Genomic DNA, 65,629 nt, shown 5'->3' on the forward strand with positions numbered 1-65,629 from the left:
TGACTTATCCGTAAAATATCATGCCTTGACTGAAAGAGTGAAAGTGGCAAAAACCTGCCCTTCCCAACTGTTGTTTGTACGTGAACAAGTATTCCTAGTGGTCAAGTGCTCTCAGTGTTACGAATCCATAATCAAGATCTCTATTCCATTTCAGCTGGATATCTGCTATGCAAAAAATCTTACCTGATATGTCTGGCACATATGGGATGTGCATGTTTCGTAACTGTGGACATGGCTGAAAATAGACGCTTTAACTTTGATAATCCGCTGTAACTTCAGAAGGCTCTCTTCACATTGGTTTCTAAAGCAATCCATGCTCTGCACTGTACTGGCAGCCTGACAAGGCAAGTCATCAAGCACACAATGTGCAAGAAAGATGAGCCACAGCTGCTATTGGCAGTCCATTGATGCAAACTAGGCAATGTTCTACGAGTTTTTAATGTCTAGACCTCTCTCCAGTCTTCTTCAGTGTATGTTACGTATAATCTGAAGTTCTGAACATCCCATAGCCTGTGCCATACCCGGTCCGTAGGCTGTAGGAGGGATCAATGTTAAAGAGCAGAACATCTGATAATAACTAGAATTTTGGCTAGAAATACATATTAGACGCAAAAATAATAGAAACTAAAGTGTGCTTTTTTGGTGACATATACGAATAAATATTAAATATGGAAATAATAAATAAATTGGCCCATTAGCTCAGCTGGTTAGAGCGTCGTGCTAATAACGCGAAGGTCGCAGGTTCGAGACCTGCATGGGCCACACATTTTTACTCTAATTTTGGTCATATAGAATTTTTTTTATAATTTTTATTTATATATAATGTGTTTAATTAACAAAAAGGGGATGTAGCTCAAATGGTAGAGTGCTCGTTTTGCATGCGAGAGGCACGGGGTTCGATCTTCCGCATTTGCATAATGTTTTAAACTTTTATTCTTAGCCTTCGTTACTTTTTTTTTTGACCTCGTATTTGTTAGATGATGCCACCTTCACTGAATTACTTTACGACCTTAACCAAAATATATTTCTGTTATCGCCACCATGATCAAACTATAGTACAAGGTGATGTGCAACGCGAATGTTTTAAACTTTTATTCTTAGCCTTCGTTACTTTTTTTGTGACCTCGTATTTGTTAGATGATGCCACCTTCACTGAATTACCTTACGACCTTAACCAAAATATATTTCTGTTATCGCCACCATGATCAAAACTATAGTACAAGGTGATGTGCAACGCGAATGTCTTCGTCCTACGACATGTACAACCAACTTGCCTTGTGCATAAAAATTAAAAAGTAACATAATATACAAGTGCTAATTAGGCCATTATTGAGGACATATTCAATGCAAAGCATATTATGTAGTGTGAATGAAATAGCTTGCCCATCTACTTCCAGCCTATCATATAATTATCTACATAAAAGGCTGAAAGGCAGAAGGTTCTTGCTCAGGAAGCTTGATTGGTATAAGTGGTCGTTGCGATTTTGCCAAACTGGCTTATCACTAGATTGATCTATAATTGACTGAAATAATATAATCGATCACGCATCTATACAGCAGGGATAGCGAGAAGGGAGACCTATTGTCTAAATTTGAAATTGGCACCGTGCTTCAACAAACATGATCCCTTACAAGGTTTACTAAGATGCCATGGTTGTTGCCGGGCAACTGTCCACAGAGCAAGCCAAGATATCCCGGTAATCCCTTGATATTGTGAATGAGTCATAAACTTTCCCATCACTGCTCCGCTTATACTCAAACAACAAGCTAGAGTGATTGAATGCCATCATTTTAACAAATCCATAATCTTCGTCTCTAAATATACTCCAATTTGGCTTGAGGGTTGAAAATTCTGCAAGACTCGCTCCTCCACCACCTGCAACTACATGTATTGTTCCACCCAAGGTACCCTTGTAATCGTTCTTTTCTTGGTTGGTACAAGTGTTCTGCAACAAAAGACATCAAAGCAATGAGACTTTGAGAGTTGCTATTCTGAAATGTCTAGAGAAAAGTAGTTACTTTCCTGAAAGACCTGAACAAGCACATCAGTAGATATAATGGATGCCCAGAAAAAAGTAGTTACTTTCGTGCTTCAATTAATTTATGGAAAGAAAACAGGAATACTTAAATCATTATGACAGGATATTTTGGCCAAAAAATTGTGAAATTCTAGATTCGAGGTTAAATGTGATTATATTGCAACTCAAAAAGGAAATGAAAACGAACCTGGTAGATAGGGCATGTTCTCTCGTAGTTATGTACATGACCATAAACAGCAATATCAACCTTGTATTTTTGCCACAACTTTTGAAGGCTCTCTCTGCCCATGGGCTCCTCAAATGAGCCTTCTTCAGCGTAAAAATCGCCTGAAGAATAACCCAACACACGATGTGCAAGAAAAATAAGCCATGGTTGCTTTTGTCTATCTGCAGATGCTAGACAGTGTTCAATGAACTTATATTGTTCTGTTCCCTCTCGCCAATCATGTTCTGTATCAGCAATACAAAATCTGAACATGCCATAATCGGTGGAATACCTGCAGAAGACAATAGATTCTTATTTCATTCTTATTACTGGTTTATCAATTTGTAGATCATACAGAATAACTTATTGCATCCCAAATTATGATATCCTATATATATACCAGAACTTTTCCCTGTTTTCAGCAGGAGTATAGAACATATTCTGAGCTAACACACCACATTCTCCCCCTGAATCTGTATTCTGGTAGAAGGAACCTGTCCCTGGCCAGTCTCTCTCATGATTTCCACTGCAAGGAAAAAAATAAAATAATTTGACCTTAAGATACACATCGACAAACTAAATATTTCAAAGAGAGATAAGATAAGTTGACCAACCTAGCAATCATATATGGAACAGCTGAGGCAATGGGCTCAACTTGAGCAGTAAATTGATCCCACTGAGACAGATAACCATTAGCATAGCATATATCTCCTATGTGGAAGACAATGTCAATGTTCTTCAGATCACTGATGAGTTGTGCAGTAGTATTTAGAGAACCGCGCTGGTAATTGTTGTATTCATTGGAGGCATCCAGTTCATCCTAAAACATTAAATGTATCAACGATTCAGAAGGTACTACAATGAAAACAAACAAATGAAATAAATGGACGTCTAACAGTTTTACAGCTATTGACACAGGCAGGTAGATAAAAAAAAATGATAATAGAACTGGCCTTTTATATGGAATGTCCAAGGTAAGCATTCCTGATTACCAAGCATGTTTTCTTTACTAAATCTTATTTTTCTTGTATCACACCTCTAGGTATGAATAACTGGCCATGAGACGAAAAAAAGAAAGAAAGGAAAATACATGCTTGGAGGTGGGGATGCATTAAATTATAATGGATTGGTTCCTTAAATGTTCACTTCTGTTCATAGTGAAGTAGCAAAAAACACTAGAATATCAAATCAAAAGTTTTTGGGAACATCTTCTCTGCTATCTTAGGTATAAGGATATATATAGATGAACCCCCCAGCCCCCCTCTCTCTTTCACCCTGCTGAAGTCTTTTTAGATGCATTGTGTTGCTGATTATATTTAAAATCTCAATACATGGTTTAGTAGATTTGCTTTTAGACATATAAAACATGCCTTGAAGAAAGTATGTGTTTCTAAGATCAACATAAGCTTAGATGCAACCACCAGTGAAACCAGAAGTGCTATCAATTCCTATCAAATATCCCATACCTTTCCCATATCTCCAAAGATGACAACTTTCTGAACAGAATCTTGACCTGGATAAGGAGATGCTCTAAAGTGATAACGAACATTCCATACATACGTTCCATCATGCAATCTATGTCCAACCCTATATGTGTACCTGCATGGCACGAAGAAGAAAATAAATCACGTTAAAAGAAAATATAAAAACTTACAGTCCAAAGGTGATGGTAAAAAGTTCAGGAAACAACATAAGAACATTCAAAATTAAGCATGAGTCAGAACTTTATACGTCAGATCATGGAGAAAAAAAAGTGTACAGGACTGAGATCAGATGTACAAGACCTTAGTCTTATATTTGCAAAGAGGCTCTTGTAGCCTTACCCCTATATTTCAAAGGGAATGTTTCTGTTAGATCCTATTCCCTAGTCTTATAATTTTAAAGGCAATGGATTTGGCGTAGTGGCCTACTACTTTAAACTCAACTGATGATAATTACTTTGACATACGATTTTTCATTAGAGGAAAAAGTTTGTTTCCAAGGCCTGAAATTAAGATGAATAGATCTGAAAATCATATTTGAATATGTATCTAAACTTATACTCAATATTTAACACCTTTAATTTGATTTCTCATAATGTTATCACAGTATAGAAGACAGTCAACAAGACAGCATGATGTAACAAAATGACAAAATGTTAGATGACATACACTAAGTTGGGCCACAGCTCCTTCATGAAACCAGTGTGTATATAGCCAGGATCACGCCATCCTACAGTACTGGCTGGTGCACCTGCCCAAGCACGAATGGAATTAAGTGATTATGAATTGCCAAACTGTATGACATATTGACTCAGATGAGCACCATTAAATTAACTAGGACAAAAGCAAATAAGATAGAGTGATTAGATATTCTTGCAAGATAATATGAATCTAGTTATTACTCGAACTTGCCAATTAACTGCAAGCTCCAAACAAAAGACTGATGCAAAGAAGAGTGCAAAGTGAAATAAACTTGAGAGTGTTACAATTCAACCAAGTGCTAATTTGATGCAAACAAATGTATAGCTAAATTATCCTGCTTCATCAGAGTGACTACATACTTCACTGATTAAGCTGACAAACAACAAAGTAGGGCAATCATGCCAATCAACCTCAGAACACATTTGGATCATTGGATGTTTCATGAAAAGTTGGATTCATTTTGTATTCCATTCGATTGGATTGTCAAGGAGTTCATTAGGTCGATTTCTACAGTTCAGACAAAAGACAACCAAAAACACTTTGGCATTAAGATGTAAGCCGTTCATTTGAAAGTAGCTCAAGTTTTTAAGACATACTAGACAGATATATATTTAGACATCTAGTACAATCACTTAGGAATGGACACTAGGTACAGCAAGGTCCCATGCTGTAAATATCGCATTCCTTAACATTTCTTTTTACGAAGTTATATACATAACATAGCAATCTGAATGTAGATGTTTTGTCAATCACAGAGCTTTTATTCAATCAACAAGCATGAATAAATCTTCAAACCTGCAATAGGAAAGAAAGAATTTACACTCACCACACATGCTTCTGCGATCAAAGGTTAATGTGCCAGCTGGGGATATAGTTTTTTTCTCTCCTTGCAAACCCCATTCAACAACAGGAATCGCTTCATCAATTCCGTATCCACTAGTCCAAGTAACTGTCATCTGAATATCATGTCAAATTTAGATTTCAGAAATATGGTTTAGACTACAATATGCTCTTAATATCCCAAATTACATGGCTCATTGCTCTTTTACTTGCTGTTAAAGGAGGGTGAATAAGTAGACAGAAAAATGTAAGTGGGTGTGCTGTTGTGGGCCCCAACTTTAATGAAAAAGCTTACTGCGTTAAAGATTGAGCATTCAAGAAGGAGGTAGTAATACACTAAGAATTATGCACAATTTCAGGATAACGATCAATTAAAAAAAAAAAAAAAGCTACAACAGATAACAGTAATGAAGGGAAAGGGAGGTGCCGAGGTGGGAGGGAGAGATTGACCATCCATTTGTCTTCCAAATCTCACAAACAATGTAGGGATTTGGTATATCAAAAGGAGAAGGAAAATGGATCCCACCATTTCCTTTCCCTTGCTCCAAGTCTTTTTTAAAAATATGCAAAATGCCAAAATGTATCCCTCACTTTTTCTTCCTTCCCTTTCCCTGCAAATCTTCTTGTATTCTCATAAAAGTAATATATATAATAACAGAAATGAAGCTCACCTCGTCCCAAGATTTTCCTTGAGCCAGGCGTGGGTATACAGGTGCTTTAGGGTTTGCAAAAGCAACTACATTTGAGACGGCAACCAGCTTTGGCTGTTGGTAGAAAGAAAAAGAACATAATATGATAAATTACAAGAGTTACATTTATGATGCATCGGTAATTCATCACAACTACAATTATAAAGAACGGGAAATGGGAATATAATTTGTAAATACAATACCCCACAGTTCGATGGCACTAGATAGATGAATGTAATTCAGAATTTTGATGTATTAGTTTTCAGCCACAGTTTATTGACATAAGAACAACATGCAGCCGGAGTACAATCAGAACTCAAAATAAAAACAAGAGAGATAAAATAAAAGGTACAGGAAGCATACACTGAGCAGTCCACCAGTAAATAGTGCAAATGAAAAATCTGCTCTCTGATTGATCAAGTGCAGCTTCAGAGATCCACGTCCTGTTTGCACATACTTAGGATTCGAGAAATTTGCAAATTGATACTGCGAAACAAACACACTAAGTTGTTTATAGAAGCATATATAAATATGCAGGATGATAAACAGTGCTCAAACTTCAAGTGATTATCCAAAAAAAAGGATCAAAGTCACCAAATTTCCAGTACCCACCTTTATTGGAGCAGTGCACAGAAGAGGAGGGTAAACTCTAGGATTATCTGCCAAGCATGTAGACGAGCTGAAGATAAGGAGTTTGGTCATTAAACGTCCCAAAATATGGAGTAAAGACAAAGTGAGTTCCAATTAGGCTGTTTTAAGGAAAAATAAGTATGTTACCTGAAATCGGCAGGAGAAAAGACTCCTATCCAATCATCTACTGTAGGATTGGGGTAGCTGAATTCTACAGTAACCCATTCTCTATTTGTTCCCTAATAGAAATCAAGTGCCAATTGATAAAATTAGAACTTCTAGTAAGCAACTCTACTAAGATAAAAAGTTCTCTACTTCAAATTATAAAAGCTACACCTCAAATATAAACAATATCAGATGTGCAAGCTGACTAAAGCTTACCCCTAATCCAAGCAACGAAGGAGAAACTTGAACAAAAGATTTGTCATGGAGAGCAACTTCTGCTTTGTGAATAGCAATCTTTGACAGGGGTTGAACCCCATGGGACACAGCACATTGAAGGATTGAAGCAACCAAAATGGCCACGTATGAAGTAAGCAATAGGCCTCTCATCTCCTTTAAAACCTGAATTAAATGGAAGAAATAAACGACTCTTAGGTTGATTAACAAGATTATGGCAACAATCGTAGAAATGAAACTTTGTAAATCCACCAACAACCAATTTCGTGCAACGTTTCCCATCATTATTCTCATTTATTATGCGAGTTGGACAAGAGTCACAAGACCATATTATAGACCCTCTTTAGTGTATTAAAGAAATTGATCTAGGATATGGCAGTTCAAAACATTATCAGTTTTTCACCCTACAAATTCACTATCCTACATTCAATTTCATAATTATGCAATTCACAGAGTACCTACCTACCTCTCAAACATGAGTTTCGGATCAATTACTAATTTCGATATCTCTAACTTGCATTAAGCTTCGACAGATTATGGTTACAAACAACACAAATACGGATATACAAGTATCTATTAAGCAGCCAAGAACATTTTCATTCCCTACTATTGTCCACATTTCAATACAAAGTAAATTTTCTACTCCTGAAATCTAGATATAGGCATGAAACCCATAAAAATAGGAGGGAGCCCCAGTTAATCTCAGAGATTAACATTCCAGTTTACGATCCACTGAAACAGACCCATACCACATTTAATCCTTGCCATCAATCCAATAAATCAAATAACACCCACTACCTGAATGACTGAAATTACAAATTTACAATCAGAAATTCTCATATTCCAAAGTATGTAGTTCCAAATTTTTACTAGTACAAAATTTTTACGAGATTAACATTCATGTTTTCATTCACATATTCAACATCCCCCAGATTAAATTAAGCATACCCAGATACAGAAAATTAAAGGGTATCCAAAATTAGCCATATTAAACAATAAATTAAGCAAATTTCAACCTTTTTAGTGAGCAACATTCATACAGAATATGAAGAAAAATAAGCTTGAATTTTAGAAAAATAGAGTGAACGCTGACCTGTGAGAAGGGCGTATCTATTTGATCAAGTGGAGAAAAAAGAGAGAAGTACGGAATACTCTAATGATTTAGTTAATGAGTTGAAGAAAGTGGATAATAATAATAATAATAATAATAATAATAATAATAATAATAATAATAATAATAATAATAATAATAATAATAATAATAATAATAATAATAAGGGATTAATTTTCAATTTGTAAAGTTTAATTAGGAGTTGTACTTGACTTCAGAGGTTTTGATATTGACTTAAAGTTGCTTGATTGGATCCTCCCACTGCTACGCCGGCAAGTTTAAGCCATAAAAAGTACGTAGAAAAGCATATGCTTCTGAGGTACTATTTGGTTTAAGAGAATCTTAGGGTTACATTTGGAAATCAGGGATTCGATACTGATAATTATCTCAATTAATTATTATTTTTGGACAATATCTTAATTAATTATATTGATAAAGACTTAATCATATTGATAAACACGATAAATTTTGACAAAAGTTAGCTTGGTCATTGAATAAGAAAGAATATAAAAATTATCTATGAACATAGAGCTTTCGTCATCCACTAATTATACTCTGAGTTATACGTATTTTTTTGAAAAAGAAAAATAATTTGATCGGTTACATTTATATGAGCTGAGTTCAAATTTTGAACTATGCTCAAGTTCGAGCTCAACTTCTTTTTTTTTTCTTTTTTTTTTAAAAAAAAGCTCAACTTGTGATTAGACTTATTACTACTCAATTTGTAGCTCTTTGGCCCCGTTCTCTTCACCTTATTTTTGCTGAACTGAAATTATTTTTATTGAAACAAAATTATTTTTACTGAACTAGAATTAATTTTACTGAAATGAAATTATTTTTGCTGATTTTCTGTTATAATTATTCTTTAAGAAAACTGAATTTTACTAAACTGAAATTATTTTTAGAGAAGTGAAATTAATTTTCTTGGACTGATCTTACTTTTACAACTATTATTAACCTTTCTCCATTTATAAACATCAGTTAAACAAACACTAAATAAAATCTTAAGCATTGCAACATTTATTACACCAAATAAGAGTGTTACCTTACAATAGCAAAACATTAAGGGCAGCCTGGCTACCAAGGGACCCGGGTTTGGTAGGATAGGGAGGGTGAGTGCTAGCCATACTAGCAATAAGTAAAATTAACAAGTAACCGGAAAATAATACTTTGTAAAATTTAATTCGGGAAGGGTGTTCTACAAATAATACAGCCCCTAAGGCCCTAAAATAAGCCTGTATAATCTTCGAGTACATACATACAAACTCTACCCTTGATGGGTTCGGTATTCCAAGTACTGATGGAAAGGCCTACAGGCGCATTGCCCTTAGTGGCAGAAACCTTAGTTGTGAGAGAGATTGATTAGTACCTGCAAAACAAATTCAAAAAGAAGGATATGAGCAAAACAATCTAAAATGCAATTTAGCTTACAAGCAGCAGAGCATAGACAGATCATGGCTAACTTTTCATTCCTCCCATGAAACAGGTATTCCCGATCAATTATTATTCTGATGTTGTCAACAATAACAGCAGAAATACTCATGACTTCAACAAACTTCAAGTCTTCAACCACTATCTTCTTCACTTAAGAAATATTCAGAAGCACAATGATTATAATGCTACAGATGCTCATAATATATTGTGGATTTAGCAGAATATATACATGCCCTAACTGCTCAAAAAATCTGTCTGTTAAGTATTCGATCACTGAGAGATGTAAAGCAAAGACTGAGCACAAGTAATGAACTCAGGACCAGAAATAAAGGTATGGTCTTCATTGTCAGTTCGTACACAGAACATTGAGGATATTACAGTAGAGCTTAGAGGCGGGAAAAATCACACTGAAGTACTGAACATGACCGCAGTGAGCTTAACAACTAACTCAGCCATTCTCACATGCTTACAGTATGTCAGCGGCATTCAGGCTGTTCAAAAAGTAGACTTATACTGTAATCAAGCATTTCAATGCAACGTGAATCATAACTACCAATAAACGGTCTTGGATTCAAGTAGAAATAGTGATAACATATTCACCTAGGTCCTAGAACCAAAATAATCATTATGCGGATACGAACAACTTAGAAGAGCTACAGAGCAAATTACTTCATCTGCTCATCATACATATCGACCTTGAAACCCTGATCACACAAAGTTGGGAATCTAAGCTCAGAGTTTCAATATTCAACCAAATTAAAAATCATTGATGATGCTAGAATGAAAAAAAATCATCAATCTAATGGTACTAAGCATAATAATCATTCCTCAAGTTTAAGGCAAAAAAAATTCACGGCAACTATCATCAATGGATTGGTTCTACAATACTTTCATCATTATCTGACAAATTACTATCCAAATCCCACAATTCTTACATCAATTCCCAAGTGAAGATTTGAAAAGCTACTCTCCACTTCTCCAGCATACTTACAAAAGATAAAACCATGAAGAAAAAGTTTCTTCACCCATGAACATCTATAGACAAGCTTAACACGCTCAAATTTATGATTAGGACCAAAAGGCAATGGAACTGATATGCCTAGTGCCATTTTTGCTAAATCCAAAACTTAATCCGTCTACCTATAGAAGCGAAGCATTACATCACCAACATAAATACTGAAATTTGCTCAATCTTCTTTTTTTAAAGTCACAAAAATGTTCTTTGTGAAACTTGATTTTATCCAAGAATGTAGCCAAAAAACCTGGCATGTAGAAGCAAACCGATCCACAAATTCATTCCAAAAATATAACCATAAGTTTAGATTAGAGCAAAAGTTGTCAAACAACAAGCACAAAAAATGAAAAGTTGAAAACACATAATGAATTGTCAAACTATGTACATAATGTGCAATGGTTGTCATATTTCATCAAACAAACCGCCACAAGCATGGACTGTCAGGCTAACTAATGTGACTAAATTTATAGCATCCAAAATTTAAAAAGAGGCATTTACCATGGAGCAGAAACACCACAGAATATCCAGAGATTCCAAACACATTTTACAATGGAGAAGTAAAGAATTAACATAATAAAGACATAAGATGACTGCAGGGAATACAAAATTACCTGATATAGCTGTGTATGCTTCATAAATTTTCAAAAGAGCAGCAGATAAAAAGTAATGATTTTGAGTACTTCCTCCATTCTCTTTTCTGCCCTGGCAAGAGGGTTGACAACGAGCCACCATCATCCAATTTGATAAAGTTCAAATTTTTGCCTGGAAGTAGGCATGGAACATCTATAAGCTTCATGTACTCAAGCCAGCCCAATTTTTAAAAGCTATTAAGGCCTCCATCTTCTTGAAGTTCTTTCTTCTCATTTTTGATATCTTCAATTTCTTGTGGTTCTCCATGAATGCTTGTTTGTATCTCCACTTATCTACGAAAATCTTCCATTCACGAGATAAATCCACTACTTGCATCACAGCATCAAAAAACCCCCCTTTAACCAGGGCATAGAGAAAAGCATCAATCAAGCTATGGTCTAACTTAAAGCCTACAGAGTCATCAGTCGAAGCTCGCCTTTTAACCTCATTCCAAAGCATCAAAACGTTGAAGTATTTCCCTGCAGCTACATAACCATTAATCAATGACAAATAAGTCTGTCCATTAGGTCTAAAATGAAGAAAGGCCATCCTCCTAAATGTTCGACTAGCATCTTCGATCCGACCAGCCTTACAAAAGGCATGTATAATAGAATTCCAGTCATGTGTTCCTACTTCAATGCGAGGGTCCTCAACTACCTCATCCAAGAATGCTGCCATCAATTCAGGCCTGTTATTTTCTGTCAAGCCAGTCATTATGGTAAGATAACTCCCTTTCAACTCCGATACTCTTGCATCCCTCATGTCCCTAAATAAAGTAAAGGCAGACTGGAAATCCTGGCTTGACATCGCTGCTTCTATTAAAGAATCATAACAACAAACATCCAAGTGCAAACCAGAATAATTAATCTCTGCTACCATTTGTGCAGCCTCAGCTGTCCGATGCTCTTTGCAATAGGCTTTTAGTATTGACAAATACACACCAAGTCCAACAGCAGCTCCTTGAGCTTTCATCTCATCCAATATACTATGTGCCTTATCCAACATCCCAAGTACAATACAAGCATTAACAATGCCAAAACCCGTCGTACTTTCCCCTACAACACTTTCAGGTTCCAACATTTGAGCTTCAACAACCAATGCTGCTAAATCCTTAACACTCCCATGTTTAAGAAACCCTTTCACAACCTCACAATAAGTTTCCTCACTAAATTTCGAACCGTCTTCACCCCCTCCTTCCAAACTCCGCAAGACAGTCTTAGAGACAGACTCTACATTTCCTGCCTTAACATACCCCCTAATCAAATTACTCAAAAACAACACCCTGTCAGTAAACCCAAATCCACCCATCAAACCCTCTAACTCACTAATCTTCCCTTCTAAACCCTTCAATGCATACAAATACCCAAGCAACCCGAAACTCAATTCGTCAGGCCTAACCCCTAAAACAGACATCAACTCAATAACCCTCTCAGCCTCCTCCACCGATTCAAGATCAAAACAACACCCTTCTAAAGCAGCATTACAAGCATCCAAATCAGGAATCATAAAATCCAACTTCTCATCAATAGCAACCCTACAATTCTCATGAAAAACACCCAAATAACCAACAAAACTCCCATTCTTCCTACTAATCTCAACCAACAAAGAACCCCAGACATGAAAAGGCACAAAAAACCTATTCTTAAACATACATTTAACCAAAGCAAAAGCAGGAGCAACAGTATTAGCAACAACCATAGAACTCAAAACCCTTTTCACAGTATCAAATTCCAACAAATTGGGATTCTTCTCGATCAAAAAAACAACCGAAGCAAAACCCCTTTTGAGATTATGAACATCAGAGAGAGAACACATATGGGTAATGAGTGAATTTGTAAGAGACTTACTGGGAAAACAGGAAGTGTTGGTGAGTAACTTGAATGATTTCCAAGCTTCATCTGTGTTGCAGGAGGAGAGAGAATGGTGGAGGGTGGTTTCTAAGGTGGTTTTGTGTTCGGAGGTTAAAGGGATTGTTGGGGTTGTTGGTGACGGTGACGGCGGCGGTGGTGGTGATGGTGACGGTGACAGTGGTTTACGGGAGAAGAGAGACGGTTGAAGGAAAGAGTAAAGAGATGGGGTTTGTTCAGAGGTGGTGGAGAAGGGTGTAGAGTGCGGTGGTCGGAGGAGAGAGAAAGTGGTGAGCCGCCGCATAATCCGCCGGTTTTGGGTGGTTTTGGGAAGTTTGTTTTCTGTTGTTTTTTTGATTGTTTTCTTTGTTTGTTGAAGTTTTTCCATTGTTTTTGTTGTGTATTTTGGGATTTTGATATAAATGAATTAGTGGAGAATTGTATAATAAGAAGCTGGAATAGCTCAGTTGGTTAGAGCGTGTGGCTGTTAACCACAAGGTCGGAGGTTCGACCCCTCCTTCTAGCGTTATCTGGTATAATTTTTAAAGTTTTTTTTTTTTTTTTTTTTTTTTTTTTGGTGACAATTTTAAAGTTTGTTTGAATTAATGTTGTTTCGGGTGAAAACAATGGGACCTTGCCGAAGGTCCGCTGAAATGGAGAAGGCTGGATTCGGTCCAAGTTATGTTGGGCCGAAGGTTTCCTGCACAGTAAACACACGTAAACTAGCCTCGGGGGTGTTGCCGAGGAAGGCCCCTCCGATGCTAAAGTCAGTACAATGTGTAAGAAGAAGACACTATGCAAGAGAGTTTGTTGCTTGAGGTTTTCATGGAATATATCAGAATATATGAATGAACATATGAATCTATGAATGAATCAGAATGAATCTCCTCCTTGAATGCATCAATATGATGGCTTTTATACCTCATCCTACATGGAGAGGTTGGGCCTTAGCCCAATTGGCTTGCTTTGTGGGCTGACCTTTGACTTTAGCACAATTGGAGAGTTGAACCTTGACCTTGGGCTTTTGATTGGATCATTTAGTGCTTAGGCCCAATTGGACTAAATTGGACCCAAACAACTTGCCCCCCAGACCCGATTTGGAAGGATGACGGGTCGGGTTTGATTTAATTCAGAAAAGGAGGGAAGTAAATGATTTAATTAATCCAAAAATTTGAATTTAAACCGTAATTAATGAGATAACAACGGTTAAGGCAGATGATTGTGGAAGTTGGACGGATAATGGGCAGTTTAATCACAAGATCATGTGTTTAACGGTTACTTAGTGGAGTATTTAAGAGAAATTAAAACGCAGACTCCTCGTATCCCATACCTGGAGATATAAACAGAGGCGCGTCATCTCTCCTCACTTATTCACCAACACAAACCCAGAATTCTCGAGAGAGAAACCAAGAACCCGCATCAAAACTTCGCAAATTCCCTGAGCATTAAGCTTAGAAACTGAGACTTGCCACTACGAACTCGTAAATCGGCAACTTTCGCTTCAGATTAAGGTAAATTCCTTTGATTTCAGTTTATTTTTCTTCGAATTCGAACTCCTTCCCCTTTTCTTTCGACTTTTTTCTTCGAAATAATCAATGGCAAGAGGAGTTAGAGGTAGAGCCCGTGCTCCAAGAAGAGCAAGGCCGATTCCCGATCCTAGGAACAGGATTGGGACCTGGAATGGACAAAGGCCAGAGTCTGACCCTGCTGAAGGGATTAGGGCGACTCCCCTTTCCTCGGCTCCTCCTCAGAGAACGGAGGAGCCGAGCACTTCTGGACGGGATGATGAAGTTCCCGTTGTCCTTTGGGATATCCTCCCCGGGTTTTCAGAATGGGAGAATGCCGAAGTGGCTTCGGCCATGATAAAGAACCGCCCCTACCCATGGTGGGTGGAGAATGCCGATCAATATCGATTTGCCGAGCAAATTGAGTTGCATTACGACATTTTTGAAGCTGATGGGTATTGGTGCCGAATGCCCTCGGCATCCGATAGAATCCATCGTCCACCCCCGGGGTATGTGGGGGTGTACACAAGACAGCTTCAGTACGGGCTGAGGTTCCCTTTGGACGTATTCGTCCGAGACTTGCTGATCCATTACAACATCTCTCTATGTCAGTTAACTCCCACCAGCATCCGAAGGGTGATGACATACTTATGGGTCTGCAAGTTCTTCAAGTACGTGCCGAACCTGCACTGCTTCAAAAAGCTCCATCGGCTAGTGCCAAATATTCAAAGTGGGCACGGAAGTCATGGTTCTGGGTGGTACCGGATTGAGTCCCGGCCCCAATACCTAACCATGTGGCCAAACGACTCTTCAGACAAGGACTGGAGAGGTCAATGGATTTGGGTTAGGGCACCCACAGATCCGGGCCACCCTTGCGTCTTCAGCGCTCCCCGGTACCTCGCTGAGCCTGATCCCGAAATGGGAAGTCTTGGTCCCCCCGCAGATAACGGGGCGGATCCGAACCTGGATCAGCAACATATCTTCGGCAAGCTGCCGAACCGGGGGGGCAGTGGCCGAATGCAGCATATCCCGGAGACTTGGCTCCCCGATACGCATTACGTTTTCCAAGAGAACATGCTAGCAGCTGTTGGCCTCAGCCGAAAGTTTAAGGATGGTAAGCTTCTTCGGCTGGGGCCGAGGCTTTTAAACTATCTCTTTTTCTTCTCTCGCTTCGCTTTTTTATGCTGTGCCAACCTATCTGAACTAACCTTTCCCCTTTCCTTTTTCAGAGCGGGACGAGACCAACGTTGGCATTAACTACGCTCGTCTTGGTGTCAACCGAGAACGAGTTGTAACTGAACGGGCCCCGTCTATCACTGAGCCGAGGCATACGGAAGTTCATCTAGACTCTTCCCACTTCCAAATTGAGGCTGTTGCTCTGTATCAGAGGCAGAAGCCTTGGTGGAAGAAGAGAGACCCCTGGTTTCAGCTGCTGGACGAAGAAGCTGAAGCTGCCCGCACAGCCGAAGAGGTTGCACGGGTTCTCGAAGCTTGCGAAGGAGGAGAAGGGTCCTCCAGAGCTGCTGAAGCAGAAGCTGCAGCTAGAGCAGCTGAAGAAGACGAGGCTTTGCTGAAGACCTCGGTGAGCTTTCAGACTTAACTTTTTCTTTTTTCTTTTCTTCTTTTTTTTTTTTTTTTTTTTACTCCCCCCTGTCTGTTACAGTCTGAAGAGAGTAACAGACATAGAGAAGGGAAAGCTCCTGTTCGTCCCGAAGACCAAATACAAGGAGAGTCTTCAGACTCAGATATGGACGAGCAGCCCCTTCTGAAAAGGCGCCGAAGGATGGCCATCTTCGGCCCTCATGACTTTCAGCGGAGGCCGATGACCATCGGCGTTGCAATAAGGGAACCCGAGGAAGGCAATGGATCGCCGAGGGTTCCCCGGCCACCACCCCAATCACCTCAAAAGACCCCTCCGCCACCTCCTGAGATGGAGGTGGATCAGAGAACTCCCGAATCTAAGGGAGGGGTCCAAGAAGAAATTAAGGAGAGTGCTGCTGAGCACGAAAACAAGGATGCCGTGATGTCCAGTGCTGAGGGCTTCACGGCAGACATCGCAAGAGAGGTTGAGGCTTTCGTCCTCACCCCTGAAGAAGAGGAGGTCATAGTAATTGACTCCTCTGAGAAGGATGATGCTGAGCCATCCAAAGCTAATCAAGCTCCATCGTCATCCTTCCCTTCTTTCCAGACTCTGCAATCTGGAGAAATGGGTTTCTCGGCCCCCCGAATTCCAATCCCAGACCACATCTGGGACCTCATATGGGGTCAGAACCGAGAAGGAGCTGCAGCCTACTTCGGCGATTTTGCTGGCATGTCCGAAGTAGATAGGGCAAGGATCTGGTCGCTGAAGGCCACTGCTGGGATGGGCGAATCCAGCAGATCAGTTCCTGACCCAGCCAGGTCTAACCAACTGCTGATGATGCAGGTAATTTTCCTTGTCTTCATTTCCTCTGAAATTCAGCTCTATATATTTTTTTTTTTTTTTTTGTCTTCCTGTTTTCAGTTCGTGCACAACCAGACTCTCACTGTAGAGCTGATAGATACCCTACAAGATAGGGTAGACGCTGCTGTGCACGACAAGAAGGTAGCTGAAGAGGAATTAAAGCTTGCTAAGCTGAAGCAAGCAGCAGCTGAAGAGAAGCAGCAGAAGGGTGAGGAGTATGAGAAAAGAGCTGCTGAAGCCCTCAAAACCTTCTGCGACGCTATGGAGAAGGAAGTTTTTCCCCCACTGATGGAAGGGGAAAAATTCCTCCAGGAGCATATGGGAGTAGACGTCTCCAAATTCAAGGCTGCTGTTGAGAGCCGTATTCAGGAAGGAGTTGTTGCACAAGCTGAAGTGCAGCAACGTCTAGAAGCTCTTGAAGCCAGCCGAATGGCTGCTGAAGAGCTGCTCCAGGCCAAAGATGTCCAACTCTCAGAGGCTGCTGCTGCTGCCGAAGCTCAGAGAGCTAAACTCCATGAGGCTGAGGATCAACTGATGACCCAAAAAGTTGAAGTGGCCCAAGCTCAGACAAAGGCTTCCCAAGTTCAGCAGGAGCTGAATGAGCTGAAAGGTTCCTCCTCCAAGCTCGCTGACGAGCTGAAGAAATCCAAGGAAGACTTGGAGGAGACCCAGAAGAAGCTGGCTGATGCTGAGGCTCTACTCAAAGTCCGTGTCTATACCCAAGAGGAATATGAGATGGGTATGCCGAAGAGTCTGCCTTCATGCTGAACCGAAGCTGGACTGGTCTAAATGTGCTGAATGGGTCCAGAATCCCGAAGACCCTCATATGAAGTATGCAACTCCAGTCGAAGCTGAAATCCTTAAGGCTGAGGAAGCCGAAGAGGAAGCTGAGAGAATGGAGTTGGAAGCTGAACAGAGGGAAAGGGAGGCTCGGCAGAGTGCAAAGCCCGCTTCTTCTGCTGCTGGGGCTGAGGCCACCATGGGGCTCAACGCTGATCAGTCTGATCCTCAGGCTGAAGCATAGGAACTCGGGCAGTCGTCTTCAGAATCTTGCGGTTCATCATGTGCTTAACTTTAGACTTGCCGCTTTCTGATTTTTTTTGCCTTGTTTTTTTGCTTCAGCTTGCCTTGTCGTACAACAGTTTATTTTTTTTTTGCTTATGTACATATTTCGGCAGCTGTTATTTTCCGCTTGTGGGCGGCTGCCGATACAGTTTAATTGAACTTGTAGCTCAATTTCTGAGCATGAATTATTAATCTGATGCTCTTTTCTTCAGTTGCTTTGTTTTTGAATGCTTTACTGTTTCTGTTTCTTCAATTCTGCCGTACATACTTGCACTGAGAGTGCTTCTTGCCCCCCAGAAATTGAAGTATGACTTCAGCGGAATAAGCAATTTCTTCACTTCTTCAAAATGGGTATCCGAAACACAGGGCCAACTGAAGGCAATGCTTCTGGGATACAAGTCTTACTGAAGATTGACTTCATCTGAAAGTTGGATATCCGAAACACAGGGCCAACTGAAGGCAATGCTTTGGATATTAGCTTTCTGGGATACAAGGCTCAGTTAAGGCAATATCCCAGAATTGTCCATGGACTCATGTCTTTGGAGAACAAGTCTTACTGATGTTTGACTTCAGCTGAAAGAGCAGTGTTCTTTAAAAAGACGCACATCCGAAACACAGGGCCAACTGAAGGCAATGTTTCGAATAATGGCTTTCTGGGATACAAGGCTCAGTTAAGGCAATATCCCAGAATTGTCCATGGACTAATGTCTTTGGAGAACAAGTCTTACTGAAGTTTGACTTCAGCTGAAAGACCAGTGTTCTTTGAAAAGACGAGTTTTGTCAGCCATCTGAAACCCAGTTACCCGAAGGCGAAGGTTTCAGACGAGGCTGATTTAAAAATTTTCAACTGTTGCTGTTATCCTTGATTTTCTGTCTATCTTTGAAAAATGGATACCCGAAACACAGGGCCAACTTAAGGCAATGTTTCGGATAATGGCTCTCTGGGATACAAGGCTCAGTTAAGGCAATATCCCAGAATTGTCCATGGACTCATGTCTTTGGAGAACAAGTCTTACTGAAGTTTGACCTCAGCTGAAAGACCAGTGTTCTTTTAAAAAGACGAGTTTTGTCAGCAATCTGAAACCCAGTTACCCGAAGGCGAAGGTTTCAGACGAGGCTGAATAAAAAACCCTTAAAGAGTAGATAGAACAAAGAAAATTTTGAAAGGATAAAAAGTAGACATTTATATAAATGGCGGCTCCCAGGCCTTTCATTAGTTCAAAATGTACTTACAAAGATAGTTTTTCCCCGAAGGGTTCACACATGGTATTTTTTCAGTACATCGGCGTTCCAGTGATTTTTCAACTCAGTTCCATCCAACTGCCGAAGTCGGTATGTCCCTGGCTGAAGCTCATCATAAATTTCAAAAGGTCCTTCCCATGCAGCTGAGAGTTTCCCATGGATTCGGCCTTTCTGAACTGCAGCAGCATTCCGAAGGACAAGGTCTCCAATTTTGAGAGGCCTTGCATGGACCCTTCGGTTATAAAATTTGCTGATTCTCTGCTTATAGGCGGCCATTCTATCTCGGGCTGAGTCTCTTACTTCGTCGAGGAAATCGAGAGATTCCCTCATCAGTCGCTCATTCTCAGCCGAGAAGTGGTGCACTCGAAGGCTCTCAGAGCCAATTTCCACTGGAAGGACGGCTTCGGCACCATACACCAGTTCAAAAGGTGAGCGGCCCGTCGCCTCTTTTTCAGTTGTCCGAAGGGACCAAAGGGTTCCAGGGAGCTCCTCTAGCCATTTGGACTTTTGATCTTCCACCCTCTTCTTGAGGGCATTTAAGATCTGTTTATTTGCAGCTTCGGCTTGTCCGTTACTTTGCGGGTGGCATACCGCTGAATATGCCAGTCTGATGTCGAACTGATCTGTATACCGCTTCAGCGGTAAGTTATCAAATTGCCTCCCATGATCGAAGACAAATACTCTCGGGATGCCAAAGCGAGTGATGATATTCTGCCAGATAAATTTTCTGACAGTTTGCTCTGTAATGTTCGAGGCTGCTTCGGCCTCGATCCATTTACTAAAGTAGTCGACACCAACTATCAGCCATTTTTTCTGGTACACAGCCTCTGGAAATGGTCCCAGTATATCCAGTCCCCATTGGGCAAACGGGAGTGGATTAAGGATCTGCTGAAGATCCCTTGCTGGCTGATGGATAACTGGAGCGTATTTTTGACATTTTTCGCATTTCCGAACCAGCTCCTTAGCATCTGCGATCATGGTGGGCCAGTAATATCCAGCCCTCAATGCCTTGTGGGCTAAGGTTCTTCCTCCAATGTGGTTCCCACAGATGCCGAGGTGAATCTCCCGTAGGATATAATCTGCATCTGTTGGTCCCACGCATTTCAGCAATGGGGCTGAGAAGGACTTTTTCAGAAGTTCCCCCCCTGAAGACAATGAACCTAGAGCTGGTTCTCTTCATCTTGGAGGCCAAAGCTTTATCCTCAGGAGTTTCTCCCCGAAGCTTGAAAGCTAGGATGGGGTCCATCCAACTAGGCTCTGGGTCAGCGCAGCACACTTCAGGTGCTTCGTCGACACTTCTCTCTCGACGCACTTCTACATATACAGATCTGTTCAGCTCGGTAAAAGATGAACTAGCAAGTTTGGAGAGTGCATCGGCTTGAGTATTCTGACCCCTTGGGATCAGCTGAACCTCAAAAGTTTTCAGCTCTGCAATGACTGATTTGATCTTGGCAAGATAAGCTATCATGGAGGGCTCTTTGGCCTCGTAGCTGCCACTGATCTGATATGCAACTAGCTGAGAGTCTGTTTTTAAGCAGACATGATCGGCTTCCAAGGAGATGCACAATTTTAGGCCGGCGATTGCTGCCTCATACTCGGCTTCATTGTTCGAGGCCTTAAAAGAAAACTTTAGTGCATACTCAAAGGATTTGCCTTCGGGAGAAGTTATCACTACCCCTGCCCCCGAACCGTTTTCGGTGGAAGATCCATCCGTAAACACGGTCCAGACTTTCTTTTCACTGTCTAGCGCTTCTTGGTATGAGCATTCGGCCAAGAAATCCGCTAGAGCTTGAGCCTTAATGGCAGCCCTCGGACGGTAGCTGATGCTGAATTCGGTGAGCTCAAAAGCCCACTTGGCTAGCCTACCAGATTTTTCAACCTTGCCGAGAACTTTTTCCAACGGTTGATCAGTTAAGACCACTATCTGATGGCAATCAAAATAGGGCCTCAGCTTCCGAGCAGCCACTACTACCGCGAAAGTAACTTTCTCGAGTAGAGGATAGCGAGTCTCGGCATCCGTCAGTGTATGACTGACGAAATAGATCGGTTGCTGACTCTTACTCTCTTCCTTCAGCAATACTGCGCTGATGGTGGCTGGGCTAACGGCCACATATAGGTATAAAGTTTCTCCTTCAGCTGGGCTAGCCAGCGTTGGGAGTTGAGCCAGATGCTCCCGAAGCTGTTTAAAGGCGTCTTTTTGCTCTTCCTCCCAAACGAGCTCTTTTGTTTTCGGGAGTTTCAGGGCTTTGAAGAAAGGTAACCCCTTATCCGAAGCTCTGGAAATGAACCTCGAGAGGGCTGCCATTCTTCCGGTGAGCCGCTGAACATCCCGCTTCGTTTTCGGCTCAGGAAGGTCGAGCGCCGCTTTGACTTTAGAGGGATTGGCATCAATCCCCCTTTTGCTGACCACGAACCCAAGGAATTTCCCTGACTTCACGCCGAAGACACACTTCTTCGGATTCAGCTTCATTTGATGCTTTCTCAAGGTGGCGAAAGTTTCAGCCAGGTCCTTTACATGGTCCTCTAGTTTTTTGCTTTTGACGATCGAATCGTCAACATAGACTTCCATGTTTCGGCCCTTTTGATCGGAGAAAACTTGATCCACCAGCCTTTGATAGGTTGCCCCCGCATTTTTCAATCCGAAGGGCATCATTTTGTAATTGTACACCCCAGCGTTCGTGACGAATGTTGTCTTGGCTCGATCGTCGGGGTGCATAAAGATCTGATGATACCCCGAGAATGCGTCCATGAAACTAAGCAAGGCATGGCCACTTGTCGAATCGACTAGCTGATCGATCCTCGGCAAGGGATAGAAATCCTTTGGACAAGCCTTATTTAGGTCCGTGAAGTCAACGCACATCCTCCAGGTACCATTGGGCTTCTGAACCATCACCACATTTGCCAGCCATTCTGGATATTGGCAAGGTTCGATGAATCCTGCCTCCAATAATTTTTTGACCTCGGCTGCGATGTCTCGGTTCTTATTGGCGGAGTAATTCCGCTTCTTTTGCTTAACTGGTCGACACGTCGGGTCAACATTAAGCTTATGGGAGATGAGGTCTGAGCTTATCCCGGGCATATCAGCTGCCGAGAAAGCAAACACATCTCTGTTGTCCCGAAGGAGCTGAATAAGTTCACAACGGGTGTTCGGATCAAGGTCCATCCCGATTGTTACACATTTCTCAGCGTCTCCTTCGGCCAACTCAACTGTTTCAGTCTGTTGGTCCATGTCCATTGCTGATGGATTGGACTCTTCATAATCTGGCCTGCTGCCAATGTCAGCAGGTGTCCCAGTCTTTTTGTTCTTCGGCTGGCTCTCTGAGTCTTGCGGCTCAGCTGAGGAGCTAGCCTTTTCCCTTTCGGGCCCTTTACCTCTGGGTACAGATCCTTGGGCCGAAGCACTTAGGCCTTTTGGCTTTTTTGTGCTTGGCTCTCTTTCTTTTTCTTTCTCCTCCTCATCCTTGTCGTCATCTGGGCGACTACTGGATGGCTTGAGGTAGTTGCACCTTCGGGCGTCCTTTTGGTTGCCCTGTATCCTTTCGGGGAAGCCGGCGTCTGAGACGTAAATCATCAGCTGATGATAAGTTGAGACGACCCCTTGGATCTCGTGAATTATGGGTCTCCCCAAAATCACGTTGTACACTGAAGGAGCGTCGATGACCAAAAATTCAATCATGACGTTCCGGGCTGCCTCATCGCAACCGATGGTGACAGGAAGTGTCACCTTCCCATCTGGATAAGTTGAAGCCCAATTGAACCCGGATACCGGGTAGGGTACCGGCGTAAGGTGCTTGGGCTTCAGCTTAATTTGATTGTAGGCCTTTCGGAACAGAATGTTTGCTCCACTGCCACCGTCAACAAGGACCTTACTGACGTCGTGGTTGGCCACCGTGGCGATGATCACCAACGGATCCTCATGAGGGAATGTAATCCCCCGGCAGTCGGCGGCTGTGAACGTCATGTTCGGCACCGGCGACTGGGGAGATTGAATGTCAGCGTTGTTCACCTGGTGAGTCAAAGCTCTAAGGTGGCGCTTGTGCTCCCTCCGAAAGTATATTCCTCCCGAGATAACATTGATCGGAGGGAATTTCCCCTCCGGCTTTTTACTGTTTTTCCGGGGGAAGTCGAGGTCCTGCCGAGGGTCCTTTGCTGACCTCTCGGATTCTTTTTTCTCGCGGTGATCCGCGATGTATTTTTTCAAGTATCCCTTCCGGACCATGTCCTCTATCTGGTCCTTCAGTTGGATACACTCCTCAGTGTTGTGTCCCGAAGACTCGTGGAACTCGCACCACTGATTTTTATTTTTTCGCTGATACCACTCTGGGAGTGGTCTCGGCTTTCGGTAACTCTGCTCCTCCTTCGTCACGCTGTAAATTTTGGCGCGTGGAAGAGAGAGCGGAGTGTAGGACTCGTATATGCCTGTGTATGAGGCAAATCTTTCCTTCTTTGGGTCGTTGGCCAAAGATTGCTCCGGGGCCTTTGACTTTCCCTTTGCCTTATGGCCTTGGCCTTCAGACAAGGGTATTTGCCTCTGTTTCCCTCCCCCGGATTGAGGTTGGGTTTTCGCTTTGTTCCATTCTTCGGCTCGGATGAACTTATCCGAAGCACTAAGAGCTTCCTCCAAGGTCTGCGGGGTATGCATGACCATGAAGTCTAGGAACTTTCCTGGCTGAAGGCCATTCTGCATTGCGAAAACGGCTAGCCCCTGGTCCAGCTGGGAGACGCTTGATGACTCGTTACTGAAACGGGTCAGGTAGTCTCGGAGGCTTTCGGTTTCCCCCTGTTGCAGACTCATGAGCTATGCGGTAGTCCTCTCTCCGCGGTTTGCCGTGGAAAACTTGCTCCTGAACTTGGAGGACAGATCATCCCACCCTGTTACGGAGCCTTGCCTTACTCCCTTGGAGATCCACGCTTGCGCGACCCCCTTGAGAGTGGTTGGGAAATATTTGCACCAAGTCGCCTCGGATCTGGGGCAAAGATGCATATGAGTCTCATACGAGGCCACGTGATCCTTCGGATCCGTGGTCCCGTCATATGTGATGTGCGACGGTATTTTAACCGTGGGTACGCGCTCTTCCAGTATCCATTGCTCGAATGGTGAACTAGCGGGTAGCATAACGGCCTTGCCCTTATTCCTGGCCGAAGGGACCGCGCTCCGCCCTCTTAGAGAGGTAGGAGTGGTTTTCGTCCCTGGCTGGGAAGTCTGGGCCTCGGCTGCAGGGAACGAGAGGCGACTACGCACGCTCGGTTCCTGGCCGCCGAGTCGGTCAAGGACGCTTCTGCGAACAGTCTCAGGTTCTCGGTGAATAGATTCTGGCCGAGAAGCTGAGCTGCTGCTCTTATGCGCTTCTGGTCTTGAGGATGAGGATCCTTTTAAAAATTGAGGGTTCTTTTTCCTGTGTTTTTCATTTTTCCAGGAATCCTCCTCCCACTCTTCCAGTTCCCGGAAGGAAGGAAGCTTCCCACCATCATGGTCTAACTTCCTCCGCTGATGCCGGGTATGCGGAGGAGTTCGATCACGAGGTGGTGGCATATTTTGTGCCCTCATCGCCTCCATGAGTACTGCCAGCGCTCTTGCCACCTCTTCCGAGCTGGGCCCCGTCAAAGGGGTCCTCGGCCGAGTGTGGGAATGAGGGCGCGCAGCCGATGGTTGGCTTTGGGACACTGAATATGTCCTATGATCGGACTCACCCCTGCTAGACCGAGAGTGGCCCGGCCTATAATGAGAGTCATGAATTACGGGAGATAGGGAATCCTCCTTGTGTGATCCTCCCCTCGAGCCGGCACCCTTGGGAGAGTTCCGGTCCGGCGAGGGCGATGGTGTAGGGGTTTTAGGCTTTTCGCCCGCTCCTTGACGGAGGCTTTTGCTCTTGCGGTTCTTAGCCATTGCTGCTAAGATAATTGCAAGATGATCTTGGTTAGGAATTTGGCTTAAAGATTTTTGAAAGTCTTCCCCACAGACGGCGCCAAATTGTTTCGGGTGAAAACAATGGGACCTTGCCGAAGGTCCGCTGAAATGGAGAAGGCTGGATTCGGTCCAAGTTATGTTGGGCCGAAGGTTTCCTGCACAGTAAACACACGTAAACTAGCCTCGGGGGTGTTGCCGAGGAAGGCCCCTCCGATGCTAAAGTCAGTACAATGTGTAAGAAGAAGACACTATGCAAGAGAGTTTGTTGCTTGAGGCTTTCATGGAATATATCAGAATATATGAATGAACATATGAATCTATGAATGAATCAGAATGAATCTCCTCCTTGAATGCATCAATATGATGGCTTTTATACCTCATCCTACATGGAGAGGTTGGGCCTTAGCCCAATTGGCTTGCTTTGTGGGCTGACCTTTGACTTTAGCACAATTGGAGAGTTGAACCTTGACCTTGGGCTTTTGATTGGATCATTTAGTGCTTAGGCCCAATTGGACTAAATTGGACCCAAACAAATGTTTTGTACATGAAACAAACATTTTACTTTTTGTCATTAGACTCAAACATGATGCATGAAAAATTGAAAATTGAAAATTTATTAATCAATGACGAAGTCAACTTGTAATCTTTATGACTTTATGCATGTAACTTTATATGTATGAAATCTTATTCTAAGCTCTCTTCTTTCTCCCCAAAGAAAGGGTTGATCCATTCGAAACACAAGTATAGCCTTCTCTATTTAATTTTTGTTTTCTTTTTTGTAAATATTAATTATAGACGCCGTTAGAGCTAACAAAAAGTCATGTCGTATTCGTGTTTGGTCTTGTGTCAATTTCTTATTGTTCATAAAAATCTATTAAAAACTATTTATGAGTAAAATAATGTAGGTTAATTGCATAATTTGACCACTTTATCTAAAATAGTCGTGTTCAAGCTCAGTCTGTGTCGTGTCGTGCCGATTTCGGTGGTGTTGTCATGTCGGTGATGTCGCATCGGAGATGGCCAACTCTAGTTATATCGTATGACTTAAATTAACGAAAATAATTAGTGTCATTACTCGGATTTTTTTTTTTTAAAATGTGAGATAAATAGACAACAGATGTAATAAATTAAATGTATCTAGATATTCCTATTAAAGTTTTTTTTACAAAAAAGCAAGATACTTCCTTAAAAGTGATAAAAAAAAAAAAAAAAAAAAAAAAAAAAAAAAAAAAAAAAAAGTATTGCTTTAGTTAGAATGCATCATAAAACCGTGAAACCAATAATATTAGATAAAAGATTTGATTTATTTATTTATTTATTTTGGAAAAGATTTTATAACAAATCATGAATGGATATGCATCATAAATCCATGAAGCCAGTAAAAGATTTGATTTATTATCAATATTTTGGAAAAGATTAGATAGCAAATCAATATTAATTTTCAACAATTAATTCATGATTTGATCATGCAATGTACTGATCAATTGATCATTTACTATCAATTGCATTATCAATTTAATAATCAACTGGGATGATCGCTCACCAATTCAATTATCACTATTCACTTTTCAGTGAAGATTTACAATTATCAATTAATTAATTTGCTTATAATACCATTCACCAATTCAATTTTTAATTTGCTTATAATACCATTCACCAATTCACTTTTCAAATTAAATTACAATTTATCAATGACGATTATCAATTAACTTATCAATTAGGATTATCGTTAAGCAATTTACTTTTCAGTAATAATTATCATTAAATTATATGAACTTTATCATATAATGATATCAAGAATATCACATATCAATTTATCTTTTTACTTATCAATTAAGGTTATGGTTTTCTAATATATGATTGATTGTAATTATCAATTATTGTTCAAATATAAAAATTACTACGAATAATCACAATTCATAATCACAATCAAATTAATTAATTTTTTTTGAAACCACAATTCATAATCCCAATCAAATTAATTAATTAGGTATGATTTCAAAGTACTACTCAGTAACGTAGAGTAATATAAATATATAATAGGAGTTAATAAATTTAAATAAAAGACAAGGATAAAGAATGTGGTTTAAAAATAACCAACTAACCGTAAATATAGGTAGAAAATCATACAGATTTCATATCTTTTGACTTACAAAATATACTTATTAATTAATACTTGATAAGTCAAACTTAACAAAATTGCATGATAACATCCTAAAATCACTCTAAGTATTCCCGTTTAACTAATTTCTTTTTGCAAACAATTTTTAAATATTAATTCACATTATCACAATTTATCTACAAAACCAACAAAATTTATCCAAAAAAAATTAAGTATAAATATCATTCAACTCACACATAAAAAAGTCCTAGAGTAGCTAGGAAACAAACTCTTAGGTTGTTAGGAGACACAACTATTTTCTCCCTCCCAAATTTGCATAAATACGTGACACCAAACACAAAGCAAACCACCAAAAAATTATAATCATATTCTCTTCATTAAAATTTAGAGAGCACAAAAAGAGAGATCCTTCGTTAGTAGTAATTTGTTGAAAAGAAACTCGGTTGATCAGATAATTATGAAGGAAAACGTTGAGGTAGTGAAGAAGGAAAACAATGAGGGTGAAGACAGCCTTAACCGTTGGCTAGCTGTTACGGCGAACCGTAAGGGGAAGTGGTGGTACGCTGCCATTCACAATGTCACCGGTATGGTTGGCGCTGGTATTCTTGGATTACCATACGCTATGTCTCAACTCGGATGGTACGTACACAATTATTCCTTTATAAATTTAGATAATTTAACAAATAAATTAACTTATATAAACACTTCTAGCATAATTTATGTCATAATTATAAAGCAATACGAGACATGGATGGTATTGATTTATATAAGGTTAAAAATTTTGTACAATTGATTGCATGAAAAGGTATATTATTGATAAATAATGTTTTGATGTATATAAAATATATAGTCCTTTTGTTTCTAGTTCGAATAGATTATATTAACGAAACAAAGTGTATGATATTGCAATTTTGTTACTTTGCAATTTCATTTTTGTTCTAAATTGTTAGTTCAATTCAACAATTTGCCAGGCAATTTGATCTGAAGTTGTGGATCATCTGCCCCAAGAGTGTGTTTATATGTTTATATGTACTCCGTATATGTTTGCTTGGTAGCATCAACTAGATCTATTTTTGACAATATTTTCATTAAATAAAAGTATGTATTTGTGATTTTGCGTAATTTTTAGTTATAAAGAAAATTTAATTGAATTAATGAATATTTTATGAATAGTGTAATAACAAATATTATGAATATTGAGTATTCATTAGATTTTCATTCATTTTCATTCATATACAAAAATAATATTTCATTCATATACAAAAATAATAGTAATAGTAATTATTATTATAATAATTATTATTAATTTTTGTTAGTCCGAATAATTATAATAATAATTATTTTAATTTATTTCAGGGGTCGGGGGGTCCGGGTGTGACATTACTGTTAGTGTCATGGGCCATAACATTATATACGTTGTGGCAAATGATCGAATTGCACGAGGCCGTGCCTGGAAAGCGATTCGATCGTTACCATGAACTTGGGCAGTACGCATTTGGAGAGAAGCTTGGGCTATGGATAATTGTGCCACAACAATTTATGGTCCAAGCTGGATGTGATATCGTTTATATGGTTACGGGTGGTAGTTCACTTAAAAGGTAATTTTTATTCTTTACATATTTTTTGAAAATATAATGATATTTAATTTTTAAATAATATATTTTTGTTTAAATTTTTTCAGTTATTCTGCTATTGCTTGGTAGCTTCACTTATTAAAGGAGTACAACCAGACACAAGTTACGCTAGTAGGTATACTACTAGCGCTAGCCAAATATTTGGGTTTTTGAGTGGAATAGGAACTGTTGCATTTGCCTTTTCTGGGCACAACATAGTGGAAAGGGTCTTTAATTGCTTATATAATTGTGGGATTATGTTACTTTCCGGTGGCTTTCGTGGGTTATCTTGTATTTGGTAGTCTTGTTGAAGACAATGTTATGATTTCCTTCGAAAAACCCGTTTGGCTTATTGCTGCGGCTAATATATTCGTTGTTATACATGTTATTGGCAGCTATCATGTAAGTTAAAAAGGTTTTATGTTTTTTTTTTAATTTTGTTTTGCGATTTATTTTTTTAAAAATTATAAACATTAATAAATTTTTCTTATGTTAGGTTTATGCGATTCCGGTTTTTGATATGCTGGAATCTTTTATGGTATTGAAAATGAAATTCCAACCTAGTAGAAAGCTTCGAATCATAACTCGTGGTACTTATGTTGGTAAGTATTTTATTGATTTATATTTCATATTTAATTATATCAACTTATTTATATTTATTATACTATACTTATATTTAATTACTATGCAGGATTTACTATGTTTATAGGCATAGCGTTTCCCTTTTTTGGATCCCTCCTCAGCGTGTTGGGAGGAATTGCTTTTGCACCTACTTCATTTTATGTAAGTCTAAAAACTTTATTTTATAATACAAAAATTGAATATTTTGTACTAATTGAATTTTTTTTTTGATTTAATTACAGCTACCTTGTATAATATGGCTTATAATACGCAAACCAGAGAAATATAGTCTATCATGGTTTCTTAATTGGGTAATTTTACAACATTTATTTTCTTACCAGAATTTAATAACTTTGCTTTTATTTTTTTATTTTTTTTTTGTGTATTCCATCAAAATCTCTAATGATTTTGCACTTTATACTTTGCAGGCTTTTATCATTTATGGCGTGTCGCTGACGATTTTAGCCCCTATAGGAGCCATAAGAGATATAGTTGTTCAATGTGGAACATTTAAATTTTTCTCGTAAATTTATTATAGGTGGACGGTTAATCCCTATCAATTTTTTAAAGGGATTAACTATGTTTAACTTACAAATTTTATATATTGTAGCTCGGCTTAAATTAATTTGTTATCTACCAAAGAAAAATTTAAAACAGTACCAAATTTCATATTCTTTTGGCTTGAGTTGTGTTTACGAGGTGTTCTAAAGAAGTTTGTTTGAATTAATTTCTTGAACATGAAACAAAGAAGTTTCTTTATATATTTGTTGCATCGTTTCTTCGACCTGAAAACAGACTATAAATTCCCAAACCAACAGCTGCCACAACAGCAATACCAAATATTTCAAGGTAGTTTAAACCTTGATTATCCTCGGACGACGCCATCGCTTTATCTTATTTGCTGCTTTGGTTATCTTTCTTATTTATCTTCATCACTTACGATCTTTTTTGTTTCTATAATTTGTTTACTAACTATACAAATTCTTAAATGGACCTGTTTTACATTAATTTATTGTGGACCACTAACATTAGAGAAAGTATGATTGTTTTATTAATAAAAAAAGGGGTCACTATAATTAAAAAAAAGTCACTATGTTATATACGGATCAATATAAAATTAGGGTAATAGCGTCGTATTTCAAGTTCACAATATTATTAAACGTTGTAGTAATTATAATAAAGGTTACTTTGTTAAAAATAAGGTTCCTATGTTAAAAGTAATTGTCACTATGTTCAATATAATGTCAGTTACGTGTGTATAGACCTCGGGTCCACAATAATATTATTGTGGACTAGGTCCACGCAAGTCTTTTTGTACTAACTAATACTCATGTAATATATGAATTTAAGGAAAAAGATATATGTAGCCTTAGGGCTGCATATAAGAAGCTAAAAATGGAAAAAAATGACAATTAATAAACATTAACCCAAGGCAACACCTATTTGCATTTATTTGCAACGCTTCATTATACGTATGTCGGTATGTGACACTTTGGTACTCAAAATAAAACCCACTAGGAATGGAGTACTTGTATAGTTGTATTTGTAATAATATTAAGACGAGTATTTTTCATTTGTGTAAAAAGTATAGTTGTATTTGTAATAATATTAAGACGAGTATTTTTCATTTGTGTAAAAAGTATAGTTGTATTTGTAATAATATTAAGACGAGTATTTTTCATTTGTGTAAAAAGTAATCTTAATAAAATTATTTGAATCTATTTTATGGTAAAAAGGAGTAATACTTATTTTTAGTTTTTGCATAGCTAGCTTAAGGATGGAATGCTTAAAAGTTACTACCTCTGTTAACTTTTAGTTGCAACTTTGGAATATTTTATATCTCACAAAGTTAAAGGAGGTAGTTAAACAAATACGCTTGGTCATTATTACGAAGTACTTTGTAGGTACAGTGGTTAATTGTTGATGCTTCGTTCTTGGTTTAATTTGTGTGGGCAAATTTCAATGGGGTGGTGACAATGCATGTAATTCCAGTGCTACAGCTAATTATTATTATTATTATTATTAATTCAACTAAAATAAGTGAATGTTAGCAATTTGGTACATTAGAGTATTTTTTGAATTCAATTGATTTAAAATCAATCCTAAGTAAATTTAAATCTTATTAAAAAAGAGTATTAATAAGAGACACCCTAATTGTGAGATTATGTTATGTTCCAGTGGCTTTTGTGGGTTATCTCGTGTTTGGTAGTTTTGTTGAGAACAATGATATGATCTCCCTCAGGAACTAGCTGCAATTATCATAGATGTTAGCCGCTGCCTCAGGAATCAGGATATGACAGTGGTGGTTAGCCATAACAGCGTTAATGATAAAAGATTAATAAAATATTACTCCGATCCATAATAGGTTTAAACATTAATAAAAGATTCAAGATAACATGAACATCCATATGGTTACGTTGGTTGATAGGATCGGATATGATAGGATAGATGATCCAAAACCTAATTCTTGCGAAGATCACGGAAGTAACCAGAAGGGTTCTTTTCAAAAGCATCCCTTGAAATACGTTCATCATATTTCTTCGACCCGAAAAAAGACTATAAATTCCCCAACCTACAGCTAAAACATCAATACCTATTTGAAGGTAATCTAAACCTTCATTCTCCGTAGAAAAAGAACAATAAAATAAAGTACAATGGAAATTATAAGACATTAAAATGTTGGTAGAAAATGAAGATGAGTTTACATATATATATAGAGATGATTGCCTGCTTGCTACTTTGTGAGAGTAGATTAGATCCGTCCGTCCCTTTTTTACCTTCCTACTTCTAAAATTATATGGGAATTAAGGAACTTGGAATAAAACAAAGAACAATAAAATAAAGTACAATGGAAATTATAAGACATTAATTGATGTTTTTGAATAAAACAAGGATTGAATAATATTTAATAATGCACATGTCATCAATCTATCCTTTGAAAAGAAAAAGGACCAATAATATTTTTTGGTAAAAAAAATAAAAGGACCAATCATATTCATTTAAAGTGATGCATATGGATTATGAATTTTTTTAAGGCATTAATAAGAGTGAAAATGAGAAATTAAGAGTGAGAAAATAGAAAAAACATTAATTAGAAAACAGAAAAAATAGGATATTTGGTAAAAAAATTTACTTACTAAAAAGGAAAAGTAGGAATATAAAACAGGAATGTAGAAAAAGGGACGGAGGGAGTACCTAAGTTGAAGGTGTGTTCCCAATGCAACACTTATTTGCAACGCTTAATTATTTTACGTATGTGACACTTTGGTACTCAAAGTCAAAGCCACTAGGAAGTGGTAACAGTTGGGAGGTTAATTGTTGATGCTTCGTTTGTGTGGGTTGATGCATGTATGGATTTCCAATGCTACAGCTAATAATTAATTATCACATTTGCAATTTAACACCGAATCTAGTATTGATAATTGGGGAGTCATTATCTGGTCACTAGCTAATTACTTCCTCTCCAGGAATATATTTGTCTTTTACTTTCTCCAAGGTTATTAAAGGATAAAGTATTTCTTTTATAATCTACACTAGACTAGACACAAAATCGATAAAAGTTCAACTCTACTTGACATATTTTGTATTAAGATGAGCTCGAATAAAAATAACTGTAGTTTGGGGTCTAAATAAGCCGAATGAGTTGCAAAAAGCCTACAAGTTTTATGTAAAAACTAAAAAGTATTCCTTAATACAAATAAAGCTTTTCAAATTGTAATGCTATTAGTGTTTATCCTATTCCTATTATCCTAAATAATCAGGAGTAATTTTAATTTTTTATTAATGAAGGCTTAAGGAGTTTACAACTGAGATTTAGTGTAGCCCTAAAGGTGACATCATCATCTTAAGTCTTAAGACGACTTATGTTTAAGACTTTCCCTTTTTTTTTTTTAAATCTCAAACAAGTCTCAAGTTAAGTCTTAAAATTTCAAGACTCAAGACTTGAGATTGGGACCCACCTCAATTTTATCTTAATTATCTTTTTTTTTTTTTTTTTCACTTTGTTCATTAATGTTGTTATTGTATAGAAAATATAAAAGAGATAAAAACAAATAATATGTCACATAATTGAGTCTTAGGGCTAAAGTGATAAATTTGGACAAGTCTTAGGGCCTGTTCTCTTACGTTAAAATTTAATTCAGTTCAGTTCAGCTCAGTTCAGCTCAGTTCAGTTCAGTTCAATTTTGTTCAGTTCAGTTCAGCTTAGCTCCAAATTTCCTTCTCCTATAAAATATTCAGTTCAGCTGAGTTCAGTTAATGAGAATATATACCCTCAATGAATCTTAACAAGAATTTGATAAGTAACATCATTTTCAATGGGGACCACAAAAAATGATCTCACACCCAAGTCTTGGGACTAAACTTGCTTATTAAGTATTTCTTATAGTCTTATCTTGAATCTAGAAAGGAATTTTATAGTACAATTATATGTTAAAACTTGGTTGTTAAGAAGAAGGAAAACAATGAGGGTGAGGACAGCCTTAACGGTTGGCTTGTTGTTACGGCGAACTGTACGTAAGGGGAAGTGGTGGTACGCTGCCATTCACAATGTCACTGGTATTAAGGCTGAACAAAACTACCCGAAAAATCGAAAATCTGAAAAATCGATCCGTAACCGTTCTGAAAATTAGGATACCCGATCCGATAGCCATAACGATTCGGGTACCCGTTCCGATAATTTGTTATCGGGTATGGTTATGGGCATTGTTTCGGGGTTTTCTGATGTCCTGCGGGAGAGTTACAATTCCGAGACTGGAACCGGACGCCTGTACCTGCAAAATAACGGAGACTCCTGAGAGCTCCGCCTCCAACGGTCAAGTTAGTACCTGATTAAGGAGTAATTAATACGGAAATTAAAGTAATAAGATCTCTCTAGGTGAGAGTGCTTAGTGTTGGTAATCTGCGTCGTTAGCGAGATTAGCCGGTTGTTGGTGTTCCGTAATATCTCTGTTCTTCTCTGCTTGATTTCTTGATTTCTCGATTACCCAACTAATGAGGATTAATTAAGTATTTATAGCCTTGAGAAGCGTGCCACTCTCTAGGTTTAAGGTAAACCTAGGGCTGATCGGGCCTCTAGACTGGATTGGGCCTTGATGGCCGGTTTTCCCATTTGGCATGGGTGGACACGTGGCGTGCCTTGATTGGTCCGTAGAGGACGTATCTGTGATTGACACGTGGCATGCTCCTATTGGCCTTCGTGAAAGACCCGTGGCGGAACCTGGTTGGTCCACTTGTCAGACGGTGATTGGTGGATAAAAATCCCCTAATCATTTGCCCCTCAGAGGTGGCACGTGACTGGTCACGTGTCGCCTGTGACAGGTGTCGCACGGTGACAGGCGACGGCCTGCTACAGGTGTCACCTTGCAAACGGCCGAGAGATTTTCCCGCCCAAATTTTGAATTTGGAAGCGACCCTTCGCCTTCTCACTTTGCCTATATAAGGAAGTGCTGACTTCGGTCATTTTCTCATTTGAGAACTTTGCGAGATCATTCGGACCCCTGAACTTGCTCTGACATTTCGGACATTTTCTGCCTACCGCCTGTTCTGACAAGCCGACTGCACCGGATTTCCAGTACTTCATCAACCGTCACTCGTTCAGGTAACTCAGTTCTCTTACTCTTAATTTTCTTTTTATTTTTTGAAATGGCACCACGGAAGCACACGACACGACCTAAGTTAGTGATCAGCCGGTCACCGGGGACGGCTGAATCTAGGACTAGGAGTGCCGCCTGCCCTTTTCTGGACCCATCTTTGCCCTTTATACAAAGTCCGACTGTATCTGTGTCTATGCAGAACGTGATGGCCAGAACGAAACAAACTGCTATGATATCAAACTCAGACGGCTCCTCCCAAAGGGTGCTCATTAGTGAAACATCTGACCAGGCGCCAGATGTAGAATTGAAACGAGGCGGCTGCCAAGCCGACAGTTCTGAGAGAGGGGCCAAGGTGGTCCCTTCCCATCTTACCGTTGACATGTCTAATTTTTCTCCTGCTCCTTCTAAGGGAGAGGAGGCGGGCCCCTCTGAGAGAGGGGAGGAGTCGTCCTCTTCGGACTCGTCAGAGGACGAGTCCAAGTCCAGCTCTTCTGGCCACAGTTCTCCAGGCTCAGAAGAAAGACATAGCCGCCTACAAGAGGCGAGACTTTCTCATGCAGTTGAGAAGGGGGACAATTGGGCGGAGCCGTCCGCCTCTTACAGAGAGGAAAACGCCCCCTACTACTGCATGGTACCCCGGGGCCGGATCGCAACCATGCAAGACAACGTGGCGAGCTTTATTGCCAACCACAGAATGGGCCCGGAATTTTTACTGTTCGTGCCGGATCCAGAAGACACTGTCGTCTGGCCGGCTGGTACCAGCTATGGTGACGGCTGCTTTGGCTGCTATGTGGCGGCCATCAAAGCTGGACTGCGCTTCCCATTACATCCGGCTGTTCAGCGGATTTTAGATGGGTATGATCTGGGGTTATGGCAGTTAGCCCCCAACTCTTGGGTAAACGTACTCGGCTATGTGGCCGGGTGCGAAATGTACGGGGTGGAGCCAAGCTTTGAGGCTTTCGCCCACATGAACTATCTCAGCCGGACCCCTAAGTCGGGAGGTACCGGCTGGTACCAATTAACAAGCCATAGGGGTTACCTCATGACGAGAGGTAAGGCGAACAAATGGAAGGATTGGCGGAACACCTTCCTTATCATTGAGGGTTCAGACACGGAGCTGAACCAACGTTTTAACAAGTGGAATAGGGATCCGCCTCTTCTCGCAGGCGGCCGCAGCATGCCGCCTGATTAGGGGATTTTTATCCACCAATCACCATCTGACAAGTGGACCAACCAGGTTCCGCCACGTGTCCTTCACAAAGGCCAACAGGAGCTTGCCACGTGTCAATCACAGATACGTCCTCCACGGACCACTTAAGACACGCCACGTGTCCACCCATGCCAAATGGGACAACCGGCCATCAAGGCCCAATTCAGTCTAGAGGCCCGGTCAGCCCTAGGTTTACCTTAAACCTAGAGAGTTGCACGCTTCCCAAGGCTATAAATACTCGATTAATCCTCATTAATCGGGGACCGAATAATTAAGAGATCAAGCAGAGAAGAACAGACTTATTAACAACCGGCTAATCTCGCTAACGACGCAGATTACCAACACTAAGCACTCTCACCTAGAGAGATCTCATTACTTTACTTTCTGTATTGATTACTCCTTAATCAGGTACTAACTTGACCGTTGGAGGCGGAGCTCTCAGGAGTCTCCGTTATTTTGCAGGTACAGGCGTCCGGTTCCAGTCTCGGAATTGTAACTCTCCCGCAGGACATCAGAAAACCCCGAAACATTTGGCGCCGTCTGTGGGGAGAGTACTTCAGAGATGGCATCCAAGTCTGTACCGATTCCAGAAGAGAGGCGTCCCCTAGACGACCCTCAAGTTCAGTCGGACCATGATACCGAAAGTGAATTTGAAGTTGAGACTCATACAGCTCCAGACGGGACCCTAAGGGCCCGACGTACCCGTCATACCGAAATGAGGGAACGGGAGTATCTTCAAACAGGAAGCGAGCCAGCAGGCGCACCGCTTGCTCGGCAACACCCGACTGATGGGTCTGCTCCCATCACAAGGAACGAACTCATGACCTTCATGAGGGATTTCAAGGGAGAGATCCAAGAGTTGATCAACAAAAAACCGCCTGCTTCAGCCAAAGAGCAGTCGGCCAAGAAACCTTCCACTTCACTGAAGAGGAAGCCAGTTCAAGGGCGAGAGGCGACTCCCCATCCTAAATTCAAGAAGCGGGAGCCGTCTGCTCTTGATTTCACAAAACTCCGTTATCCTACGGGAAATAGGAAACCGGTTCGTCATATTCAGGCGGACGGGTCAAAGCAAACGTTCACAGATGCTCGGCACCTGCTAGAGCAGAAGAAGAGTGACCGATTATCAGAGTCGGCTTCTACTTCAAATTTTCAGGACAGTTTGCGAAATGCCTCGATGAGGCCAACTCAGTCGTACCATGAGAGTCAGTCAGGCGGCACCTCCCGTCAGTCCGACTTTCATAGTGCCCAGGCGGTACCAAACTTACCATTTGTGCCGCAACAACAGTATTTTATGCAGCCACCTCCATTTGGTGGACCTGCAGCAAAAAACGTCCAACCTATGGACTGGCAGCTACGGCTGCTTAGACTTGGTGAACAGCCGACGGCCTTCTCCAAGGAAATTACTGAAGCCGCTCAGCCGGCCAAAGTAAAAAATATTCTAGTAGGCGCCTATGACGGCACTACTAACCCAGAAGACCATCTGATGGCATTCACCAACCTGATGTACCTTCAAGGGTTGGATGATCCCACTTGGTGCAAGTGTTTCCCAGCGACTCTCAAGGGAATAGCACAGCAATGGTTCGGCAACCTGCCGACTGGTTGTGTAAACAGCTTCAGGACGCTTGCTTACTTATTTACCTCCAACTTCGCTATGAACATCCCTGCGAAGAAAACAACCCTTGATTTGGGAACAATTCAGCAGGGTGAAAAGGAGGGGCTTCGTTCCTACATCAGGCGGTTCAACCTGATGAGAATACAGATTCAAGGGTTACCGGATGAGGTAGCTTATACTGACTTTTTTAGAGGTCTCAAAGATGGGTCTACCTTCAAATTTGATTTAGTTCGAAAAAGGGTGGCGACTCTTCAAGAGGCCTTGATTGAAGCAGAAGCCTATATACAGGCGACTGATCTGTGTACGATGAAACAGTCGGACGGGAAGAGGTTCGACAATAGAGAAGGACGACAGAAACAGTCGTCCAACAAAGATGAAAAAAGAAAAGAGGTCTGGGCGGCTGATTCCTCTAAACAGCCGGCCCAGAAAAAGAAAAAAGAATTCAAACCATACTCCCCAAAGTATGTGTTTAACAAGGATAACCAGTTTATCCTAAAAGAAATAAAGGGACGGCTCTCAATTGAGAAGCCGCTCCCCATGAAGGGTTCTGCGAGCAACCGGAACCAAGACAAAATCTGTGCTTATCATGAGGACATTGGTCATCACACCAATGACTGCATCAGTCTCATGCGGTACCTAGACCGCTTGGCTGATCAAGGTGATCTTGACACTTATGTCAAGAAATCTTCGGGGAACACTTCCTCAAAAAAGCAGTCGGCCAAAAAGAATCAGCAGGTCGACAGTTCTGATACAGATGATGCAGTCGTCTACACCATTGCAGGCGGCTTCTCAGGAGGCGGCCCCACTATTAGGGGCAACAAAGATAATATAAGGCGGTTAGATGTAAATTCCGTTCACCAAGAACGACCGTCCAAATATACATTTCCTGAGATTGTCATCACTGAAGAGGATCTAGGAGGAATAAGGGGGCCGCATGACGACCCTCTCGTTATTGAATGTAAAGTGGCCAACCAGAGAGTTGGTCGAATCCTCATAGATACCGGGAGCTCTTCAGATCTCATCAGCGGCAAATGTCTGTCAAAACTGAAATATCAGACGGACTGCATACATCCGGCCTCCCACCCTTTAATAGGTTTTGGAGGAGGAGTCGTCCACCCACTGGGACGAGTAGATCTACCCATCCGCCTGGGAGAAAAAGGGGAAGGACGACACATGGTAGTCCGGTTCCTAGTGGTAGAGGAACTCTCGGCCTACAACATGATTCTGGGTTCTTTGATCAGATTGGGAGAAACGTCGAGGCATACATTGATGATATGATTGTCAAGACTAAACTTCAGAAAGATCATCTGACGGACCTCCGAGAAACTTTCGCCACACTCAGGCGGCACCATGTCATGCTCAATCCCAAGAAATGTGTATTTGGAGTTGAGTCTGGGAAATTTCTCGGATTCCTTATCAACCAGAGAGGAATAGAGGCGAACCCTGAGAAGGTACAGGCGGTCATTGACATGCAGTCGCCTCGTACCGTCCGAGAGGTTCAGAAGTTAACAGGTTGTCTGGCGGCCTTGGGAAGATTCCTAAGCCGATCAGGCGACAAATGCCTATACTTTTTCCAGGCAATTAAGAAAAAGGCAAGGTTTGAATGGGGGCCGGATGCTGAGGCCGCCTTCCAGAAATTAAAGGTTCACTTGCATTCCTTGCCGAGGCTGGTCAGCCCTTTGCCCAAAGAAAATCTCTACATGTACCTGGCCGTCTCTGATCATGCGTTAAGCGCTGTGCTCCTTGCTGAAAGGGACGGCTGTCAACTTCCGGTCTACTTTGTCAGTCACGTACTGAAAAATGCTGAGTTGAGGTATCCCCTAGTGGAGAAATTTGGTCTTGCACTCTTCATGGCTGTTAAAAAATTGAAGCCCTACTTTCTGGCACATGCAGTCGTCGTGTATACCGACCTACCAATCAAGCGGCCCCTTACCACCATGGAGTCCTCCGGACGAATGATCAAATGGGCCATAGAAATGCAGAGTCTCGAAGTTACTTTCGAGCCTAGAAAAGCAGTGAAGGGGCAAGCCTTTGCTGACTTTATTGTAGAGATGACCCGTCCTCCTGACTCTCAAGTTCCAGACCAAGTCTGGAAGGTATATGTGGACGGAAGCTCTACTTCAAACGGTTGTGGAGCAGGCGTCGTATGTCAATCTCCAGAGGGCGACAGGTTCGAGTATGCTCTACGCTTCAGTTTCCAGGCTTCAAACAATGAGGCAGAATATGAAGCTTTACTAGCCGGGATCCGCATGTGTAAGGCGGCAGGGGCAATGAAAATAGACGCCTGTTCTGATTCACAACTGATAGTGAGTCAGTACAATGGCGAATACGAAGCAACACATCCGGCCATGATCAAGTATTTACAGGCGGTCCGACAAGCAGTCGGCTCCCTTGAGGATTTCCATCTGATCCAAGTGCCGAGATCAGAAAACAACCAGGCAGATGCACTTTCGAAATTAGCATCATCCGCCTCCTCCGATACTCCTCGAACTGTGTTTTGGGAAGTAATGGAGAAGAGAAGCATCGAGGAAAATCCTATTGGAATTCTAGACAGAAGCTCAACCTGGATGGATTCAATCAGGGCCTATCTGACAAACGGTACACTGCCGGATGATCCTCAACAGGCGGCAGCACTGAAAAAACGAGCCTCCTGTTTTGAAATAATACAGGGAGAACTTCACAAGAGGGGGCACCTTCAACCCTTCTTAAAGTGTGTTACTCCTGAAAAGGGACGAGAGATACTAGATGATCTTCACTCTGGTTTCTGTGCTTCCCATATAGGTGGTAGGATGCTTGCTCAAAGGGCAAGGCGGCAGGGCTACTTTTGGCCTACTTTGGAAGCAGATGCAATGGAGATGGTGAAAAAATGTGACAAGTGCCAAAGGTTTGGCAAATTAATTCACCGTCCGGCTACTGACCTTACTACCATTCACAGCCCACTACCGTTTGCTAAGTGGGGCATGGACATTCTGGGTCCATATACGCCTGCTACAGGCGGCAGAAGGTATATACTTGTTGCCGTTGACTACTTCACTAAATGGGTAGAGGCGGAGGCTGTAAAGGGAATCAAGACGAAAGATGTAATTTCATTCATTTGGAAAAACGTCATCACTCGGTTCGGGGTTCCCATGTCTATGGTTTTTGATAATGGTCCCCAATTTGAGACGCCTGTTCTCAAAAGCTGGTTGGGAGACCAAGGAATTGCACATTACTTTGCATCTGTCGGCCGTCCACAAGCAAACGGCCAGGTAGAAGCCTTTAATAAAATCATCTCAGACGGTCTCAAGAAAAAGATTGAACGAGCAGGCGGCCTATGGGCAGATGAACTACCACATGTTCTTTGGGCCATTAGGACGACTGAAAAAGGGGCGACTGGAGAAACTCCCTTCCTCCTAACTTATGGTGCAGAAGCTGTTCTTCCAATAGAACACTACGAGCCGACTCTTCGAGTAATGCTATATGACGAAGAGGCAAACTGGGAAGCCATGCGCCTGGCATTAGACTCACTTCCTGAAAAGAGGGGCAATGCTGTTTTGCGCCATGAGATCTACCGCCTAAGAATGACTAGATCATACAACAAGAAAGTACACAGGCGTCCACTCAAAGTAGGGGACTTTGTACTTAGAAAAATGGAAGCAGTTGGTAGGGCCAATGAGTCTGGAAAACTAACTCCCAACTGGGAAGGACCCTACCGACTCTATGCGGAAGTCAGGGACGGTACCTACCGTCTGGAAACACCAGACGGACAACCGTTGCCTCGAACCTGGAATGTAGATAACCTTAAAAAATATTTCTTCTGAATGATGTAAAGTAAAGAGCTACTTAATAAAGTTTGCACTTACTATTCAATATTGTATTACGAGGGGCATGCCGTCTGTACCTTTACAGTCGGCTACTCTCCATTGAGTTTCACTCTATCTTTAGAGGGGCATGCCGTCTGTTCCTTTACAGTCGGCTACTCTCCATCGAGTATTTTACTCACAATACTTAGCTAAAAAGATTAGGGCCTGGCCGATCCTGTACCTAACAGGCGGCTACCCTTCTTTTACTTAGCACCTACGTTCACCAAGAACTTACCAAGGCCACCGGCCGAATGATCAGACCAGGCGCCAAGCCACCTGATCAAAACTACAAAACTAATTCGACCTGTCCCAACATCATAGCAGGCGTCCGACGGCATCCCTCCGGATGAAATTCGTCGCAGAGAGCAGCTCCCTTTTGGGTGGAACATTGTTCTATAAACTAATTACACGGCACCTATACGACTGTCCCCAAGGGCAACCACGTAGCCGTTTTTGAGACAAAGATAACTCTATCACTAACCAAACCAATGGTAGCAGTTGACATCTGAGTCAGATAACCGCCTGTATTACTTGGGATAAATGCAGGGGGTACCTATTGAGTTAATAGCCAACAAACATTGGCGAATCAAGGGGTCTAGCCGGCCTACGCCGCCTGGTACCTCTACTTCTCAAACAAAAGTGACGGCGACTGAGTAACTCCAAAGTTAACTCATAGTCACTCCTTCAAATTTGGTATGGAACCTAAAAAGTTTGGGTCGTCCGCCTGTTTTAAACAAACAAGGGCACTCGAACCCTTATTCCTACTGGATAACCTATTGAGTTAATAGCTTACATTGGTGAATCAAGGGGTCTAGCCGGCCTACGCCGCCTGATACCTCTACTACTCAATCAAGATTGTGACAAAGACTAAGTAACTCCTATGTTAACTTAATAGTCACTCAAACTTAGTATGGAGCCTAAAAGGTATGAGTCGTCCACTTGTTTTTAATAAACAAAGGCTCTCAACCAATACTCTTGCTAGGTTAACAAATAACGAGTTAAAAGCCAACATTGGCAATAAAGGGAAACAACCGGTACCCGCCGCTTGTTTTCCTACTTAAATTCCTTGGCTACTAGGTAATTCTATTTACTTGGTCAAATTGAATAAAGAGTTCGAATACCGATTGATTAAATGGCCGACTGATCATCTATCCTGGAAACAGACAACCAGTCGTCCAGGGGCATAGGCGGCATACTTACTATTTGTACCTGTCTTAACGTTCGGCCATACACAACAGTCGGTCAAGTGAGCAAATTTCAAATACTTAGACAAATTTGAACAAAAACAAAAAATTTGATTAAAATGAGCCGGCCATAAAAGACCAGCAGAATATTCAACACCCCGGCCCCCTGGCCGGGTAATTACAAAGCAAACGACACGCAGGCCGTGAAAAGAAAAAAAATACTTAAAGCTTAAGAAGGGGGCAGTTAGTATCAGCAGCAGCCGCCTGGTCAGCACTCTTCTTGCTGGACTCGGCCTTAGCTGCACCATCTTTTGATGCCTTACCCCCAAGTGGCACAAGCGCCACAACCGGCTCTTCCTCCTCCAACGCAACGTCCAACGCCTCTTCTTCAGCAGCCGCCAGGATCTGTTGATTATATATTTCCGAACACTGGCGGTACGTTTTTTCCCATGAGGCAAAGTCGGCACTGGGGAACAGTCGTTCCCAGGTCATGCGTTGGATTTGGGCGGAGTCTTCCACCATCTCCCGGACGAGCTCTTGTTTCTCTTGCTCGGCCTTGTCCGAGAGCTCTTGGGTAAGACTCTTCTCCTGGTTCACCAGGCGTTCTTTTACGTTAGCCAAAGATTTCTCCATGGCTTCGTAAGAGTGCATTTTTTGGCGAAGGGGTTTCAGCTCGGCTTTAAGGTTGGTGACGGTCCCCTCCAGCTCGTCAACCTTCTTTTGGGCCGCCTCTAGCTGAGCCCGAACAGCGGCGGTCGCCTGCGCCTGATAATAAAGAAGATCAAGGGTCAGTACTTCATTTTGGGCAATTTGAAACATTGCCTTATCACAGCTGGAGGCAGCCATAGCCTTTGCGGCCTTTACCTCTTTGTTTTTTCCGATCAATCGGCTTGCGAAGGCTGTTGACTCGGAGCAGGGCCTAAGTACAAAGAAAAACAGGCGTCAGTTTCCAATCAAAAGAGTTAACAGGCGTCCTGGAACTCAAAAGCTCAAAAAGGTGCTAAGTATACCTCAGCTAGGATCCCTGAAATTCCATCGAGGTCAAGGGTGCCGGCACCCTTGACCGCCTCCCTGTCAGATGGAGGAACTACTTTAACCATTGACTTGGCTACCTCAACCAAGTCTAGTCCCTGGGGGCCGGCTGCATTAAGCGAAAGGAAAAAACAAGTTAGATCAAATCAAGAAGGAAGCAAGTGTGAGTTTTTACAAGCAAAGTGTCCATACATCTAGGCGGCCCCGCCTGGGTTTTTGAAGAAGTGGCCGGCTGCTTCTCAGCCGCCACTGTTTTCCTGGAAGACCCAGGAGAGCTTGCAACAGTCGTCCTCCGGGCCTTGGGGTCCGGCTGTTGCGAGGAAGAAGCCCTTGGAGTGCCAGACTGAAAACAAAAAGAGTTAGTATATGCATAATACAACTAAAAGGAGAAGAGTTTTCAAAGCTTACCAAGGGTGCCTCCTTGCTGGGGGAGTCGGCGTACGACTGCTTCATTAGCGAAACCCGCAGCATGGCCGCCGCAGTCTTAGATGCTGTTATTTTACTCATGGCGTCGGCTGAAAGAAATAAACAGCAAAGTTAGTAAAAATCCCAAGTAAACAAAGCGTGAAAAAACAGAGTATTCGTCAGGCCGGCTACCTCTAGAGCACCGACTGCCGAGGCCACAGGCGGCCAAGAAGTACTCGTCATAGAGCCACTTGAAGCTCGGGACGCAATTTAGGGGTACTTGCTCTCGTACCCCTGAAGTAGAGTTCACCCTAGTCTCTACTTTGAAGAGTCCTTTGTCTAGGATCTCTCTTTTAGCCTTTGGGGGAACAGGCGGCATGCTGCGGCCGCCTGCGAGAAGAGGCGGATCCCTGTTCCACTTGTTAAAACGTTTGTTCAGCTCCGTGTCTGAACTCTCGATAATAAGGAAGGTGTTCCGCCAATCCTTCCATTTGTTTGCCTTACCTCTCGTCATGAGGTAACCCCTATGGCTTGTTAATTGATACCAGCCGGTACCTCCCGACTTAGGGGTCCGGCTGAGATAGTTCATGTGGGCGAAAGCCTCAAAACTTGGCTCCACTCCGTTCAGTTCGCACCCGGCCACATAGCCGAGTACGTTTACCCAAGAGTTGGGGGCTAACTGCCATAACCCCAGATCATACCCATCTAAAATCCGCTGAACAGCCGGATGTAATGGGAAGCGCAGTCCAGCTTTGATGGCCGCCACATAGCAGCCAAAGCAGCCGTCACCATAGCTGGTACCAGCCGGCCAGACCACAGTATCTTCTGGATCCGGCACAAACAGTAAATACTCCGGGCCCATTTTGTGGTTAGCAATAAAGCTCGCCACGTTGTCTCGCATGGTTGCAATCCGGCCCCGGGGTACCCTGCAGTAGTAGGGGGCGTTTTCCTCCCTGTAAGAGGCGGACGGCTCTGCCCAATTATCCCCCTTCTCCACTGCATGAGAACTTCTCGCCTCTTGTAGGCGGCTATGTTTTTCTTCTGAGCCAGAAGAACTATGGTCAGAAGAGCTGGATTCGGACTCGTCCCCTGACGAGTCCGAAGAGGACGACTCCTCCCCTCTCCTAGAGGGGCCCGCCTCCTCTCCCTTAGAAGGAGCAGAAGGAAAATTAGACATGTCCACGGTAAGATGAGAAGGGAACACCTTGGTCCCTCTCTCAGAACTGTCAGCTTGACAGTCGCCTCGTTCTACATCTGGCGCCTGGTCAGATGTTTCGCTAAGGAGCACCCTTTGGGAGGAGCCGTCTGAGTTTGATATCATAGCAGTCTTTTTTGTTCTGGCCATCACGTTCTGCATAGACACAGATTCAGTCGGACTTTGTATAAAGGGCAAAGATGGGTCCAGAAAAGGGCAGGCGGCACTCCTAGTCCTAGATTCAGCCGTCCCCGGTGACCGGCTGATCACTAACTTAGGGCGTGTCGTGTGCTTCCATGGTGCCATTTCAAAAAATAAAAAGAAAATTAAGAGTAAGAGAACTGAGTTACCTGAACGGGTGACGGTTGATGAAGTCCTGGAAGTTCGGGTCAGTCGGCTTGTCAGAACAGGCGGTAGGCAGAAAAAGTCCGAAATGTCAGAGCAAGTTCAGGGGTCCGAATGTTCTCGCAAAAGTTCTCAAATGTGAAAATGACCGAAGTCAGCACTTCCTTTTATAGGCAAAATGAGAAGGCGAAGGGTCGCTTCCGAATTCAAATTTGGGCGGGAAAATCTCTCGGCCGTCTGCAAGGTGACACCTGTAACGGGCCGTCGCCTGTCACCGTGCGACACCTGTCACAGGCGACACGCGACCAGTCGCGTGCCACCTGTGAGGGGCAAATGATTAGGGGATTTTTATCCACCAATCACCATCTGACAAGTGGACCAACCAGGTTCCGCCACGTGTCCTTCACAAAGGCCAACAGGAGCTTGCCACGTGTCAATCACAGATACGTCCTCCACGGACCACTTAAGACACGCCACGTGTCCACCCATGCCAAATGGGACAACCGGCCATCAAGGCCCAATTCAGTCTAGAGGCCCGGTCAGCCCTAGGTTTACCTTAAACCTAGAGAGTTGCACGCTTCCCAAGGCTATAAATACTCGATTAATCCTCATTAATCGGGGACCGAATAATTAAGAGATCAAGCAGAGAAGAACAGACTTATTAACAACCGGCTAATCTCGCTAACGACGCAGATTACCAACACTAAGCACTCTCACCTAGAGAGATCTCATTACTTTACTTTCTGTATTGATTACTCCTTAATCAGGTACTAACTTGACCGTTGGAGGCGGAGCTCTCAGGAGTCTCCGTTATTTTGCAGGTACAGGCGTCCGGTTCCAGTCTCGGAATTGTAACTCTCCCGCAGGACATTAGAAAACCCCGAAACACCGCCTGTTCCCCCAAAGGCTAAAAGAGAGATCCTAGACAGAGGACTCTTCAAAGTAGAGACTAGGGTGAACTCTACTTCAGGGGTACGAGAGCAAGTACCCCTAAACTGCGTCCCGAGCTTCAAGTGGTTCTATGACGAGTACTTTTTGGCCGCCTGTGGCCTCAGCAGTCGGTGCTCTAGAGGTAGCCGGCCTGACAAATACTCTGTTTTTTCACGCCTTGTTTACTTAGGATTTTTACTAACTTTGCTGTTTATTTCTTGCAGCTGACGCCATGAGTAAGATAACAGCATCCAAGACTGCGGCGGCCATGTTGCGGGCCTCGCTCATGAAACAGTCTTATGCCGACTCCCCCAACAAGGGGGCACCCTTGGTAAGCTTTGAAAACTTCCTCTTTTAGTTGTCATGCATATACTAACTCTTTTTGTTTTCAGTTTGGCACTCCAAGGGCTTCTTCCTCGCAACAGCCGAACCCCAAGGCCCGGAGGACGACTGTTGCAAGCTCTCCTGGGTCTTCCAGGAAAACAGTGGCGGCTGAGAAGCAGCCGGCCACTTCTTCTAAAACCCCGGCGGGGCCGCCTAGAAGTAGGGACAATCACTTGTAAAAACTCACTTGCTTCCTTCTTGACTAGGTCTAACTTGTTTTTTCCTTTCGCTTAATGCAGCCGGCCCTCAGGGGCTTGACTTGGTAGAGGTAGCCAAGTCCATGGTTAAAGTAGTTCCTCCATCTGACAGGGAGGCGGTCAGGGGTGCCGGCACCCTTGACCTTGATGGGATTTCAGGGGTCCTTGCTGAGGTATACTTAGCATATTTTTTGAGCTTTTGAGTTCCAGGACGCCTGTTATCTTTTTTGTTTGGAAACTGACGCCTGTTTTTCTTTGTACTTAGGCCCTGCTCCGAGTCAACAGCCTTCGCAAGCCGATTGATCGGAAAAAACAAAGAGGTAAAGGCCGCAAAAGCTATGGCCGCCTCCAGCTGTGATAAGGCAATGTTTCAAATTGCCCAAAATGAAGTACTGACCATTGATCTTCTTTATTATCAGGCGCAGGCTACCGCCGCTGTTCGGGCTCAGTTAGAGGCGGCCCAAAAGAAGGTTGACGAGCTGGAGGCGACCGTCACAAACCTTAAGGCCGAGCTGAAACCTCTTCGCCAAAAAATGCACTCTTACGAAGCCATGGAGAAATCTTTGGCCAACGTAAAAGAACGCCTGGTGAACCAAGAGAAGAGTCTTACCCAAGAGCTCTCGGAAAAGGCCGAGCAAGAGAAGAAAGAGCTCGTCCGGGAGATGGTGGAAGACTCCGCTCAAATCCAGCGCATGACCTGGGAACGACTGTTCCCCAGTGCCGACTTTGCCTCATGGGAAAGAACGTACCGCCAGTGTTCGGAAACATATAATCAACAGATCCTGGCGGCTGCTGAAGAAGAGGCATTGGAAGGTGCGTTGGAGGAGGAAGAGCCGGTTGTGGCGCTTGTGCCACTTGGGGGTAAGGCATCAAAAGAGGGTGCAGCTAAAGCCGAGTCCAGCAAGAAGAGTGCTGACCAGGCGGCAGCTGCTGATACTGAACTGCCCCCTTAAGCTTTAAGTATTTTTTCCACGGCCTGCGTGCCGTTTGCTTTGTAATGACCGGCCCATTTTTAATCAAATTTTTGTTTTGGTTCCAATTTGTCTAAGTATTCCATATCTAATATCCCTTTGTTCACTAGACCGACTGTTGTGTATGGCCGAACGTTAAGACAGGTACAAATAGTAAGTATGCCGCCTATGCCCCTGGACGACTGGTGGTCTGTTTCCAGGGTAGATGATCAGTCGGCCATTTATTCAATCGGTATTCGAACTATTTATTCAATTGGTCTGACCAAGTAAATAGTATTTCCTAGTTGCCAAGGAATTAAGTAAGATAACAAGCGGCGGGTGCCGGTTGTTTCCCTTTATTGCCAATGTTGGCTTTTAACTCGTAATTTGTTAACCTAGCAAGAGTATTGGTTGAGAGCCCTTGTTTATTAAAAACAGGTGGACGACTCATACCTTTTAGGCTCCATACTAAGTTTGAGTGACTATTAACCTAGGAGTTACTTAGTCTTCGTCACAATCTAGATTGAGTAGTAGAGGTACCAGGCGGCGTAGGCCGGCTAGACCCCTTGATTCGCCAATGTTTGTTGGCTATTAACTCAATAGGTTACCTAGTAGGAATAGGGGTTTGAGTGCCCTTGTTTGTTTGAAACAGGCGGACGACTCAAACTTTTTAGGTTTTATACCAAATTTGAAGGAGTGACTATGAGTTAACGTTGGAGTTACTCAGTCGCCGTCACTTTTGTTTGAGAAGTAGAGGTGCCAGGCGGCGTAGGCCGGCTAGACCCCTTGATTCGCCAATGTTTGTTGGCTATTAACTCAATAGGTACCCCCTGCATTTATCCCAAGTAATACAGGCGGTCATCTGACTCAGATGTCAACTGCTACCACTGGTTTGGTTAGTGATAGAGTTATCCTTGTCTCAAAAACGGCTACGTGGTTGCCCTTGGGGACAGTCGTATAGGTGCCGTGTAATTAGTTTATAGAACAATGTTCCACCCAAAAGGGAGCTGCTCTCTGCGACGAATTTCATCCGGAGGGATGCCGTCGGACGCCTGCTATGATGTTGGGACAGGTCGTATTAGTTTTGTAGATTTGATCAGTTGGCTTGGCGCCTGGTCTGATCATTCGGCCGGTGGCCTTGGTAAGTTCTTGGTGAACGTAGGTGCTAAGTAAAAGAAGGGTAGCCGCCTGTTAGGCACAGGGTCGGACAGGCCCTAATCTTTTTAGCTAAGTGTTGAGTAAAATACTCAATGGAGAGTAGCCGACTGTAAAGGAACAGACGGCATGCCCCTCTGAAGATAGAGTGAAAAACTCAATGGAGAGTAGCCGACTGTAAAGGTACAGACGGCATGCCCCTCTGAATGATAGAGAAACTCAATGGAGAGTAGCCGACTGTAAAGGTACAGACGGCATGCCCCTCGTAATACAAAATTAAATAGTAAGTGCAAACTTTATTAAGTAGCTCTTTACTTTACATCTCTCAGAAGAAATATTTTTTGAGGTTATCTACATTCCAAGTTCGAGGCAACGGTTGTCCGTCTGGTGTTTCCAGACGGTAGGTACCGTCCCTGACTTCCTCATAGATTCGGTAGGGTCCTTCCCAGTTGGGAGTTAGTTTGCCAGACTCATTAGCCCTACCTACTGCTTCCATTTTTCTAAGTACAAAGTCCCCTACTTTGAGTGGACGCCTGTGTACTTTTTTGTTGTATGATCTAGTCATTCTCAGGCGATAGATCTCATGGCGCAAAACAGCATTGCCCCTCTTTTCAGGAAGTGAGTCTAATGCCAGGCGCATGGCTTCCCAGTTTGCCTCTTCGTTATACAGCATTACTCGAAGAGTCGGCTCGTAGTGTTCTATTGGAAGAACAGCTTCTGCACCATAAGTTAGGAGGAATGGAGTTTCTCCAGTCGCCCCTTTTTCAGTCGTCCTAATGGCCCAGAGAACATGTGGTAGTTCATCCGCCCATAGGCCGCCTGCTCGTTCAATCTTTTTCTTGAGACCGTCTGAGATGATTTTATTAAAGGCTTCTACCTGGCCGTTTGCTTGTGGACGACCGACAGATGCAAAGTAATGTGCAATTCCTTGGTCTCCCAACCAGCTTTTGAGAACAGGCGTCTCAAATTGGGGACCATTATCGAAAACCATAGACATGGGAACCCCGAACCGAGTGATGACGTTTTTCCAAATGAATGAAATTACATCTTTCGTCTTGATTCCCTTTACAGCCTCCGCCTCTACCCATTTAGTGAAGTAGTCAACGGCAACAAGTATATACCTTCTGCCGCCTGTAGCAGGCGTATATGGACCCAGAATGTCCATGCCCCACTTAGCAAACGGTAGTGGGCTGTAAATGGTAGTGAGGTCAGTAGCCGGACGGTGAATTAATTTGCCAAACCTTTGGCACTTGTCACATTTTTTCACCATCTCCATTGCATCTGCTTCCAAAGTAGGCCAAAAGTAGCCCTGCCGCCTTGCCCTTTGAGCAAGCATCCTACCACCTATATGGGAAGCACAGAAACCAGAGTGAAGATCATCTAGTATCTCTCGTCCCTTTTCAGGAGTAACACACTTTAAGAAGGGTTGAAGGTACCCCCTCTTGTGAAGTTCTCCCTGTATCATCTCAAAACAAGAGGCTCGTTTTTTCAGTGTTGCCGCTTGTTGAGGATCATCCGGCAGTTTACCGTTTGTCAGATATGCCCTGATTGAATCCATCCAGGTTGAGCTTCTGTCTAGAATTCCAATAGGGTTTTCCTCGATGCTTCTCTTCTCCATTACTTCCCAAAAAACAGTTCGAGGAGTATCTGAGGAGGCGGATGATGCTAATTTTGACAGTGCATCTGCCTGGTTGTTTTCTAATCTCGGCACTTGGATCAGATGGAAATCTTCAAGGGAGCCGACTGCTTGCCGGACCGCCTGTAGATACTTGATCATGGCCGGATGAGTTGCTTCGTATTCGCCATTGTACTGACTCACTATCAATTGTGAATCAGAACAGGCGTCTATTTTTCTTGCCCCTGCCGCCTTGCACATGCGGATCCCGGCTAGTAAAGCTTCATATTCTGCCTCATTGTTTGAAGCCTGAAAACTGAAGCGTAGAGCATACTCGAACCTGTCGCCCTCTGGAGATTGACATACGACGCCTGCTCCACAACCATTTGAAGTAGAGCTTCCGTCCACATATACCTTCCAGACTTGGTCTGGAACTTGAGAGTCAGGAGGACGAGTCATCTCTACAATAAAGTCAGCAAAGGCTTGCCCCTTCACTGCTTTTCTAGGCTCGAAAGTAACTTCGAGGCTCTGTATTTCTATGGCCCATTTGATCATTCGTCCTGACGACTCCATGATGGTAAGGGGCCGCTTGATTGGTTGGTCGGTATACACGACGACTGCATGTGCCAAAAAGTAGGGCTTCAATTTTTTAACAGCCATGAAGAGTGCAAGACCAAATTTCTCCACTAGGGGATACCTCAACTCGGCATTTTTCAGTACGTGACTGACAAAGTAGACCGGGAGCTGACAGCCGTCCCTTTCAGCAAGGAGCACAGCGCTTAACGCATGATCAGAGACAGCCAGGTACATGTAGAGATCCTCTTTGGGCAAAGGGCTGACCAGCCTCGGCAAGGAATGCAAGTGAACTTTTAATTTCTGGAAGGCGGCCTCAGCATCCGGCCCCCATTCAAACCTTGCCTTTTTCTTAATTGCCTGGAAAAAGTATAGGCATTTGTCGCCTGATCGGCTTAGGAATCTCCCCAAGGCCGCCAGACAACCTGTTAACTTCTGAACCTCTCGGACGGTACGAGGCGACTGCATGTCAATGACCGCCTGTACCTTCTCAGGGTTCGCCTCTATTCCTCTCTGGTTGATAAGGAATCCGAGAAATTTCCCAGACTCAACTCCAAATACACATTTCTTGGGATTGAGCATGACATGGTGCCGCCTGAGTGTGGCGAAAGTTTCTCGGAGGTCCGTCAGATGATCTTTCTGAAGTTTAGTCTTGACAATCATATCATTAATATATGCCTCGACGTTTCTCCCAATCTGATCAAAGAACACTGTGTTTATCATTCGTTGGAAGGTAGCCGGGGCATTCTTAAGACCAAACGGCATGACCGTGTAACAGTATAACCCCTGATCAGTGACGAAGGCCGTCTTCTCCTGATCTTTCTTCCATAAGGGAATTTGATGGAAACCAGAATAGGCGTCCATGAAACTCATCAAGGCATGGCCGGCTGTTGAGTCGACCAGGTTATCAATTTTAGGCAGAGGGTAATTGTCTTTGGGGCACGCCTTGTTTAAGTCTGTGTAGTCTACACACATTCGCCAGGTGCCATTCGGCTTTTTAACAAGCACCACATTTGCAACCCAGTCTGGGAAGTAACATTGCCGAATGAACCCTGCATCAAGTAATTTTTTAACTTCGGCGGCTGCCGCCTGACTTCTTTCTTCGCCATGGTTCCGCTTCTTTTGCCGTACCGGCTTCTTTTTCGGATCCACAGCGAGTTTATGTACCGCCAGATCAGGACTAATGCCTGGCATTTCATGGACTTCAAATGCAAAGATGTCCTTGTATTCTTTCAACAGGTTGTGAAAGTCGTCACCAAGGTTTCTCAGAGCAGTCGTCCCAACTTTGACTGTTCGGTCAGGACGTGAGTCGTCTAATATCAGGTCCGCATGCTCACCAGTCGGCTGAGGGCGGAGCTCATCCGGCCGCTCCTCTGCCAATGATTGCTATTTTCTCGCTTTTCTTGCGGACTCTGTCTGGGACGCCTTTCTCTTTTTGTCGCCTGTTTCTTGAACAGGCGCACTCTCCTTGACATTGTCAAGGTCTGTTTTTTCTCCACTTGACCCAGTGGCCATAACAGTGGGCTTGACATCCGAGAGATAGCACTCTCGGGCCATCCTCTGATCTCCCCTTAGGGAGCCGACTGTTCCATTATCCCTCTCAAACTTAAGCAGCATAAGAGACGGGATTATAACAGCCTTGGAATTATTCAGGGTTGGTCGACCCAGAATCATGTTGTAGGCCGAGAGTTCCTCTACTACTAGGAACCGGACTACCATGTGTCGTCCTTCCCCTTTTTTGCCCAGGCGAATGGGTAAATCTACTCGTCCCAGTGGGTGGACTCCTCCTCCTCCAAACCCTATTAAAGGGTGGGAGGCCGGATGTATGCAGTCCGTATGATATTTCAGTTTTGACAGACATTTGCTGCTGATGAGATCTGAGGAGCTCCCGGTATCTATGAGGATTCGGCCAACTCTCTGGTTGGCCACTTTACATTCAATAACGAGAGGGTCGTCATGCGGCCCCCTTACCCCTCCTAGATCCTCTTCAGTGATGACAATTTCAGGAAATGTATATTTGGACGGCCGTTCTTGGTGAACGGAATTTACATCTAACCGCCTTATATTATCCTTATTGCCCTTAATAGTGGGGCCGCCTCCTGAGAAGCCGCCTGCAATGGTGTAGACGACTGCATCATCTGTATCGGAACTGTCGGCCTGTTTATTCTTTTTGGCCGACTGCTTTTTTGAGGAGGTGCTCCCCGTAGATTTCTTGACATAAGTGTCAAGATCACCTTGCTCAGCCAAGCGGTCTAGGTACCGCATGAGACTGATACAGTCATTGGTGTGATGACCAACGTCATCATGATAAGCACAGATTTTGTCTTGGTTCCGGTTGCTTGCAGAACCCTTCATGGGGAGCGGCTTCTCAATTGAGAACCGTCCCGTTATTTCTTTTAGGATAAACTGGTTATCCTTGTTAAACACATACTTTGGGGAGTATGGTTTGAATTCTTTTTTCTTTTTCTGAGCCGGCTGTTTAGAGGAATCAGCCGCCCAGACCTCTTTTCTTTTCTCATCTTTGTTGGACGACTGTTTCTGTCGTCCCTCTCTTTTGTCGAACCTCTTCCCGTCCGACTGTTTTATCGTACACAGATCAGTCGCCTGTATATAGGCTTCTGCTTCAATCAAGGCCTCTTGAAGAGTCGCCACCCTTTTTCGAACTAAATCAAATTTGAAGGTAGACCCGTCTTTGAGACCCCTAAAAAAGTCAGTATAAGCTACCTCATCCGGTAACCCTTGAATCTGTATTCTCATCAGGTTGAACCGCCTGATGTAAGAACGAAGCCCCTCCTTCTCGCCCTGCTGAATTGTTCCCAAATCAAGGGTCGTTTTCTTCGCAGGGATGTTCATAGCGAAGTTGGAGGCAAATAAGTAAGCAAGCGTCCTGAAGCTGTTTACACAACCAGTCGGCAGGTTGCCGAACCATTGCTGTGCAATTCCCTTGAGAGTCGCTGGGAAACACTTGCACCAAGTGGGATCATCCAACCCTTGAAGGTACATCAGGTTGGTGAATGCCATCAGATGGTCTTCTGGGTTAGTAGTGCCGTCATAGGCGCCTACTAGAACATTTTTTACTTTGGCCGGCTGAGCGGCTTCAGTAATTTCCTTGGAGAAGGCCGACGGCTGTTCACCAAGTCTAAGCAGCCGTAGCTGCCAGTCCATAGGTTGGACGTTTTTTGCTGCAGGTCCACCAAATGGAGGTGGCTGCATAAAATACTGTTGTTGCGGCACAAATGGTAAGTTTGGTACCGCCTGGGCACTATGAAAGCCGGACTGACGGGAGGTGCCGCCTGACTAACTCTCATGGTACGACTGAGTATGCCTCATCGAGGCATTTCGCAAACTGTCTTGAAAATTTGAAGTAGAAGCCGACTCTGATAATCGGTCACTCTTCTTCTGCTCTAGCAGGAGCCGAGCATCTGTGAACGTTTGCTTTGACCCGTCCGCCTGAATATGACGAACCGGTTTCCTATTTCCCGTAGGATAACGAAGTTTTGTGAAATCAAGAGCAGGTGGCTCCCGCTTCTTGGATTTAGGATGAGGAGTCGCCTCTCGCCCTTGAACTGGCTTCCTCTTCAATGAAGTGGAAGGTTTCTTGGCCGACTGCTCTTTGACTGAAGCAGGCGGTTTTTTGTTGATCAACTCTTGAATCTCTCCCTTGAAGTCCCTCATGAAGGTCATGAGTTCGTTCCTTGTGATGGGAGCAGACCCATCAGTCGGCTGTTGCCGAGCAAGCGGTGCGCCTGCTGGCTCGCTTCCTGTTTGAAGATGCTCCCGTTCCCTCCTTTCGGTATGACGGGTACGTCGGGCCCTTAGGGTCCCGTCTGGAGCTGTATGAGTTTCAACTTCAAATTCACTTTCGGTATCATGGTCCGACTGAACTTGAGGGTCGTCTAGGGGACGCCTCTCTTCAGGAGTCGGTACAGACTTGGATGCCATCTCTGAAGTACTCTCCCCACAGACGGCGCCAAATGTTTCGGGGTTTTCTAATGTCCTGCGGGAGAGTTACAATTCCGAGACTGGAACCGGACGCCTGTACCTGCAAAATAACGGAGACTCCTGAGAGCTCCGCCTCCAACGGTCAAGTTAGTACCTGATTAAGGAGTAATTAATACGGAAATTAAAGTAATAAGATCTCTCTAGGTGAGAGTGCTTAGTGTTGGTAATCTGCGTCGTTAGCGAGATTAGCTGGTTGTTGGTGTTCCGTAATATCTCTGTTCTTCTCTGCTTGATTTCTTGATTTCTCGATTACCCAACTAATGAGGATTAATTAAGTATTTATAGCCTTGAGAAGCGTGCCACTCTCTAGGTTTAAGGTAAACCTAGGGCTGATCGGGCCTCTAGACTGGATTGGGCCTTGATGGCCGGTTTTCCCATTTGGCATGGGTGGACACGTGGCGTGCCTTGATTGGTCCGTAGAGGACGTATCTGTGATTGACACGTGGCAGGCTCCTATTGGCCTTCGTGAAAGACCCGTGGCGGAACCTGGTTGGTCCACTTGTCAGACGGTGATTGGTGGATAAAAATCCCCTAATCAGGCATCATTTTAAAATTAACGGTTACCCGATCCGATCTGATAAGCATTTTTTTTTTTGCTTTTTTTCCCTACTTAAATCTATTAATATAAATCTAAACTTTTACTTTACTTCATAATCACTTTATAATATCAATGATTAGTAATATTATTAATAATTTGGTCAATATCATATGGTATTGTTTTTAATTAGTTGTAAATTATATCATAATAACTGCATAATTAAGCTTAATTATCATTAGTGAATATCTTATTGGGGACCCGATAACCGATCCGAAAATCCGGGTATCCGAAATTTGGGTACTCGAACTTATCAGTTCCGGTTATGGGTATCACTTTTAGTGATTTTGGTTATCGGGTACCTGAACCGTTAGTACTAACGGTATGGGTACCCTTCCCATGCTCACCCCTATCTGGTATGGTTGGTGCGGCTATTCTTGAATTACCATACGCTAGCTATGTCTCAACTCGGATGGTACGTACACAATTACTCCTTGACAAAATTTAAATTAAATTATTTATTAACGAATTAACACTTATAGTATAATTTTTGTCATGATGATAATAAAATAATATGTGACACGGATGGTACTGATGTTATATTAGGTTAATAATTATGTACAATTAATTTTCTTTCAAAAAAAAAATAATTATGTACAATTAATTGCATGAAAAATATATTATAGAGAAAATAATGTTCGGCTTATAAACACTATTTTTATGTTTTGATGTACGTAAACTATGGGTGTTCATAAATCGGTCTGGATCGATAAAATGGATCAGACCACCCCGATCGAACTCGAATCGGACTTGACCGAATTAATCAGTCCGGTCTTCGGGGTCTTGAAATTCATTTTTCCGGTCCGGTCCAAAACCCTATAAAAATCAGTGTTGGACTGGATCCATTTTTTTATTAAAAATATGCGTGAAATCTTAAATAATGGTTAAAATTATCATTAATAAGCTTAGAAAACTTTAACTTTATAAGCTTAGAAAACTTTAACTTTATAAGTTTTTATGTACTAAACATACAAAAAAAATAAAGACGTAAAAATGATGTTAAAATATAGTTTTTCTTTTAATTTACTTTTTTCGTATTTTTCATAACTTTATTAAAAATTTAGTATTCTTTTTTACAAAAAATTTAAATCGGTCCAAAGTGGTCCGGTTCGGGTTTTAGACCGATTCTTTCGGTCCGGTCCGAGTTCGGTTCTAGCTTAATCGGTCCGGTCTTCGGTTTAAGAATTCTAATTATCGATCTTCGGTCCAATCTGGGTCAGTCCGGTCTTGAACCGATGAACAACTCTACGTAAAACTGTAAATATATATAGTCCTTTTTATTTCGGATTATAGTGAATAACTGAGTTGATAAAAACTTTGGGAAAAGATTTAATAATTTAGTAAGTCCGAATTGATTATGTTAACGAAACAAAAATTGATAGTATATAAGTGCAAGATGAGGCAATTTTGTTACTTTACAATTTATTTTGTTCTAAATTGTTATTTCAATCCAACAATTTGTCAGGCGATTTGATCTGAAGTTGTGGATAATCTAGTTGTAATGGGGGAGATCTGTTAGTAAGAGTATGTTTATACGTATGTGTTTGCTTGGTAGCATCATCAACTATATTTTCAATTCAATAAAAGTATGTATTTGTGATTTTGCATATTCTTTAAACATAAGCGGGAGATGCTCCGCAGTGCAAGATCTACTCGACGATCGTACTTTTTATGAAGGAAAATTTTATTTCATTCAATATTTTATGTATTGATAACGTCGAATCTCTATTGTAGATGTCATATGACTTTTAATTAATGAAATATTTTTGCTATTAAAAAAAAATTAATTAAATTTATGAAAATTGATCATTCAATTCATTAAATTTTGAATTATATATAAAAATAATAGTTTATATAATTAAAAATTTGGTGTGAATCTTATACTAGCTAATAAATAATGAAATATTGTAATAATAATAATAATAATAATAATAATAATAATAATAATAATAATAATAATAATGTTATGAAAATATTGTGTAGATATCCATTATCCTCTTTGTATGTTTCCAGAATATTCTAGATCTAGGGTTTTATTCTTATCTAAGCAAACCCTACTTATAATATTCTATGTATATATATACCCCTATCATATGGAATAATATGAACAGATTAATTCTCTCTCAATCTCTCATCTTTCCCCTTTATTTTACAACACGTTATCAGCACCAAAGCTCTAATCAATATGTAAATTTTATTGTTGATTTCTTAAGTTAATGATTAATTCGTTGTATACTGAATGTGATAAATTATACTCATTATTATCTTTTTGTGTCGCATCTTGGGAAGAAATTAGAAGGAGATTAATCTGATCATGGGTTTTAATATTTTAATAATGAAATCACACGTTTCAAGAATGTCATATCATTCCCAATCCTCATTAATTAATTTGGGACTAGTACAAGAAGTCTCACGGTATTAATAATTTGGTTACAAAGAATTACTCGTATTATTTTTCGATTGCATTGGTTTGTTTATCTTGAATCGTCTTTCTCATCTATCCATAATATAATAGATTAGCCTGGGCTATACTTTATTTTATTTTCATTGACGATTTCATGAGTTACAGGCTAGCAGATGATGTTGATAACATGAAGTTGACGATAAGGCTGGTTTTTATAGTGAGAAAAATTTTGATATCAGGAAAGTTCATTCTCAACTATCTTATTATTGTTAATTTTAAACCTTTACATAATATGTTTATATTGTTTCCCAAATTTTCGTATTTTTATTATTCTTGGAGTTCAATGAGCAATTTGGGAATAGTTGAATTTGATGCAAAATAACTAATTAGTAGTTTTGTTTTGAATATGAGTTTTGTTTAGTTTGAATCTAAAAGGGTATTTAGAATTATTATTGGGGTTAATTTTATGAACGTATGGTTTTCATGAAATTGTATTACATATATTTGCTAGATTTTGATAACTTTTCCTATCCGTAAATGAGTTTGGTTATTTCTCTATGCTTGATAGAAAATATGAATGGTTTGATTTAGCAATTATTTATTCATATAATTTGTTTGTGAAATCCTATGTCTAATGCCTAAGGTACCTGTGAAACTATTTATAATTTATGTATTGAATTATGTTTTTATATTTCAAGTATGATATGAAACATGTGGTTTTCCACTAACATGAACGTGTTAATTTTGGTTGCTTATGTGATTGTTTCTATTTTCTAATTAAGCTTTATCAGGCAATATATTGATATAATTGACCCGACAGTATAGTTGATTCAATCGATTCAGGTATGTTTTTATTAAAGCGTGAAGTAGTAGGTTTTCATATTTTTACCTTCTCATTCAATTATAGTATTATGTACCTACTTGAAGTTAGATTATTAGAATGAATGTAAATTGAATATGATGTGCGGACCTGAAATTCCTTATATTTATAAAGAGTATTCACACTAGCTTGAACATATAAATGGCTCAAAACCCTTAAGGATAATACAAAGAAATGTGCATGATCTACAAAGCTAAAGCATATTGCTTAGATATCCACTGCATACTAACGTGATTCTATACACACAATGTCATGTTTACTTATGTTTCCAAAGATTAATTTTAATTTGGCTAGTATAGTTGAGTGGATCGAATAAGGTATGTTTTGATTAAAGCTCGAACTAATTATGTCATGTCTTATTTTTACCTTCTCTATCTGAAAAATGTAGATGGATTGGTATATATTCTTGTACATATGGACTTGAAGTTCCTTAATTAATTAAATATATAGCAAAAAGTGTGTTATGAGTTCAAGTAATTAAACATGACATTGTGAGAAACTATACATAATCAACGTTTTATTATGCCCATAAATATAAGAGGTTTTGTTTTTTTTTTATAAGATGAATGTAATTGGGCATGAGAAACATGATAAGTGTACTATAATTATAATTTTATATAAGCATGTTTTTGCTAAAAGGAACACGTTACTTGATACATGACATTGCCAAAAGAATTTATGGCTTAAAAGTATTTTAAAGGTTGTTGGATTGATTCATTCCATACCCCATATGCAAGGATTAGAGGGAGATTGTATGTAATCCTTGCATATAAATAATAAAATATATATATGGTCAGTTTGATACATACAATAACTTAAATATCAACGATTTATTTAATAGAAGTGGACACATGTTAATTAAATATTTTTAAATGATACAATCCTGAAGATGGATATAAACAAATGACATTTATCATATACTAGTTGTAAATGCTCTAATTTAAAATTGATGTGCTAAGAGTACAACATCAATTGTTGATGAACCTATAGCATGCCTGAAGCGTGATAAATCAATAGGTTCTAAAGATAATTAAGTATCTTTGAAAAGGAAAGGAGTCACTATTGACAATGACAAATTCGAGGAAGTGGTAAATATCATTACATTTCTAGAAGAAATCACTTTTAATAAAGTTCATATGTTTCATGATATATATATATAAAAAAAAAACTCAAGAAGAGTATGAAATGTCCAACAAGATTAATATGTATCAAGAATATGGTCAAAACTCCGGCAGAGTATATATAAGTAATTATTAGATAAAATATTAATTAGTTGATTGTCTTGCCAATTGTATAAAGAAACACATGTTGGTGTTCTAATATCACATCACATTCATGGCCATGCACATAGTAAGTTTAATAAAGTGATCACTAGTGTTGAAAACTGACCAGAGTTCAAATTTAGAGAAGTGATTGGATGTGATAATTAAATTAGGTCATCCGGGTTTAATAATAATTACCCGTAATGGAAACCTAAAGTTTTATTTGATAATGTGCTGATGCTTTCTCAATGTTAAATATATAAAATGAATTGAATGACAAGACGTAACATTGAGATTGAGTTATATTTGGATTGTGAGTTATAATAATTTGTATTGATGAAAATTTCAAGATTTAATATGTTTTGATTTTTATAAAGGAGTAATGGCTGATAAAGGAGTAATGGCTGACCAGAAGTTCATAAAAATAACTTATATATTATTGTCAACTATCAAGTGATCAGAAACTCACCAAATACACTATTTAAGTCTTTAAAGATCCAGAAGATCATCACCTACTAGAATTACGAGCAAGTGATTTATGCTTGTATAACAATTATTTTGATTGAGGCTATTATATGTCAGCACATATGAAATAGGAGAAGAAAAAAAAAACGTACAACTGCACAACATATGTCTCCCCATTGATATTGATCTCCAGAAGAGAAAATATTATTGAAAATTTAATAATAAATACACATGAAATATAAAGTTAATGAATAGATGATTCTTCATCGAAATTGTTCTCCAGAAGAGATAAATTTTGATTGTGATCCTCCCAATGAAATGAATTTTAATGCAAATTTATATACTAAGTTGGTATAGAATTAGACGCCCCTATAAAGGAGATATTTTACCAACTTGGGGGGAAAAAATAGCAAAAGTTGGGAAAATCGAAAAAAAATTAAATAAATAAAGAATATTTATGATCCCTATAATGGTAGTTTGAAAAGTCATATATATGCCAACTTTTGTATATATATTATCAAGATATGTTGCACATTTATGATTTGATTTGTATTCAGTTATGACTCATGTTGCATAGCATTGAAGATACATTTTGGTCATATTAATTATGTGTATACATTGAGATAAAATCTTGTCAATTGTACTTGAATCACTACACCTGAAGTGTAGGTTGTATATGATCGGTTCCGAAATAAAGATATGTTTAATAAATATGATATTTGGCAAGATAGTGCAGTTGACACTAATAGTGTAATAGTATATAAATATCATAGTGTATGAAATACCCTAAAAGTGGTATAGATATCTGAATTATTATAATAGATGGCCTATGATGTAAGAAAAGTTATGATGGTACCAATGAGAAATGTATTCAGATATCATAGTAAAATAGCATGCGGAAGGTAAGTTAAAGAAATTTTATGATACCGGTACATAATGGAACCGATGAATATTATGCACATGCATAATGAAATGGACTAATAAATAAGGGATCTGAAATATATGTACATTTTGATGTCGACATAATGATAATGATCATAAGTTTATCATGGACCTGAAGTCCAATGAAATATGGAATTTTAAATCCACACTGTACAGTGTCTTGCATCATTTTGAGTCTTATATTCATGTGTATGTGAGTCATAAGTTAATGGTTTATTGCATATGTAGGAAGTTAGATGCATTACTCATTGTATAATTTGTTTATATGTTATCATGTTTTATATCTCATATTGCATGGATTAATTTCTTACAACGGTTGTAGTGTATGTCAATGTTCATTCAAAGTATAGTAAGACATATTTACAACTTTGATGGAAATTGAAAAAGAGATATTTACATTCCAATGGGTTTATAATTGTGATGAAATTATTGATGACACCAAGAGTTCCTGAAGAACTTATGTACGACGCATTTATATATCCAGCCCTACAAAATTTATATTTTGAATATTGTAATTATTATTAAACTTTTAGTCTATGTGACTAAATCATTGACATCTCAACCTGAAGTTTGAGCATATAAGTGTTAGTAATGAGAATTACAATTTGTATATGAAAGAGAACTATCGTGTTAATTATAAATATTCTAAAGAATCAACAAGATACTTATGCGTGAGACTATTTTATCATGGTCTAGAAGAACCATGCATGATCAATGTATATAATTACATTTAGTATATTATTATTTCATACAAGATTGAAAAATCAATGTTAATAATATCATGTGTTGCCATATTATTATGACGGAATATTTAATCAAATAATAATATCATCAATTTCTATTATTCGCGCGCTTCAGAAGAAGGCATAAGTATAATGATTAAGGCAACTTTAAACAGAGTTTTCAAATGAAATATGGACAAACACATGTATTATTGTTATAGGTTTGGTGGTATATGAGGACTCACTTGTTCGCGTAAAGGTTTGAGGATTTGGGAGGATCGAAAATCAAGGAATGATGCTATTTTGCGTGATGTGAGAAGACTCTCAACTATATTGGATTCATTACATTAGAAGACCTCAAGTTATGTATTCATCAGGGGGATAAATTACGCGTTGCACTCTTTTTCCCTTAACCATGATTTTGTCCCATATTGGGTTTTCTTGGTAAGGTTTTTAAAGAGACAACTTTTCGAGTGTATTACGAGGAATATTGTACTCTTTTTCCTTCATTAGGTTTTTATCCCATAGGGTTTTTCCTAATAAGGTTTTAACTTCGATAATGGACATCCAAGAGGGAGTGTTATGAAAATATTGTGTAGATGTCCATTATCCTCTTTGTATGTTTCCAGAATATTCTAGATCTAGGGTTTATTCTTATCTAAGAAAAACCCTACTTATAATATTCTATGTATATATATACCCTATCATATGAAATAAGTAATTGAATTATTTTAATTTATTTCAGGGGGTTTGGGTGTTACATTATTGTTAGTATTATGGGTTATAACGTTATAGCAAAGGATCGAATTGCACGAGTCCGTGCCTGGAAAGCGATTTGATCGTTACCATGAACTAGAACAGTACACATTTAGTGAGAAGCTTGGATTATGGCTAATTGTTCCACAATAATTTATGTTCCAAGCAGGTTGTGATATTGTGTACATGGTTACAGGAGGTAGTTCGTTGATGAAATTTTATAGTATTGTTCACCCAAATGAACCGCCGATCAAGCTTACCTATTTTATTATGATGTATGCGGCCATTGAATTTTTGCTTTCTAACCTACCAAACTTTAACTCCAAGTATTTGAATTTTTGGGTGGAATCGGAATTGTTGCATTTGCCTTTTCTAGTCACCACATAGTGTTGGTAAGTATTTTATGATTTATATTTGATATTTAATTATATTAACTTATAAATATTTATTATAATATGTTAAAATATAATGATACTCTATATGTAGGAATTACTATGTTTCGTTTCCATTTTTTGGATCCCTCCTCAGCGTGTTAGGAGGAATTGTTACTTATTTAAAAATTTTGTTTGAATTAATATTTTGAACGTGAAATAAATCTTGTACTTTTTTTTATTAAGTCAGAAAGAAAAATTAATGATCGAAAAACATTTAGAGGCATCAAGATTTAGAGAATATATATAAATTAAATTGATAATTGGCAAGATAATTAATATATATGAAGGTTTGTGTATAGAATGGCATCTTGTGTGGTGTTCAATGATTGAATGCCCATGACCTATATTTATAGGTATAGATGGAGCTTGGATGAAATGGCCGGAATATTCTAGACATTCCTCCATCATTCTTGTATCCATAATGTTCTACAAAATTCACGAACCATATTATTCTAGAGAAATTAAAAGCAAGTAATGATCTTGCTTGATTATTTCGGAAGCCTCTAAAATATGCACAATACTCCACCAAAATAATGGGCTTATAAAATTTTGGCCCTATCCAACATTGATAATAATAGAGTTCATTCCATTGATAAAATAGCCATACAACATTAACAAACAATAATAATATTACTCCGATACATAATACGAAGTAGGTTTAAACATTAATAAAAGATTCAAGATAACATGAACATCCATATGGTTACGTTGGTTGATATGATATGATAGGATAGATAATCCAAAACCTAATTCTTGCGAAGATCACGAAAATTAAAGGACCAATCATATTCATTTAAAGTGATGCATATGGATTCTGAATTATTTAAAGGCATTAATAAGAGCGAGAATGAGAAATTAAGAGTGAGAAAATAAAGAAAGCATTAATTAGAAAACAGAAAAATAGGATAATTTGGTAAAAAAATTTACTTACTAAAAAAAAAAAGTAGAAATATAATTTTGATATACCCAAAAGGCAAAAAGAAAAGCACGAACATAGAAAAAGGGACGGAGGGAGTGCCTAAGTTGAAGGTGTGTTCCCAATGCAACACTTATTTGCAACGCTTAATTATTTTACGTATGTGACGCTCGGCTTAGGTACTCAAAGTCAAAGCCACTAGGAAGTTGTAACGGTTGGGAGGTTAATTGTTGATGCTTCGTTCTTTGTTTGTGTGGGTTGATGCATGTAAGGATTTCCAATGCTACAGCTAATAATTAATTATCACATTTGCAATTTAACACCTAATCTTTTATTGATAATTGGGGAGTCGTAATCTGGTCACTAGCTAATTACTTCCTCTCCAGGAATATATTTGTCTTTTACTTCTTCAAGGTTATTAAAGGATAAAGTATTTCTTTTATAATCTAGACTAGACTAGACAAATTTCAAAAAAAAAAAAAAAAAA

At 40.8% G+C, this 65,629-nt stretch overlaps 2 protein-coding genes, 2 non-coding genes and 1 pseudogene across 5 annotated transcripts; 3 read left to right on the plus strand and 2 right to left on the minus strand.

Moving 5' to 3' along the window:
- The first annotated feature begins 688 nt into the window (after positions 1-688).
- On the plus strand, positions 689-762 carry TRNAI-AAU. Its single transcript has one exon. It is a non-coding gene; the product is annotated as a tRNA-Ile (tRNA).
- Positions 763-1,252: 490 nt separating this feature from the next.
- On the minus strand, positions 1,253-8,188 carry LOC110721861 (probable inactive purple acid phosphatase 1). 2 transcript variants are annotated; one of them, XM_021901085.1, is made up of 13 exons: positions 8,079-8,188; positions 6,968-7,150; positions 6,734-6,825; positions 6,569-6,635; positions 6,320-6,442; positions 5,939-6,031; positions 5,254-5,383; positions 4,395-4,476; positions 3,711-3,843; positions 2,859-3,064; positions 2,645-2,770; positions 2,227-2,536; positions 1,253-1,946 (listed from the first exon to the last, which is right to left on the minus strand). In XM_021901085.1, exons 2-13 carry the CDS (start codon positions 7,136-7,138, stop codon positions 1,641-1,643), a joined length of 1,839 nt encoding a protein of 612 aa, XP_021756777.1. In that variant the 5' UTR covers positions 7,139-7,150; positions 8,079-8,188; the 3' UTR covers positions 1,253-1,640. The 2 variants fall into 2 exon arrangements, with proteins under 2 accessions (XP_021756777.1, XP_021756770.1); XM_021901078.1 differs by lacking the exon at positions 8,079-8,188 and adding an exon at positions 8,002-8,035.
- Positions 8,189-9,089: 901 nt separating this feature from the next.
- LOC110721874 (pentatricopeptide repeat-containing protein At1g69290-like) lies at positions 9,090-13,592 on the minus strand. The gene is made up of 2 exons (XM_021901097.1): positions 11,157-13,592; positions 9,090-9,465 (listed from the first exon to the last, which is right to left on the minus strand). The coding sequence occupies exon 1, from the start codon at positions 13,408-13,410 to the stop codon at positions 11,338-11,340; it is 2,073 nt and encodes a 690-aa protein (XP_021756789.1). The 5' UTR covers positions 13,411-13,592; the 3' UTR covers positions 9,090-9,465; positions 11,157-11,337.
- TRNAN-GUU lies at positions 13,475-13,548 on the plus strand. The gene has a single exon. It is a non-coding gene; the product is annotated as a tRNA-Asn (tRNA).
- Positions 13,593-27,383: 13,791 nt separating the features above from the next.
- LOC110696262 lies at positions 27,384-30,195 on the plus strand (annotated as a pseudogene).
- The last annotated feature ends 35,434 nt before the right edge of the window (positions 30,196-65,629 follow it).

Source organism: Chenopodium quinoa, unplaced genomic scaffold, assembly GCF_001683475.1.
Source record: "Chenopodium quinoa cultivar QQ74 unplaced genomic scaffold, ASM168347v1, whole genome shotgun sequence".
Taxonomy (NCBI): domain Eukaryota; kingdom Viridiplantae; phylum Streptophyta; class Magnoliopsida; order Caryophyllales; family Amaranthaceae; genus Chenopodium; species Chenopodium quinoa.

Coding starts and splice junctions, on each gene's coding strand:
- LOC110721861 (XM_021901078.1), bottom strand. Junction 5,384..5,938: donor AAGGAAAATCTTGGGACGAG/GTGAGCTTCATT, acceptor CATGATATTCAG/ATGACAGTTACTTGGACTAG. Junction 3,065..3,710: donor TCTTTGGAGATATGGGAAAG/GTATGGGATATT, acceptor TTAATGTTTTAG/GATGAACTGGATGCCTCCAA.
- LOC110721874 (XM_021901097.1), bottom strand. CDS start 13,410: ATGGAAAAACTTCAACAAACAAAGAAAACAATCAAAAAAACAACAGAA.